Source organism: Chelonoidis abingdonii, chromosome 18 (genome assembly GCF_003597395.2).
Source record: "Chelonoidis abingdonii isolate Lonesome George chromosome 18, CheloAbing_2.0, whole genome shotgun sequence".
In the NCBI taxonomy this organism is placed as follows: Eukaryota; Metazoa; Chordata; order Testudines; family Testudinidae; genus Chelonoidis; species Chelonoidis abingdonii.
This window is the reverse complement of record NC_133786.1, coordinates 7,550,753-7,612,833: the sequence shown is the minus strand read 5'-3', so window position 1 is coordinate 7,612,833 and position 62,081 is coordinate 7,550,753. Positions and strand designations below refer to the sequence as shown.

General features: G+C 47.4%; 1 protein-coding gene across 1 annotated transcript; it reads left to right on the top strand.

Moving 5' to 3' along the window:
* The first annotated feature begins 13,412 nt into the window (after positions 1 to 13,412).
* Positions 13,413 to 39,350, top strand: ADAMTS8 (ADAM metallopeptidase with thrombospondin type 1 motif 8). The gene is made up of 9 exons (XM_032802415.2): positions 13,413 to 14,257; positions 27,548 to 27,787; positions 28,712 to 28,844; positions 29,873 to 30,040; positions 30,753 to 31,051; positions 34,161 to 34,344; positions 34,908 to 35,080; positions 35,174 to 35,349; positions 37,996 to 39,350. Exons 1-9 carry the CDS (start codon positions 13,634 to 13,636, stop codon positions 38,726 to 38,728), a joined length of 2,730 nt encoding a protein of 909 aa, XP_032658306.1. The 5' UTR covers positions 13,413 to 13,633; the 3' UTR covers positions 38,729 to 39,350.
* The last annotated feature ends 22,731 nt before the right edge of the window (positions 39,351 to 62,081 follow it).

The window sequence follows — 62,081 nt, the reverse complement described above, 5'->3', positions numbered from 1 at the left end:
TATTTTTTGTTGCCCTCTGCTGGACTCTTTGCAATTGTTGCACATCCTCCTTGTAGTGTGTGCCCAAAACTGGACACGGTACTCCAGATTACTGAGGCATCACCAGCTCTTATTTGCTACTTCATATGACGCTCTTTACAGATAACTATGACAGAAATGTGTTTGGTGTAATGAATGGTATTACAGAACACTGGGCCATTGGCCAGTTGGCACTGAGGGGCTCATAGGGTCACAAAAGGAATTTTTATTTCAGATTATCTTTGTTCGTTCTTGTTTCGCCTCCAGACAGAGAACATGCCATGATTCTCTTTGTACCATTTTGCATGTGACCTCTAACACAGAATGGTCTCTGGTATCTGACGTGCCGCTGGCAGAGAGGGTCTGTTACCTTAAAGGTACAGTAAAGAGAAATCTAAATGGTATCTCTTGCAGTTATGTAAACAGCAAACACCATGATGCCCTTTGTAGGTGCCTCTGTGACTCAACTAAGACAAGAAACAGGAGAAAGATGCACTGATTGGATTGCACAGTAAATCTCTTTCAAGGCACTTGAGGCTGGATTTTGCTGCTTTACACTCCAGTAATTCCATTGTCTTTGATGGGAATCAGCCCTGAATTGTAGGTTGCAAGTGGGAGTGGTACGATCTAAAATAGATGGTATCCACACATAGAAGGAGCTGTTTTGGTTTTTTGTTTTTTTCCAGATCTGGTTCAGATGATGCTGAACTCACCCAGATCTCACTAGCTATTCTTGGGAAGCACTGGATCCTTGGCTTCATTTTAAACTCAAAATCCCAACCTAATGTGGAATCTTAAATCTGCTCTGGATCCAAATGCTTCCTCCTTGGCCCTTCTCCCAACTCTCTCTCTGCTCCTGTTGGGGTGTTGCCAAAGGCAGAGAGATTTTTTTTGCTGTTTAACATTCCGAAGCCACTTTGCAAATTCAAATGATTGGACAAACAGTTCTCCCCGCTGCCAGAGCCAGGATCTCTGTGCTGACCACCTGGTCAGGAAGGAGTATCCTGTCTCCAGGGAGAGAGGATGAATCAAACCGAGCTGTTTGGAGGCCGTTATACACCTAGGGCCAAACCCATCCCTGCTGTAATTTGAAGCAGTCAGAGAATTTGTAGCCGGGATCAATCTGGCCCATGGTATTAGCCAAACACGGGTGTGGAGCTTTTAGGTGGCATGGGGAAACTTGGGAGCAATTCTTGCTCACTTAATCTCTCTGTGCAATGGCAGTAATAGCACTGCTCTGTTCCTGTGGGTGTCTAAATACACTAATGATTGTAAGGCGCTTGGATACCACAGTGACAGGGGGGCCATATAAATACACTGATGCCCATCTGTCTTATTTTCACGTGGCACGTGAAAGCTGCAGATATACACAGAGTTGGCCTGGGAGAGTTAAACATTTGTCTACATAAATCAATGCCAACTGATTAGGAACCAGAGTAGAGTGTAAATATACAGGGCCTTGTCCTCTACTGAACAAGCCAGCAAAGGACAAGCCTACGTGAATCACCTGATTCTTAGTTAAAAATTAATCCTAACACAGGAATCGCTTAAACTTAGTCCCCAAAGGGTGTGTGTCCTGTCTATGCTGGGATGTTTTGCACGTTTGTAGCTGCATTTGTGCCAAACCCTAGTGTATCATGCTGGTGTAAAAAGTGGGGTAAACATCACTAATGCAAGTCACTTTTGTACATAGTGCAGCACATCTACAATTAGGGGTTTGCACTAGTGAAACTACGGCAATGCCAGAATTCCCTGGTGTACCAAGTCCTAAGACAGCCAATTCCCCTTGAGTGGGCCACGCTGCTAAGCAACTATTTTGAGGAAGAAAATAGGAATTTCTTCTATTGCTCCATAGGTCTCTGCCCTTCCAGATCCCCTGTACATGGAGGCTAGGGATGAGCAAACCAGTTTATTTTTCAAGTGGCATTCCCTGCTCCCTGCCTATTGGGAACTAGAGCATGGAAGTCTCATTTCTGCATAGCTCTGAGAATGTCTAGGTATGGGCACCTTGAATAGAGCAGCAAAGTCCTGTGGCACCTTATAGACTAATAGACGTATTGGAGCATGAGCTTTCATGGGTGAATACCCACTTCGTCGGATACATGCATCCACCCACGAAAGCTCATGCTCCAATACGTCTGTCTATAAGGTGCCACAGGCCTCTTCGCTGCTTTTACAGATCCAGACTAACACAGTTACCCCTCTGATCCTTCACCTTGAATGGGTCCTTAAACTTGTGTTACCTACTGATGCTAAGCAATCTGCTCCAGCTTGTATTGAGCTGTGACACTCAGTGCATTTCCCAGATCTGAAGAGCTCTGTGTAGCCAGAGCTGTCCCTTGGGTTCAGTGAATCAGGGCAACTACTCTGGGCCCTGTAGTCAGTCTTGGAAGTTATGGGTGGGCCCCGGAAGTGACTGATTTGTCACTGTGGCCCCAAGCCCTGAACCCCACTAGGAACAGCCCTGTGTGTAGCTCTAAGACGTGTGTGTGTCTCTCTCACCAACAGAAGGTGGTCCAATAAAAGCGATTACCTCCCCCACCTTGTCAGTCCTGGGAATGACACAGCTCCAGCACTGTTTAGAGGTACCCTTCTGTCACGCATGCATTGGCTGATGCTCAATCTGGAAATATCTAAATATCATAAGCATGTTGGTTCTTATCACACCTCCAGCCCAGCTTGGCAGGCCTGAGGGCTGCATGTAGTTCAACTGAGCTACAGCAAAGCATTGAACTGCTCTTTTCTGGAACCCCAAACCTTTCTAAGGTTCAACCCTCCTTTGGGCCCAGGGGGCCAGTTCTGTTGGCCCTGGGACAAGCAATGGGTAGGAGAACTGTCCTTCCAAATCGACTGATCTTTGTAGATTGGTGCTTTTTATGTAGTGGCCCCTCTGATCAAACACTTGTATGAGAGGCAGGGTTTCCCAGGGGTCAGTGCGCTAGCCTGGGACTCCAGAGATCTCTATTCTATCACAAACATCCTGGGAGACCTTGGTAGAGCCACATAGTCTCTGGGCCTCAATTCTCTGTCTGTAAAATGCCTGCCAATGAAGCAGCAGCAGCAAAACATCATGCAGGTATTTAATGTTAAATGCATCCACAGGGTGGACTTGATACTGGAGCCCTAATATGCAATGCTGAGATTTACAACCCCTGATACTGCACACACCTGTTTTATACAGGATTCATTCCAGATTAATGAACCTCCCCCAGGATGTCTCTGCTGGAAAGCTGGATGCAGAGTGTAGCTCGGGTTCAAAACAAAACCAAAAATACTATGCTCATGAAATTGCAACACTCCTGAGCTGGGCAAGTCTGAAAAGTTGCCCAAAGTTTACACTTCTGGAATAAACCTGGTGTAATGGGGATTCACAATCCAAAGACCCACGTGGACTGAGCAAGCTGTTCTACAGTGATTTGGTTCCTTGTCAGCCTATAACCCAGCAGAGTGAGAACAGGGATTCTCATGCTTTTTCATAGGGTGGTAACCAGCATCTGCTTCCTGCCCTGGCCAAGCGGAACTGAGCAACTGTGACTTTAAGGGACTTGCTCAAGGTCACACAGTCTGTGGCAGACCCAGAAGTGAGTCCATGGCTCATGAGACTTAATCCAGCACCGTAACATACAACCACCCTTTCTCTCTCTCAGTAAAATGGTTGTGTCGGAGATTCCTCCCCTTCTAGCTGGCTTGGCACAGCCCACCTCTTTCCCCTTCATAAACATGTAAAATCCCTGCAGCAACTGCCTATGTGGAAAATAACACTGGGGAAGTATTGGACATTGGTAGCTGACTTCAGAACTATTTCCCCATGTTTATTCACGCCTCCACACACACACACACTTCCTTTCATTTCCTTGTCAATTGCTGGAAATGGGCCATTTTCATTACCACTACAAACAGTACTTTTTCTCTCCTACTGGTAATAGCTCACCTTAACTGATCACTCTCCTTATAGTGTGTATGGTAACTCCCATTCTTTCATGTTCTCTGTGTATATAAATCTTCCTACTGTATTTTCCACTGCATGCATCTGATGAAATGGGCTGTGGCCCACGGAAGCTGATGCTCAAATTTGTTAGTCTCTAAGGTGCCACAAGTACTCCTGTTCTTTTTGCGGATACAGACTAACACGGCTGCTACTCTGAAACTGATACTTATTTGGCAGCTGTCGGTGCAATAGTTGAGCACCTTCAAATCTTTCATGAATTTATCCTCAATGCCCCAGTGAGGTAAGGCACTGCTATTTACCATGAATTTACAGATTGACTTTTCCCACTGTAGGAGAGCAGAGACTTGAAAATCACATGCCCAACCACTAGGCCACCTGCTTCCTCCCACTACATCGGGGAGGTAGCTGCTGGCTTTAAAGAGGAGCTGGAGCCAGAACCAGGTGACCAGACAGTATTCTACAGCCCCTGGCAAGGTTTTGTAATCAGATGGCCTAGAACCAGCCAACTCTGATCTGAAAGATCTGTCCTGTGCAGATTTGTGCTGCCTGCGTACAGAGATCTCTGGCATAGCAAAACTTTCTTTCCAGTTCTAGACATTTGACATTTCAGCCAAGTGAATGGAGGGAAAAATCTGCAAAAAAATGCTTAAACTCTTCTGCTACCAGCTTCGCATCCTGCCTAGGAAACAGAGCATCAGCCTTTTGGCTCCACAGTAGCCTGACAAGTGAGGCCAAATAAGATCTGCCACCTGGCACAGCACTTTTACTTTCTCTGGGGCTGCAGCAGGGGTTGTTGGTGCACGCAAATGCTCCAAGCCAGGCAAAGCTCATCCTGAAACAAGATGGATCCCACAGCCAGGTGCAACCCTGTAATGGATCAATGCAGATGGATCAACCACTGAACCAGGCACCTGTGGCATTGAAGATGGGGTATTGCAGATAAACCCTTTATACATTGTCTGTGGGAGAATCATCCTTAGCTGTCGGGGTAACTGCACTGATTTTTTTTATCTCCAATAATACTCCGGGGACAGTGGAACCCATAGGCACCAGCCAGTACATTGCATTGTGTAAGGCTGACCTGGCCTTCGGTGGAGGCTGCTAGTCAGAATCTCGCTCTCCAGTCCCCTTCCCCTAAAGTTCAGAACCAAACCCAAACCCACAGCCTGGTAGGCCTGTGAGAAACAGGATTGGGGGGAGCCCTACACCTTTCCCTTTGGGGAGGCCTTGCGCCATGACAACCTCCACTCTGCAGTCCACTAGCATCCCCTGAGCTCTCAGACCTGCTATGGCCTAGTCTGGCCCCTTGTAAGGGGAAATAAGTACAATTCTCAAACATGGCTGTGCTGGCAAGAGCAGAGCTTGACTTAAACAGGGGTCCTTTAACGCTGGGACTGCCAGCAGGCAGCATCTCCCACATGCCTCTCCCTCCCTCTGCAGTAGGCAGGAGACTGTTCCACAATCCCAAACCATGCCCCTTGTAAGAGTCTTACCCAAGGCTGTAGGGTACTGGGGGTATTTGCCGATGGGCTGGATTCCTAGCCACAGGTCAATCTGTGACCCCTGCTCAGTGTTAAAACTGAAGGCAGTCACATTGCAGCTGCTCCCTGATTGATCTGTCTTAGCTGAATGATGTATTTTGCAGAGGGGGGGCTCCCCATCTCCTCTGGCTGGGGCTCACCTCTCTGCTCCTGGCCCCCAGGTTCAAGCTGTGTGGATGGGTCAGAGGGACTGAGGCAGAGGAGCTGGCCAGAGGCATGCTGTGCTCCCAAGACATGAGGAAGGGGACTGTGGAGCAGGATCACACAAGGGAAAGAAGCAGAACGCCCATCCTGTTTGCACCTACTTGAACTGCTGCAGAGTAGCCAGGAGGTGAAGGGAAGAACAGTGGGGGAGACAAGAGAGGAGAGATGGGGGAGGAATATGCTCAGAGGTGAGGAGAATCTGCCCCAGGGGAGTAAATGGAGGAGGGTTCCTGCCCCATGAAGAGGGGAAATAAAGGAGACTAGGGGAGGGGAAAGCATGTGAGTGCTCTAGCAGATGGATGATCCTTGGCTGTGTCCTTAGATTTGTTCTCTTTCCCCTGGAGCTGCAGAGTTGGGACAGGGGACATTGCTGCTGAGGTCTCGCTGCTGCTGGGGGGAGAGTAGCCTCTCGTGCCCTGAGTGGTTACATCAGTCCCTGGGTTTCACTAGCGAGCAGGACTGGCCCTTCCTCTTCCCTCATCCAGCTCTGCAGGGTTTCACCCGATGGTATACCATTCTAAACTTGCATGCCTGGGAGCAGCACCTCCCTGCCCCAGAGGCTGGGTGAAAGCCCCACACAGGAACCCATCCCAGCTGGGGAAGGTCATGCTGGAGTCTGGTTTCTGCTACTGCCCTACAGCCTGGCCTTCTTCTGCCTGCGGCTTTGGGATGGGTGGAGAGGATCGCAGGGCCCAGGGGAGGAGACCTTGGCAATACAACATCATGGTGCAGGTGCCACTATGCTGTGGGAGGCAGACGGCTCGCCCTGCGGCTGCAAAGCCAGGCTTGGGGCTAGCCCCGCTTGCCCATGGATCCATCACTGAAATAGTCCAGCCAGGAGTCACTCATGCCATGGGCCTTGCCCCTCCATCTCACATGCTTTGTTGGAGTCACCCAGCAGAGGGAGAAGGCTCACACACCTGTCAGGCCATTGCTTGCTTGGCAGCATCAGAGCTGCTGATGAGGCTAAACAAGACAGAGCTTGTGTCTCAGGAGCCATAGGAAACATCAGCCAGGGGGGACTGAGTGGGCTAAGAAATCTGTCATGGCTAAGGGACCTAGTCAAATCAAGAACCAGTCCGTAGTGGCCAAAAGGAACGGCTGCATGAGGGGTGTGTGAAGACATGTATGGAATGAGTTGCCACATCTCAGCCTGGTGCATAATGCACAGCCCCAAAATCACCAGCGTGTTTCATCCATCTCAGCAGAGACAGCAAAAGCACCAAGAAGCCCATGTAAAGTGCAATTCTCTCACCCATCTCCAGGCCTGTTACCGTGTAGAAGAGAGGAGTTCAGTGTCATTCCAGGGCTAAATTCACTGAAGAAAGAAATACTGAGCAGGGGAAAGGGTGAAACATGGGAGGAAGAGATGTGACTTTTTCCATTGTAGTGTAAAAGGGGACTAAAAGTAAGAGTATGAAATGCAATGTGAAAATAAACCAGTATGTGCACCTGGTGCATAGACCACTAGAGTGGTACTCAGGAGATCTAGGGTCTATGCATGATACTGGCCTGCTGGGTGACCTTGGGCAAATCTCTTCACCATCCTGGGCCTTGGTTTCCCCATCTGTAAAATGGGGCTAATAATACTGCCCTCCTTTGTATCGCACTTGGAGCTCTGCTGATGAAAATAGCTAAGAAGTATTCTTAGGGGAGTGGGATGGGTTTCCTGTGGTTGGGCTCTAGCCAAGGATTGAGGAAACTCTGGTACAAGTCCCAGCTCTGTTAAAGGCTTTCAGCAAAAAGCATTGGAAAAATGGAGGGTCTGAGCATGTTGCTCACTCCAGGAGTGCTGTGAGGGTAAATTCAGGTCGTACTTTAGCTGTGTCCAGAAATGTCAGAATGTATCATTGTGAGTTATAGGCGTTAAGATGGCACCAAGAGCGAGGTCCCATTGTACCAGAGACATCATAGTTCCTCCCTGAAGAGTTTACATTCTCTCTTATTCTATACAGAGCCAAGCACAATGTGGCCCTGATCTCAGCTGGGGTCCTTAGGCATTGCCATAATACTAATAACCTCATTTCATTATGTCTAAATAGGCAAACCAGACAAGAGGCAGAAAGGAAACATTATCCCCATTTCACAGAGAGGAGACTGAGGCACAGAGCAATTAAACTGACTTGCCAAAGGTCACAGAGGTGGGACTTGAGCCCATGTTTCCTGAGGCATCAGGCAGTGCCTAAACTGCAAGATTGTCCTCCAATGTTTTCTTAGCATGTTTCCTTGTAAGTGACTAATGGAGTTGGAATAATGGAGCTATTGTTTAAGGTTTTTTGGAAAGCTTTAAACCTGTTCTTCTTAAAGCACACTCATATACCTGTGTATAAGGGTACCACTGACTGGACCGTCAGTGTGGAAAATAATTTGAAACCACAGTCAATCAAGACTAGCCTCTGGAGGCCGATAATGTCATCTTTAGTTCTGTAATTCAGTATAAGGGTATGGCTACACTTGAAATTTCAAAGCGCTGCTGCGGGAGAGCTGCCGCGGCAGCGCTTTGAAGTGTGAGCGTGGTCGGAGCGCCACATCCTCTCAAAAAACTAACTGAAACAAATTTCAAGGCCCTAAACTGACACACATAAATGGAGTAACTCATAGTGAGGAGACGTCTGAATGATTCTTTGCATAATATTGCAGGGGAATATGAATTTAGCCTATAAATAAACAGCACTTATAAATCAAGGGTGACCTCTGGTGGCCAAATTTACATGATTGAGTATTTAGTGTGTGTGTATGATACTCACCCACTTATTAGGGCCTGACCTTGAGCAGTACAGGTGCTCATCAGGGGGATAATTCTTTTTCACAAGTTAACTAAAGAAAATGCTAAGCTGTCAACATGTCTAAACTGTAGTTTCACATCTTTATGACTCAGATGTGTTTCACTGAGCACACTAGAAAATAATCAGGCAAGAAACAAATCCTGTCCGTGGATCTTTTCCTAAAGAGATGTGTTCATACCAGCTGGGTTTTGTTTAAAAGGAAAACTAATCAAATGTATTATTTCAACCTCAGGCGATACAGTATTTACAGAGGCTGGGCCAAATTCTATTCTCGGTTACTCTGAATTTACTCTGACAGTTTCAGTTGAGTTCCTCTGGGTTCACACCATGCAAGTGAACTCAGAGTCAGGCCCTGTGTACACAAATAATTCACTATCCTTTTTTTTTCTTTTCTTTTTTTCTGTTTGCACACTTCACTGTCAGCTACAAACCTGAATGAAAACCTTAGAATCAACATCCTATGACTCCGGATGCCTTGCTGCTGCTTGAGCCAATATTTGCAGTGTAAGGCTTGTTCAAATTGTTCTCCTGTATGGGAAAAGTTGTCTCCCAGGGCTGATCATTGTTGATACAGTCAGACGGGTGGAATATTGAGGGCCAGCTGCAAATTCAGTAGAGAACACACTTCCAAAGTGTTAGTCAAATCACAGAGTGGTGCTCACTGAGTGAAGGTAATTTAATCTGGATTGTAAGCAGATAGATTCTGAATTCAGTTGACTAAATGCTACCCCCCCAACCCTTTTTATAACAGTCTGTGTGAGATGAGAACACACTCTATCAGACACTAACTATTCCCCTTGCCTTAGCTGCACTAGCGAGAGGATAAAACAGCACTGACATCTAGCGGTTGTTTTTGGAATGGTAGGACTGTATGTACTTAGATGTTGTCACTAGACAGCACAGGGAAGGCGGAGGAGTGAGTGCAAATTAACCAAGGTCAGTGCTGCAAAAAAGAACTCATCTTCCAGATCAGGCAGGTGACCCAAGACAATGTATCATAGGTGAAAGTGATCAGTAGATACTGGAAGCTTCTCATTGCTACAGAATCATGGGAGCATGTGCAATGGGCCCGATCCTGGAAACAAAACTCCTACAAGAGGCAGTACCTTATTCTGCATTTTAAATAGTGGTGGCTGCCCTGAGGTTTCTGTTCTTTAGTCTCCTGGCTCAGCGCAGTGACAGATTCAGGTGTTTGGAGGTGGGGAAAGGGTTTGCAAGCAATTTGTTCAAAGGAGCTTTAAACTCACACTGATTATTAATTAGATGCTTTTATATGTTCAACCCCTCTCATGGAAATTAAGGTCCTAATCCTGCTCTCATTGAAATCAAAGAGCTTTGCCACTGACTTCAGTGAGACTGGCATTGAACCATAAACTCCTATTCTAGTTTGGAAAAGAGATGACTGAGAGGGGACATGATAGCAGTTTTCAGGTATCTAAAAGGGTGTCATCAGGTGTAGGGAGAAAACTTGTTCACCTTAGCCTCTAATGATAGAACAAGAAGCAATGGGCTTAAACTGCAGCAAGGGAGATTTAGGTTGGACATTAGGAAAAAGTTCCTAACTGTCAGGGTAGTTAAACACTGGAATAAATTGCCTAGGGAGGTTGTGGAATCTGCATCTCTGGAGATATTTAAGAGTAGGTTAGATAAATGTCTATCAGGGATGGTCTAGACAGTACTTGGCCCTGCCATGAGGGCAGGGGACTGGACTCGATGACCTCTCAAGGTCCCTTCCAGTCCTTGAATCTGAGTCCTCCATTGGTGGTCTGTAAAGTGGATCTGAAAGGGTTACAACAAAAAACAAATACTCCAGAGAAGTCAGTGGGTTTGTGGGGTTTCTTGGTTTTTGTTTTGTTTTGTTTTTCATCTGCTCCTCATCTGTGAAAGGACAATGCATGAAGCTGGAGGTGAAAACCAGGTTTGGTTCTGTTATCCCAAAGCACTCCTTAGAACTCAGTCTAACAAGTCCTGAGAGACTTGTATCAGCTACAAGAAACTACCAGCTACTGTTTGCAGACCAAACCACTAATGAAAACCAGGCCAGGGCTGCTTAAAATCTAAGATATAAATGTGGTCAAAGGCATGGATAAAAAATGAGCTGCATCCTACTGGAAAGATATCCCACCCCCACCCCCCTGTGCCTTGTATAGATGTTACTGCCATAGTCAAGCTTGCTGGGGGTCATAACAGAATATAAATTATCCTCAAATTCCCTTCTACCAAACCCTAGTCACATTTGTTTCTACGCACGTTATATGGATGTATGCTAGGGCAGTGAGTTATGACAAGGATGGCCTATCCTTAAAGAAAAGGAGTCAGTCAGGATGCCTGGGTTCTATTCATTGACTCTCTGCGTGACCCAGTCAGACGTCAGCTATCTGTGCCTTGGTTTCTTCAAAACAGGGATAAGACTATCGACCTCACAAAACAGGATTGTGAGGCGCTAGTCATCAGTGTGCTGAGGTTCCTGGAGGAAGGACACTACAGAAGGGCCGTGTCGCAATTGTGAACTTTGCTATTTTGGGGATAACTTTAAGAAATGTGAAGTGATTCTGAAAGTGATATTCTTTCAGAAAAATCCCTATGTAAAAATGGCCTCTTCTAAAACCACCCAGCCATGTGCCAGCAGAGTTATACCTGCAGGCTTTAATTACAAAATATATATTTATGGCCTGTATCAGTAATTTTCACTCCATGCATCTGCAGAAGTGCTTAATGCCTAAATACATCTGTTGGCTTTAAGGTGCCACTGGACTCCTTGGGTTTGTTTTTAAATATACATCTTAGTACTCTGTCCCCTCCAAAGCACAGAGAGTGTGCTTGAGTCCATTCTAGCTCATCTGTCATAAGCAACAGGATTAGCAGCTCAGATCCAGCAGCAGCCTCCTTATTGTAGATGCTGATGGGTGGGTGAGAGAGGCCCCAGCTTGACTTTCAGATCCCATAGTGAGCTGGCAAGGTGGGGGAGAACCATTATTTGTAAACTGAGCACGTTTAATATTGAGCCACGGAGAGAGAGGTCACGGATGGATCATCACTATGTTGTTTTTACAGCTCCCTTTAAAAAGACAAGCAGTAACTAGAAACTTGGCCCCTGGGTAGCACTCTATTTAGAGACACTGCTGTGTGTTTACTATAGGTAGAGATGTGGTTTTTAAATAAAGAACATCAGAGAGAGGGGCAGATGTAAATACTCCTCACACTAAGACATTTGGGTAGGGAAAATAGCCTGCAAACCATGAACCTCTCCCCCCTCCTCCCAAGTCTTGGCCATAAACCTTGTTTTCCTGGTATCAAGAGCTTCAAAATGCCACGTTAGCCTTTCAGATATTTGAAGGGTTAGACTTTAAAACACAGGTTAGATTGGCTGATCTCTGGGGTCTCGTGCACTGGAGGGGAAAGGAAGTTTTGGTGCAATCCTGAGCACCTGCAACTCCACTGAGGCTCATGAGAGTTGAGGGTGCACGTTGCTAAAATGAGGCCCATTGCAAATAGGGTTGGCTGCAGAAGGAGCACCAGCGATGATGTTCCATAGAATTTTTAATAAGATGTGGAAGAGAAATGCAAAGCTTTGGTATCTCTGGGGCTAAGTGGGAAAGGGGGCTTAGAAGGAAAGAAATATATCGCAGGGGGCAATTTCCCTCTTGCCTTCACAACAGCTGCTGCCTAGTTCTAAGAACTTTCCCAGCCAAGAACATCTGCTTTCTGTTGGAGCTGTGTTCTGCATTCTCCCTGCTGGGCACATGCTAACAGGTAACTTACCTGCCCCTACAGCTTCCAGATCTAGGAATCCCACTTGAAGTAGGTATTCACCCACCAAAGCTCATGCTCCAATACATCTGTTAGTCTAGAAGTGCTACAGGACTCTGCTACTCCCTAGAAAGCCCCTCAGCCATCAAGCTAGCTGTGATTTCTGTTTCTCTACTTCATGAGATGGGATAGTTTCACGAATACCCCCCTCAGTGCATACCACATTAAAAAAGGTGGAAGAGGAGCAGTGTGGTTTGGGTCACTTTATTCTCATAAGCACACACTAGGAATCTGCTTTACCAACGAGTCCATAAAACCTGGTCTTTATTTTGGCTTTAGGAAAACAGGGTCGTGCATACAATCACGCTGCAGCTGCTTGTGTGATGTTCTGTTCAGAGACCGCAGTGCCTGTGTGACAGTTAGCATTTGCTTCTGGCCCCAGGGTGTATTGCCGCTGGCTGATATGGAGGAAGGGGGGGTATGGTGGACTACAGAGGAAAACTTTGCAGCAATTTTCCCTTCAGCCCTGACGACAATGCTGCCTGAAAAGTAAGGGGCTGATTCTCCTCTCGGCGGCTCTCCTGGCAATCGGTGGGCGCCGATTCAGGCCCCAAGGGTCTGACTCTGACATGGCAATCTGGAGCAACTTCTCTGGAATCAGTGGGGATGAAACTGGTGTAAGCTGGGGGGGCAGGGGAGGGTCTACGTCTGATCTCCGTGTAAATCAGGACTAACTCCCCTGGAATCCAGGGGCTTCTTGCTGTGAGAGCGGGCTCCTTGATCTCGCCAGCGGCTGGACTGAAGGAGTTAATACGGAGCGAGTAAAAGGCTGGGGAGGGGGGGAATGCTGGAGTTGACACTTAAACAGGAGAGGCGGGTCCTTCTGGCTCCTGATTGGCCTCCACTTCCATCCAAAACTTTTTTTTTCCCCTTTTTTCATTTCTCCTCCTCCTTCTCCGGGTCCCAGGGGAGGGGAAAGTGGAATAGTACGAGATCAAAAATAAACCTCTTATGTCAAACGAGGGGGAAGAAAGTATAAATACTGAGAAGTCCGCAGCCTGCTTTGGGGCTGCAAAGGCTTTGGAGGGGCTGCTCCGGGCGAGCTTGGCCAGAAGCGCCTGGGGAAGACAGGCGAGAAGCAAACTCTTAGCGAGAGTGCCAAGCCCCGTTAGGCTCAGCACCTTGCCCAAGCAGCCGCTGACTTGCAGCTGCTGGGTGTTTGGTTTGCAAAGGTGCAGGGAGCTGGTGCTGGTAATTAAACTAGCCGGCGTTAATCTCTCCCTCTCCTACTGCATCTGGCTTCACTCCCCAGCGCCAGTCCCACGTCCGGGGAGTGGCACTTGGGTCTCCCGTCGCACTTGGCCGGTTCAAAGCCCGTGGCATCCATGCCCCTTTCCCGTCGGGAGCCGCCCCTACCTGGCAGGCTGGCACCTGCCTTCCCCCCCATCCTGCTGCTGCTGCTGGGCGCAGCCCGGGCGGTGCCCCGCCAGCCCGGGGACTTCCAGGAGGTGGTGCCGGTGAGGATCCCAGACCCGCGGGGCGGAGAGCAGGTCTCCTTCTGCCTCTCCGCCTTCAGCCGGGACTTCGTGCTGCAGCTGGCGCCCGATGCCAGCTTCCTCGCCCCCGGGCTGAAGATCCAGCGCCTGGGCCGGCCGGGCCCGCGGGCAGAGGAAGACGATGCGGGGCTGAGGAAATGCTTCTACTCTGGGACCGTCAACTCGCAGCCCGGCTCGCTGGCGGCCGTCAGCCTGTGCCGGGGCATCCGCGGCTCCTTCCTGGTGGACGGGGACGAGTACCTGGTCCAGCCCGCAACCCTCGGGGGCGGCGATCCCCTGCTGCAGCCGCACCGACTCCAGAGGCGGCGGGCGCCCGAGCCTCCCGAGCCCGGGAGCGAGCCGCCCGTGGGGACCAGCCGCCGAGCCAGGCGCTTCGTGTCCGAGGCCCGCTTCGTGGAGACGCTGCTGGTGGCAGACGCGTCCATGGTCCAGTTCTACGGGGAAGAGCTGAAGGTAAGAAGATGCTTCTCCCCCACCCGCGCCCCTGGCAGGTCCCTCTCCACCCTCCGCGCGTGTCCGCCCCGGTGGGACACCCACCGCGTCAGCCCGGGCGCGAGTGGGACCTGACACCCGTGGGAATGAGAGGGGGCAGGAGCCAGCCCACCTGTGGTTCCTGGGGGTACCCTCCCAATTCGAGATCCGGGTGTGAGCCCCATTGGGGGAGCAGCCACGCTCAGGGGTCGCACTGACTTGAGGGCCAGGAGCTGCCTCCCCAGGAACCCGGCCTATTGCCTCCCCCTGGAGGGCGTGGAGCTTCGAGGAGACCTGCTGTCTCCGCTCAGAAACCAAGCCCTGTGTTAGCGCTGCGCTCTGGCTGCTCCTCACAAGGGCTAGAGGCTTCTCGGTCCTGTCTCCACCGAGTAGTAATACCTGGAGCTCAGGGGTGATCCTGAGGGGTTCCGGTTTGGGAGCTGCTGGTGACTGTCCACGAGCTTGCTTTGCAAAGGCTCTGCGGCTCGTCCCTCTCCGGATATCCTGACTGGGTGGCAGGTGGGGAGGGAGAGACCTGAATTCACCTTCTGGTGACCAGGGGCATTTCTAAATATGGCCAGTGCCCCTGCTCCCAGGGCGGATTGTGATGCTTACCTGTATGGAAACATGCTATGATCAGACAAGTAATGGGCTGCTATAGAAATTGGTCTAAAAACCTGAGCCCCTTTCTATAGAGTCTTGGCCCCACCTGGCTGAATTTTGTAGCAGCGATATATTTCTATGAGAGACTATAGCATGGTCCCCCACCGCCTCCAGACAAGTGAATTGTCTTTCGTTACATTGTCTGTGCTTTTGGCATAAGGCTGGTTAACTAATGTTCCTAAAGTGCTTTCAGATCCTAAGTGTCACTGAAGTGTGAGTTTGTGACATAGAGATAAAATGAAAGAGATGATTCTTGAAGGTGAACATAAGAATGGCCAGACTGGGTCAGACCAATGGTCCATCTAGCCCAGTATCCTGTCTTCTGACAGTGGCTTGTGCCAAATGCCCCATCAGGAATGAGCAGACCAGGGAATCATCAAGTGATCCATCCCCTGTCACCCATTTCCAACCCTGGTTATGCGCAGTTAATCTATAGCATCTGTAAGACAGGCTTTCAGACCTGTAATGAGCATGATCACTTGCACCTTCCTCACTGACGTCCAGCTACATCCCATGTGTAACGCGTTTTAAAACTCAGCTATCGTTAAGTGATGTTTGTGCATTCACGCACACACACAAATGGCCGTGCGGTGATTTGGGATGTTTTAATCAAACTAATAGTATTTTCCTTATCTGAGTCATTCAAAGATAGTGCAACAAAGCTTCATCAAAACCCATGCAGCTATTGAGCTGACAAAGGGTGCAGTTTCAGCCTGAAAGGAAAACTGTGGAGACTGTTCTGAGCAGCTGGGTTGATCAGCTAGCGATGGATTTGCCCTCATCCTTAACTGTAACAGCATCGTCACTAGCTATGGGCTAGTGCCTTTCATATCGAGACAGAGCTAGCCGGGGAAGTAGGAAATGCTGTTGTAGCAGGAGGTGAAGGAAGTGTCTTTGTCCAGTGGAGTGATCCATGTCTATGCCTACATCTCACCAAGGAGAAAGTGCTACTTTTTCACCTGGTTCTGAGGACAGAGTTTGGAGGGGAGAGGGGGAGAAGGAGGTAATATCTCTGTCTCTTGGATATATAGGGAAAGTGCTCTGCTGCAAAGCAAAGGGATTAACTGAATTCCCTCTTGAAGCTTTAGCACGGTGAGTAATGCAAGCCTCAGCGGAACAATGCCCCAGCCTGCTTGGGGTTGGGCACCTGCTATCAGTTAGTGCAGACCCTTCCTGCACACGAACACACTCATGCCACGAAGCAAACAGACTCTTCTCCGTGCTCCTGCCCCGGGAAACGTTCCCTCTTCTATGGGAGAAGAGGTGTCCTTGGCCCGGTACAAGTCGAGGTCTCGTGTCCGTAGCATCATACCAATGGCACTGATTGGCCACCTGTTCAGTCTGAATAGAGAGGCAAAGGACTGACTCAGCTGTGGAGGCTGATCTCTCCTCTCACCCCCCAGGTCGGGACTGGTGCTCTCTGGCAAGGTTCATGCCCTGCCAAGCCTGTTCTATGGACAGAGAGTGTCTGTCTCCAGGGCTCTCAGCCAGGGCCCCTGTCACCAGCACTGTCACTTTTCAAACCCTTGGCCTATAGTCTCTGCCCAAACCCAACTTCTACCCACCTTCCCAGCCATCAGCTGCACCATGAGCAATTGTACAAGTGTAAGCAAGAAATCCACCTGCTCTTGTCTGGGGGCATACGGCACATTTAGACAGCAGAATACAATCTACTGCTGGAAATCCCTGTGTAACTTCCATTAGTGTAACGATAACAGCAATCCGTAGGTCTTATAGTGCTTTTTATCTGCAGATCTCATAGTTTTTTTTGCAAGGAAGGTCAATATCGCTCTCCCTTTCTTTAGAGATGGGGAAACTGAGGCACAGAGAGGGACATGACTGGCCCAACTGTAGAGGGAAAGGAGACCATGCCTCAAGAGGCATGTACACCCCAGCCATCACTAGCACCGAGTGGAATCCACACCACTCAGTATATTACCCTGCCACCTGCTTGTGCAGGTATTTGCCATCATTTTGGTGGCGGGTATTCTGCAGCAGAGGGTGGATCTGGCACTGAAGGCCAGACTGATTCTAGGTTTGTCGTCGCGTTGTTTGAATGACCCACTCGTGGTTTTAGGTACAGAAGTGAGAGATGGTGCAAGAGACTGGCACCGGTGTGTTAAACAGTAAAGTCTGTAGGATAGCAGCAGTTGATACTAAATGGTGAATGGTCCATAACCAGCTTGGGTGTGGGGGTGGGGTGTATACACACACATGCTGGGGAGGATGTGCAAGAGACAAGACAAATAGTTCTAGGTACTGAGCTCAGATTGAAGCAGTGGGATACACATGTGGGTAAATTGTAGCCAGATGAAACCCATGTGCTGCATTTTGACTGAAGTAAGCAAGCAGCCAGCAGGATTAAGGTGGAGTCTGACCCCCTTCCCAAAGGCTTCCCTTCATGTCGTCCCCAGTGGGGCACATTCTCACTCCTGCTCTCTTCAGTTGAGACCTGATCACAGGTGCTGGGGTGGGAAGGCTGCACCCCCTGGCTGGAAGTGGTTTCCATCATCTCTAGGGTTTACGGTTTGATTCAATGGCTCCCAGCACCCCCACTGTACTAATTGTTCCAGCATGTATGGGCCTGATCCTGAGAAGTGCTGAGCATTCCAACTCCCACTGACTTCAGTGGGACTTGAGGGTGCTCAGCAAGACTCTGGTTTTGGCTCTGGTTTGTTGCTGTTTATATAATACCAATAGGGTGTGCAGTGCTGTGTAGATACACAAAGTCCCTGCCCTGAATAGATTACACTCAAAATAGCAGTAGATCAAGTCCTGTTAGATGCAACATTGTGACCCAAATCATAAGGTCCTAACTGGTTCGCTCAGTTCTTCATCAGACAAAGTCAGTGAGTGTTTGGAAAGCAAGAACCTGAGGTTTTGGGCCCATGGCAAAAAAACTTGGCCTTGCATAAGAATGTTACCCCACCATTGCATTTCCCATCCCAGCCCTGAGAAGGGCCATCAGTGCAGACCATAGTAGTAGTAATGAGGTTTTGCATCTTCCATGTCCTATTTTTGCTTTCAAATGGGCAACAAGTGGCTTGAAAACAGTGGTAGGGTGTCCAGGATTTGTCCCCAGCTAGTTACTGAAGCTGCTCCTAGCTGTCTACAAACACACTGGTGAAATCAACAGATCTCTGACCAAATAACTGATCTTGCTGGGTTTCTGTGATTGAGCTCTAACTAGGCAGCTTGCAATGGCACCACGGCCACTGAGCTGCACATAGAACCAATGGGATGCTGACATGCCAAGGATGTAGCTATGGGACAAATCCAGAAGCTAGTTACCGTGGTTTAAAGGAAAGTGATGTCACCAGAGGGCCATGTAAACAGGCTGCTTATCAGCCAGGAGATCCCAGGACAGTGCGTAAAAGGGTGGAAAGGGGCCCTCTCCCAATCCACTATTGGAAGTTACCAAGCTGTGTAGTCGGAAGGGAGCATAAACGTTAGGGCTTCTCAGGGGAAATACGGCATAACTCCATTTTCTGCAACTGAGGTTGGATTGTGGCTCATCATCTTTCACAAAAGCAAGACTGAAATTATTTCAGGGGAGTTCCTCACGATTTAGAGATGTAACTCAGAGGAGAATCTAGGGCAAAGCATACCCTAGTAATCCTCATTCGGTTCCCCATCCTGCCCCACTCTACCGATTTCTCTGCTTAATCCCAAAAGAGGGAGGCGAGGGAAATATCATTTTCAAGATGCTTATTTTGTTGGGCAGGATGAAGAGAGGTCTTTTTTTTTTTTCTGGCAGAAAGAAAATGGTAAAAAAAAATCAACATTTTAGGTGGGGGGGGGGAAATCCCACTCCATTCTAGTGCTGAGTTTACACACGCCAGGACGGTTATTCCAAATGGTCCCACTCACCGGCTCTATTTCGGCTTCTTGTGTGATCTATAACAAGAGTTCTGCAGCTGAAACTCCACTGGCAAGCCAGGAAGCGGCTCAGAATCCAGCTCAAGCTCCCATAGCTGAACTGGCTTTGCTGAGCTAGTGGGAATGCAAACTTATTTGCGTCAGTGAGAGCAGCACATCTGACTGGAAGATGCACAGGGAGCAAAAATGTTGAGACAGAAGAGACCATATTTACATAGTTATTTTTCTTCCCATAACAACACTTTAATTACCAAATATTTATTAAAGGTCAAAGCATTGTTTATAGTAAGAAGCTATTTTCTTACATAAGCTATAACAGATCAGGCATTGGATATACATAAGAGGAAATGGGAGAGTCAGAGCAGTGTAAGTTATAATCAATTTTATGCTGCTATTAAGGAAGTTCTATCAAAGTTTTATTCATTCCATTCCATTCGCTCTATCCTTCCTCAAGTAGCTCAGCTGTTAGCCTAGCTCAGACAGCAAGGGTCTGATCCTGCACCCTCTTTACACTGGTGTAAACCAGAAATAACTGTCCTGACTTCAGTGGGGGAGGTGACAGCAGAACCGGACCCTAAGGCTCTCTATTTCTCATCACTTCTCTGAATCAGATTATTCCAGTAGGCATTTGTTGTTGCACCTATGGGCTTGTTCCTGAGAGGTGCTGAGCACCTCCTGACCAGTGCTGAGCGCTTTCCGCTCAACATGCCTTGGGAGCGCTCAGCGACTCTTGGGAGGCACTCAGACCATCACAAGATGGTGCAGGCAGTGATGAACAGTGCCTAGATTCTACAGTGATAAATGCAAATACCCGCACCAGGCACACAATGCTTGGCACGGCTCCTCTAGAGACCCCACAGCACTTTACAAAGGTGGATGAACACCATTAGCACAATATGGCTTTTTTTTAACAGTTGAGGAAAGTGAGGCATGGAAAGGACTAGGGCCTAATTATTTCAAAGACACTGAGCACCTACAATTGTTGCTGACTTCGATGGGGCCTCTGAAAATCAGGCCCAAGGGGAGTGGAGTTAGGCACCCAAAGCAATGAGTGTGTTTGAAAATGATGGTCTTTGACTTGCTTAAGGCAGCACAGCCAATCAGTGCCAGAGTTGGGGCTCAGATGCAAGTCTCCTGGCTAGCGTGCCCAGTTCACTTGAGAGTGACCTCAGCTGGCCTGGTAGGAGTAAGGGCTTTGGCTGCGGGCACAGAGTTGCCAGCCCCAAGAGTTTGGTCTTAAAAATCGTGAGATTTTGAACAATAAATGTTAGATCCTTTTTCTTTGCCATCTGGTCTCTGAGCCTTCAGGGTGCACTGGGGTCATGTTACAGAGAAAAGCTTGAAGACTTCCTTTGTTTTTGTCAAAGAAAACTGGGACTCTCTTGGTATCCCCTGACTCCAGCAGCTGGGGCTTGAAGAAAAAGCATCAAATATCACCAGACTGATAAAATAAGCAGTTCTGAGTAAGTCATAAGATCTACCCTTGACTGTAGCATTTCCTCCATACAGTTGAGGTCTGCACTAGAGCTCCATTGGGCCTGGTACAATCTGGTTCCTTTGAGAACAACCAGTAGCTAAACCGCTGGACCCAGTTTGTGGAGCAAGGCTGTATTGCATCGGGTTACAGTCAAATTTCCATCTATTGCAGACAAGCAGGGCACAGCCTCTACATAGGCCAACTGATCCTCAAAGTGACCTTGCAGGTGAGCTAAACCCAACCAGATCTTGCTGGTAGAGTTGCTTCTAGCAGTTCCCACCTACCAAGTGGCTATTCCAGCTCAGATGAATTTTCTGTGTCCCATAAAGTTTCAGGGTGAAATTTCCAAAGTCTTCTAGAGGAATGAGATGCACAGTTCCTGCTGATTCCAATGGGAACTAGATGTCTGAACCCCTAGGTGGCTTTGAAATGGTCACCCTGGCCTTCCATCTAGTGCAGGTCGACAGTTGTAGCTCTCCAAGGAGGAAACGGATATTTGCTTTGCTGCCTTTCTGCCACTCTGTGCTCTCTGGCCGCTATGCTCTCTGGCCGTGTCAGCAGATGGCTCCAGATGTGACTGAGATGGAGCTAAGATTGCCTTGTGCCGGCTCTCTCTTCCAGGCTTATGCCAGGATTTTTCACAGTTTGCACAATAGAGTTCAATTAATCCCTTGACAAAAGGAGCCAGCCCTCCTTATCTGATTGCTGGATAAAGGGGGCATTCCGCAATGTGCGGGGGCCATCTCTGAAGGTTCAATTAACGTAGGCTGTTTCCAGCTGCTTTTCACTGCAGCCCTGGAGGAAAAGGAAGAGCAAGAGAAGTGGGTGGCTGAGTACATCCATGCATTGGCCTCTCCACTCCAGGGCTCCTGGTTGGAGTTTATCTTGCACATGGAAGTGAGATAACTTTGGCAGGCTGAACTCTGGGTTCAAGAAGTCCAGGATGAGGTTGAGCAAGGATCTTAAGAGGCATAATCCAGAGGGGGCCAATATAATCTCCCCCCACCTCAATTTCTGCCCACTGGATGTGGGAATCTTCTCTGCTTCCTTTCCTGAACTGCAGCATAATGTTAAACAGCTGCCACAGCTGACCCCAGAGGTGGCTGCTGGCAAAGTGACTGTTGATTATAAAGCACTTTGGTATGAAAGGCACAGTGTAAGAGATCATTGTGATTACTCTGCATCTCATGCCTAAGGGTCTGTGCACAACTCCCACATGCTGAGAAAACAACCTAGCCTGGAATAATTACAGTGGTGGCAAAAGACTAAACAAACGTGACTGTGCTCCTATCCAAAGCTCCCTCAGAAAACAGACATTGCTTCATCTCTCCGATCTGGTGTGTCTAGCAGGTTACAAGATGGGATGAGGCGTCAGGATTCCTGGGTTCTACTTCTGGGATGGAGTGTGTTCTTGTAGTAAAAGCAAGGAACTTTGGAGTCAGCACACCTGGGTTCTATTCCTAGCTCTGTCGCTATCAAGCTGCGTCACCTTGGCCAAGTTACTTTAACCTTTCTGTGCCTCAGTTTGCCCACCTGTAAAATGTGGATAATGATATTTGCTGACCTGGCAGTAATGGGCGATAGGTCAGCTGATCAGGAAAGGACTGTGGTGACTGAAAGGCTGTCATCTCAACGGAGAAGGAAAGCAGGTTGGATTCCAGGCCCAGCTGTACTGACCCTGAGCCACCTCCCCTAGGCCTCTTGGTCAGGTTATGGGGCGGGGGGTGTTTGAAGAGCACACTCTGAGCAGAGAATAAGAACATCGGAGCATCCCCAGCTCCTTAAGCATGGAGGGAAGGAAAGGAGAGAGGAGAGACAGAGCTGAGGATCAGGGGGGGAAGAAAGGACTAGAAAGAGATGAAGGAAAGGAAGAGATGGGGAAGGGGAAAGCATGTGAAGGAACAAAGAAAAGAGGGAGAAGAGGAGCTGGAGAAGAAAGAGGACCGTGAGGAATATGACCAGGGCAGCAAACAGGAGGACTGGCCAGGGTTCATTTTGCCTCCTGGCCCCATGCTGCCCACAACTTACTTTGGCTGCAGCCTGGCTTTGTGCTAGGATATTCCTGGCTCGGCCATCTAACTGCGGAAGGAGGTGTTGCGTGAGAGGCAAGAGCCAAGGCCCTGGCAGAAACCCCAAGAGCTCCCAGAGACTTTGGTAAACATTAAGGAGGCTGCCCCACTTCCCACCCTCCAAGGATTCCAGCTAGGGCTGGAGCATCCTTCTGGTTCCTGCTAGCCCGTATCATTAGGGAACAGGAGCTGATACTGAGCCATCTCCCGAGGAGCTCCAGTGCAATCCCACGGCTCCACACTGTACGCACCAACCGATTAATCCCCTGACAACCAGCAGCGAGTGAGTTTTGCTTTGCAGCCATAGGGACAAACGCTCGAGGAACAAGTTCCACACAAAATCTGGCTGCATAGTATCAAATCAGTGCTTGCTGCTGGGGGGGCTTTTAAAGGTCCTTTTCAGAGCTCGTCAGTCCTAAAAACCGACCACCTGTCTTCTTCCCGTGGCCTGTTTGCATACAGAATGCCCTGGACTTATTTCCCCTCCAGTAAATGCTGTCTTCTAAGGAGAAAAATCACAGCCAGTTAGGATGTTTGGCTTAAAAAGCGACCCTCCAATAGCAAATCAGAATGCGGGTCCTACAATAACACATCAAACTGGGAGGTATCCTACAGAAGTAACCCAACCGTAAAAAAAACAGGTTGAGTGGGTTCCTATCCTTCTGAAACAACCCTACAGCAACAGGGGGGTGGGGGTGGGGGAGGGGGAGGTATACAGTTTCATTCAGTTTTTTACCCTTCCCCCTGACAATATTCAGCAGACTGTGCAGCTTCAGATAAATAAGTGTGCAGAGAGGCATTTCGCAAGACTCTTTGCAGTCACATGAAATCCTTAGATGTGATCAAATTAAACCTAACCACTTACATTCTTATCTCTCACCTTATCTCCTTCCCCCTGTGTTGTGCTGTACGCTAGCAGCAGTCTCATGATCTGTAATGGTTTGTGCTTTTCACCTCAGTCAGCTGCAGAGCTGCTGGCCTGACCGATGGGGCACGTGGGTTCCTTGCTGGAAAGGCAACTCATTTGCTTTGTAACTCAGCTGAGCAGGAGCTGTTAATACTACCGGAGCATCATAATACCTAATAATAATTAATATCTAGGCTTCCACAGTACATCAGCCATAGATCTTCAAACACCTCATTAGGGATATTAAGAAACATCATTCCCAGAGGGAAACTGAGTCACCACTTAACTTCCTAAATCTGATGTGTCTGCTACTGAGGGTCACCGAGTGGCATTTTCTGATGCGTTCCCCAGTCTGTTTTTCCTTTTGGGGGAATTGGATGGAATTTGGTTTCTCCACAACCACTACAGGGTAGGTGGAAAGTTACCCTGAACTTCATTAAACAGTGGAAATGTACCACTTTATTCCAGTATGGGCCAAATCCTGTTGCATCTGCCCAGGCAGCTGTACCAATGCACTGGGTGAAAAGGAAGGATTCATCTCTCTTTCCTCTGAGAATTTGATAGTAATCCAGATTTATCTCCCCAGATTGGAACCTGGCCCTCCAGTTTTAATTCTAGATCAGATCCAGGACTGGAAAAGGACCAATTGTATTGCTTTAGTTAAAGATGTGAGTGAACTCTCAAGAGCAGGTTTTTTTGACAAGATGGCAGAAATCTCACAAGAACACTCCTGATCCCATAATGCCATTCAAGGTGGCAAAAATCGTCTCACAAGATTTTAACCTCATCAGATCTGATCCCCTCAGCCTTGATTCCACCCTTTTTCTAAATCTAACACTGCTTCTTCGGCAGCAGGGACACCACAAAGGGGAATTCATGGAGATCCAATGACAGAGAGGCTAAATCTCACTCTGGATGTTCTTCATTAATACAGAGGCCGGTAGGATTGGGGTGACAGAAAGGAAAGTGGACAAACAGGATCAAGCAACTTGAAATGTTGTCTTCGGCTGTGAAAACACAGTGACTGGCCTCCGAAGAAGCCCTCAGATTACATGTTTCTGAACTGGCTCTGCTGGTCAAATGGACTTTCTGCAGGTGTCTTGCTTCTTGCCCAAGAGCAGCCAGGTTCCTATCACAGGCCAGCGGAACCCCTTGCTCGCATACTGAAACAGAATGCACTGCACAGGCAAAGCGCTGGTATAAATAGACACCAGATGATGGAACAAGTGAATTTGACCTTTTAATCTTCACTAAATAGCTATTTGTTCGGTTCACTTTCCATCTTTGCCTTCCAGTTCTTTTCCATGTTTGCAGATACAGGCAGGAAATAAGATTTTAACCCTAGCCCCACTGTGAGGTCTGCCAAACCAGCCTACGCCACCAGAGCATGGTCCAGTATCCTGCATCTTTGGGCTCAGAAAAGATCTCATAACTCTCTTTGCAAGAACTGAAATGTAAACCCAGGTGTCTGGGCCATTTCAATATAGATAATTATTTTCAGACCCTTCAAAATTCTTGTTCTGGTTCCAGTCTCCTTTGTTACCTCATCCCCCTCCCGCCAAACCATCCTATATTCTACTAAGCAGCTACCATATTCCACCCCAGAGACAGCTGCATTTCAGTGGTGGGTGATGTGAACCCCTGGATGGTTTGCATATGCATTCAAGTGCTTCGGGGAGCCTTCTGCTTTAAACTGGAGGTCATTATGCCAACTTCAACCCCAGTCTTGTGAAATATGGAGTCCTCTTCAGACGCATTATTCCACAGCTCTGTGGCCTTTTTATTAGGGTGCCCATTTTGACTTTACCTTGAGGCAGAGAGAAAGAATTCTCACGTTTCCACTGGTACAGTAACAGTAGGACTTCGTAAGTTGCACAGCCTTGTGTATGCTTCTTGCCCCAATAGTGAATTCTTTGCTGTACCTGCTCTATGCTTTGCAACTGTATGTTGCATTATGGAATTCTGGCCAGTCTGAATAAACAGGTCTAGTGAGTGCGCCTCTCACTCGTTCTGGTGCCTGCTATAATGTAATGGACTGAATCTGACTAACGTGCATATTGCTAAAATTAGACAGCTGTTCGTGTGTCTAGTCTGTGATAGGATAATATGTTGCAGAATGATTTAAGATAACTAGGAATGTCCTGCTTATATGGCATTGGTTCAAGATGCCCCCAGTGGACCAATTAGTCTTTCAGAAGAGGCATAAATCCAAGCTCCTGACCGCATTTTGCTAATTAGGAGTGGCACTTTTCATAAGAATAGGGATACACTGACTGCAGTGTGTCAGCCACATTTCTGTTTAGTTAATTATTTTCTACCTCCTGAATCTTGCTGCTTCCTGCAGTTGCCGTTGATTGTGGTATTCTTCACTTCACACCCTTCGATATTGTGCAGTGTTGCTGTTAAACAGCTCTCTCATTCCACCCCAGAGGTGGCTGCATTAGCAGCAATGACTGATCTCCACGCACAGTCTGTGAAGTGCCTGGGGATCCTTGTGGGATGAAAGTCATTTTGTATGTTATTAATATATGAATGTCGCAAAGTGCATCAGAGGCTCCGTGTTGTGACAAGACCTCCGATCCACTGAATGTTAGAATGCAAGCGAGACACCCATCATGGCCACTGATTTACATGTTTGCATTGGTGAGTCTTATTAATCTTCTAAGCAAATGGCGCTTCTGCTCCTCCCATGCAAATCACTGGCCCAGAAAGGCTGTGAGCGTTGCGAGCTGTTTATTCCCCACTGAGGCAAAGAACTTGGTGCATTCCATACTACAGGATACTGTTCACTCCAGCTAGAGCTGAGATAGTTAAACTCACAGGGCCAAATTCTGGTCTCAGCTGCTGGTGTAAATCTGTAGCAGCTCTGCTGACTTCAGAGCTGCTCTGGATTGGCACAGGTGTAAGAAAGGGCAAAATTTAGTCCTTATGTCTGAATCTAATCTAATTAAATAATTATGCTAAAGTCACTGAGGTGAGACCGCAAAGTGTGTAATTTTGGGATGAGAGAAGCCGCATTCTCTTTCTCAGTACTCATGCTGTTGTGTAATGATTGCATTTTTTTCTCATGAATGTCATTCCGTGAGATGGTGCCAAACAGAGGAGGAATTTCAATGCGCCGATAAGATGTTTACATCAACCTAAACATTGCTGGAGCATTTGACGTATTCGGTAACCTCTGGTTCGCCTGTTCGCCCAAGCAGAAGGAACTCCTGAGTGAATGCTTGGCAGCTTGCATAAGTGCTATAGGAACAAATCCCATTCACAGATAATAACACCAGAGTATATAACACCCACACACAGTTTAGACTACAGTACTGCAGCACTTGGGGCTTGCTGGAAAAACTCGGCTATTTCCTGCTGTGCTCGTACCTCCTAGGAATCTCTGAGCCAGGAGTGCTGACCACCCTTCAGGAGCGGAGAATCTGTTTAAAGAGCACATATTTGAAGCTGAGTGTAAAGACCAGCAAATACTCCACCATACAGTAGAGTGAAGACTTGGAGCCAGATCCTCAGCTAGTGAAAATTTGTGTTGCTCTATTAAAGTCGACAGAATTATGTTGATTTTTACCTCTGCTTCCCCCCCCCACGTTCGTACTGCAATCATACATCCAATAATGTAGATTTTGTATCTTTAAAATGTTTGTAAAGTATGTGTCGTGCCTCCTCTAGTAGCTGTTCCACATATAGGTTAACAACCTACTACTGCTGCTAGCTAAGAGAGTTCTTGCTATACCTCAACTAGCAGAGGCCTGTAGTTAGGAGCTGAAGGCCCTCGGGTCAAACCCTGCTGACCCCATAGATATGTGGGTGTTACATACACAGCACTGAGATGGAAAATGTATAGTTAAAGTGGTTACATTCTGACTGGTTCCTGGCTTTAGAGGGCTGGGGTTGGAAAATGAGGGTATGGTTCATGCTACAACTGAGGATGCACAAACACATCCCTCAGATCATTGACATCCTTCTCCTGAGCAGCTGCAGACAGCAGTGCGTTATTTGCAATACAGAGGATCAGCAGTGCTCCAAGTTATAACAAAAGGCATAGCAGACATAGACTGAGATACACACCTCAATCTAGGGGATCTAATTTTCCCCTGCCTTGCACCTTGGGTTGTAATTTAAACCAGTACAGTGCCCAGGACTTAATAAAATCCTAAGGAGTGGCCCCTGCGAGAGAACAGAAAGTGGCAGACTACACACTGCATACTTTAGAACCAGAAGTTTCCCCTCCACAAGGTATAACCCTGGTTGTCCATCTGCCTTTCTTGTTTCAGAACCACATTCTGACCTTGATGTCAGTGGCTGCTCGGATCTACCAGCACCCTAGCCTAAAGAATTCCGTCAGCTTGGTGGTGGTGAAGGTGCTGGTTGTGGAGGATGAGAAGGCCGGGCCGGAAGTGTCCGACAACGGAGGGCTCACACTGCGCAACTTTTGCAACTGGCAACAGAGCTTCAACCCTGCTAGTGACCGTCACCCAGAGCACTACGACACTGCTGTCTTGCTGACTAGACAGGTCTGTAGTCTCAGTCGCTGAGAGACCAGATTCCATATGGGATTTACCTTGGGCATGACCTGGAGCATAGAGGGAGATAAGGAGGGGGCAGAATTATACCCCTCCAGTGCAATATTCTAACAGTGGTAGGTGCTGTACATACCTATTAAAAGAGGATCCCTTCTCCAAAGCTCTTACAGTCTAAATAGAATGTAGACTCTTATTCCCATATCAGTGATGGGGAACTGAGACCCAGAGAGATGACATGACTTTGCCCGAGGTAACCCCGGGGCACTGAGGCGGAGCTGGGATCTCCTGATTTAAGCTAGATCTCCTGATTCCCACTCTAGTGCTTCCCCATACATCCGTCCTTCCTCTCAATGAAATATTTTCATTCTGGCCCATCGTCAGGTGCCCAGCAATGGCATGGGAACTTTAGAGAAAAGGAAGAGATGCAGACTGCTTGGAAACCCACTGACCTACAGATCCCATAACCGTGAATTTCAGAAAACCAGCTGCTTGAGGAACCTCACTTAGTAGTCAGTTAATAGGCCACATCTTGTCTTATTTTCATATCACAGAACCATGGGATTTATAGATAGCAATGATCTAGGAGTTCATTTTGTCTGTGCCTCAAGCATGAGAGAACTTGGTAGATTTTGAGTCTAACGTGCAGTACCATCTCCTGACACAAACATACAGACGTAGACAGTTCTTTCAGCAATCTATGTAGCAAGACATAGGTTAATATACAAGGAAAAGTTAGACGTGGGAGTAGACCCCAGGGCTCCTGCAGTCACAGGGAGTGGCATGCTAACGGAACAATTGATAGATCCCTGGTTAGCCATATACCTACAAATCCTTATAGGCCATGCGTCTGTGGAATCACATGGGGACCCATGCTTTGTCTAACTATATTTCCTCTGGCTCCATTTTCAAATACAGGACTTCTGTGGGCACCAGAGCTGTGACACCCTGGGAGTGGCTGACATTGGCACCATGTGCGACCCCAACAAAAGCTGCTCTGTGATTGAAGATGAGGGTCTCCAGGCTGCCTACACCCTGGCTCATGAACTAGGTAACTCCTTTTGTACTGCATGTACTGGAGGAATAGCCAGCCGGACCACTGCCGCAGAATCCATGGCAGGGTTTTTATTAGCTCCAGCATCTCAGATCTGAAATCTCTCTCAAGTCAGGGGCTCTGGCAGGGAGCAGTTTAAACTGGAGGGTCAGATCCTCAACTAGTGTAAACTTGCGCAGCACCATTGTAAACTGACGTAGCTCCATTGACTTCAATTATTATTATAAATGATGTTTATTATATTAGTGTCTAAGGGCCAATCAAGATCAGGGCCCAACTGTGACAGGTACTGCTCAGAGTGTAGATAGTCCCTGTCCCAAAGAGTTTATCAGCTCAATAGACCAGGCAGACCCAGGGTGGGGGCAGAGATAATACGCCCAAACAGAGTGAACAAGATGATAGCACCAAATGTCTCTCCCCCCTCCCCCCCCCCGCAGTCAAGCTATGCCAGTTTATGCTAGCAGAGGATCTGGCCCAAGCACTCCAAACCCTTTTCTTTTTATTCACTGTGGTCCTTTGCGCCTACTCAGACTGGTCTGTGTCCAACACATGATATCACCTCCCACTGTGTAATTCAGATATAGTGGGGGGAAAAGATATTGTTGAGCTTTGTTACTGAGTCTGGTTGGTCGCATTTTGCCACTTGAGATATGATGATTGGCTCGATTGCCCCTGGGGCAGCAGGCACAAAAAATACAGGTGTCACCTCTAAGATAATGGATGGAGTTGCAGACAGTGGAATCTCCACCTCGCAAGCAAGCATCTTATTGAACATCCATTTCTTGTGGCGGCACCTGCTTTTGCCTGCACCTGGCTTACGCTTGTCCTAGGTGAGGTGCTCCGTTTGGGACTCTCCTGGAAGACGACGGGGTGTTACCGTTCAAACCTGTGACAAGGCTGTCAACCTGAGAAGGGCGGGAAGTGTCAGAGGCCGGGCGAGGAGTACTCAGAGAGGATGTAGGCTGGTGAAGGTGGGAGGAGGGAGGAAGACAGCTTGCTAACATTCAGGCTCTCTCCTCTTCCAGGACACGTGCTCAGCATGCCCCATGATGACTCCAAGACCTGTGAGAGGCTCTTTGGGCCCCTGGGAAAACACCACATGATGGCTCCTTTCTTTGTCCACTTGAACAAGACCCTGCCCTGGTCCCCCTGCAGTGCCATGTACCTCACAGAGTTTCTGGATGGGGGACATGGTAGGAATCAATTCAGTACCCATTGGATGGCTGGGGTTGTTCCAAACCAGGGGGATGCAGACCAGCACAGGTCCTCCAGGGCCAGATTTTCAAATGTATTTAGGCACCTAACCTGCTGTGGCACTTTGGAAAATCCCATTCGACCCCACCTGCATCCTTAGGTGCCTATATGCCATTAACAATATGGCCCTATTGATATCTCTACCTCCTGTTCAGCTGGGTGCACAGACTTCTCTCTAATGGCTCTTAGGCCAGCCCAAGCACCGTGGCAAGTTGGAACGGACAAGCTGTGAAAGGGAGGCAGTAGGCCCTGGCTGATGTCTTAGCCAGGCAAAGCCTGAATAGGTCAGAGCCCCCCAAGTGCCATATCAGTCTTTTACCCACCTGCTTGGCCAATAAACTCTCCGTCACAGACACCGTGCACTGGAGCCTCACCGGTGCACTTTCCTTGCTGCTCGTCTCTCTTTAACAGCCTGCACCATAGGGGTTATGATAGCTTCATGCAGCCAATAGCAGCTGAGGAAATGCTTCACTGAGGGATCCTGACAGCTTAGACATGACGCCCACTGATCAGGGACAGCGTAGGGGTAATAAAGTCAACTCTGCTGGACAGAACGAGATAATGGAGCTGGCCACTAGGAGCCCAGGGCTATGCCTTAGGTGAATGGTAAACGACTTTATTTCACTCTGCTTTGCCTTGTTCGCTGACCAGGTGACTGCCTGCTTGACGCTCCAGCTGAACCCATCGTCCTCCCCACAGACCTTCCAGGCCAACTCGCCATGTACGACCTGGACCGCCAGTGCCAGCAGATCTTCGGCAAGGAGTTCCGGCACTGCCCAAACACCACGGACGAGGACATCTGTGCGCAGTTGTGGTGCAGAATAGACACCAGGGAGCCCCTGTGTCACACCAAAAATGGCAGCTTGCCGTGGGCAGACGGTACGCCCTGTGGAGCGGGCAGGCTGTGCTGGGATAGCAGCTGCGTGGCACAAGATGCGAGGAAGCCCCAGGTAACCCAATGGCTGATGGGAAAGAGATGATCTGTCTGTACCCGGGTGAAAGAACTATTCACCAAGAATGCGGCTGAAGAGCCAAGCCCTCTGGCATCTGTCCATGATCTTCCTCTCCACCATCATCTTTAAAAGCAATTGAGCTTTAGGCATTGCCCAGCCTTGAAGGCCAAATTATCATTATTATGTGTATTGTGGTAGCACTAGGAGCCCAAGTCATGGCCCACAACCCCATTGCGCTAGGTGCTGTACAAACACAGAATAAAAAGACAGCATCTGCCGCAAACAGTTTGCCATCTAAGTAGAGTTAATACTTAGCACTTGCATACATGATTCCTCCTAAGAGCCAGGGAAGTCTCGTTAACCCCAGATGTGGAAACTGAGGCAGAGAGCTGACATGACATGCCCAAGGCCACATGGCAATTCACTAGCAGAGATGGGATTAAAACCTTGAAGTCCTGACTCTCAGCCTTGTGCTCAGACTGCTAGACCCTATTTCCTCATTGCCTACATCCAAGGAGGGTGAACTGAAACACCAAGCAATTTCTGCCTGGCTCTCAAGGAAGAGACAAGATGAGCAAATACTCTGGGCGTGTGTTAACTGCTGATAGTGTCAATGGCCCCTATCCTGCTATCAAGTCTGCTAATGTAGATCCCTGTGGACAGGGCCGGCTCCAGGTTTTCGGCTGCCCCAAGCAGCCAAAAAAAAAAAACTTCAGCAGCGTGATCGCACCGCTCCACTCTTCGGCAGCAATTCGGCAGCACGTCCTTCGCTCCCAGAGGGACTGTGGGACCTGCTGCCAAATTGCTGCCCAAGACCCAGACGTACCACCCCTATAGCGGCCAGAGTCCCGCCCCTTGGTATTGGCCGCCCCAAGCACCTGCTTCTTTAGCTGCCTGTGTATCAGGTTTATGCCAATTAGAATTGGGCTCCTAAATGGCTGGCAATTTATAAATGAAGCACCTCATGTTACAAAATTGGCAGGGGTGTGGGGGCAGTTCCCTTATCCTCGTCCATCCTAACCTGTATCCAGGAACGGCCCATATCTTTTGATTTGCCTGGGGCGGGGGGTTGTGAATATCTCCTTTGATAGCATGTTACATTGAGAGTTTTTTTTATTTTATTTCAGCCTGTGCTGGACAAGGCCAGCTCATAGATTAACTCTGCAGTGAATTTCATTATGGTTTGTGCTGGTCTGAACTAGACTGAGCAGATTGTCCTTTGTGCCTTTGAGTCATTTTCTCAATGTACATGGAGATCAACTACTTCTGAATCAGGGCCCAGTGCACCAAAGTATTTAAATACGAGCTTAACTGTAAGCACGTGAATAGGTTCATTAAAGTTGATCGTGCTTAAAGATAAGCAGGTGCATAAGTGCTTTGATAGATCAGGGCCCCCAGTCAGCACTGCTAGGAAGCAACGTATGGGGTCATTGTCCTGGTGCTTTAGTCCTTTATTTGCCCTGCATATTTACATGACAGGATCAATGTCAGGATAAAAATCATGAGGCTGAGTCATAACTCACAACAGTTTTCCTCTGGTGTGGTTCCTCTGGCCTTCGTGACCTTGCTACTGAGCACAGGGGCTAAGAACTGAGGAGAGAACGCCTCTCCTGCTGTGCCAAAGCATCGCAGCTTTACTCCTTTAACTGTAAGTTTCCTGTCCTTTGTGGGCTCCTGCTGCAATCCTAGCGATCTTTTAATGTGCAAACAATCATATTTGTGTTTCTCCCCCAACTCCCCCGCTGCTTGCTGTTTGCTTTCTGCACTTCACTCAGCTGGCATGAGGGACGTGGACTGCTCATTTTCACTTGGGCACCACAGGTTTGTTTCCTGGCTGGTTCTCCGGTGATGCTGCAAGGTTTGGGTTGCAAATGCCACAGAGGATGTTTAAACCTCAACCAGAGCATGTGGCTTGGCTGCATTTAAAAAAAAAAAAATTTCTACCTCCTTTGGGTTTTGTGAGGTTTTTTTGTCATATTTATCTAGTTAGAAATTAACACTATCACCTACCCCGTGCTCTCTGCAGCAACACACTGACTGACAAACACCACCTCTAGGCTCATCAGCAGCCCAGTCCTATCACAAAATGAAGCCAAAGCCCAGCCATGACTTATTCTCCCTCTCTCTGTCAATTCCCATTGTGTGACACCTGCCCTTATTGACTTTAATGGCAGAACTCCCACTGATACCGGGGGCCAGAATTTCACCCATGGACTTCAATAGATGCTCATTCCCTCTGAGAGTCAAGCCCTAAGCCCTGTACAAAGTTGAAAGGTACAATGATAGCTGCCTGAAGGACGGGAGCTTGTCCTACTCTTGGGGTGGTCCAGGCCCCTGGCCCCGGCCCTGCTCCATGTTCAGCCAGGGGCTGTTGTTACAGCCCTTCACTGGCTTCTCTTCTGGTGTGGAACGTGATGGCTCAGAAGCTCTGGGCTCTGGTGAGCTGCCAGAGAGCAGGAGCTCTGGAGGCAAGGGCCTTCCCCTGCATTGGGCCTGTCACCGGCTGTGCAAAGTTTAAACCCTGGAGCCAACGTCACGAGTGACCCCGCCTGGTTGGACTCTGCTGGTGGTGTGGTGAGGGAGGTGGCCTGGGTCTCAGGCTTATGGTTGAGTTTTGCAAAGCCAGCCTGTAGATTTGCGTTCCCAGCTCCCAGTCACGTCAGTGGGGAAAATGGGGCATAAATGGCAGTTAGGGGCCTAACTCCTATTGAGGGCTCGGCACCTACCTGCCATTTGTGCCTTGAATAAATTTCCTGTAGGCAGCTTGGAAAATCTCAACCTAAATGAACAAGCCTGTCTTTGGCACCCAGAACCCTTTTGAACATCCCACAAATGGCCTCTCTAGTGGGTAGTGCATTGGACTGGCACTCAGGAGAGCTGGCTTCTGTTCCTGGCTTGGACGATGGCCTAATGCTTGGGCAAGTCACTTTCCTCCCTGTGCCTCGGTTTCCCCATGTGTATAATGGAGATGATACTGATCTGCTTTGTAAAGCACTTTGATATCTACTGCTGAAAAGCACTAGATAAGAGCTAAGGGTAATTACTGATTTATTTCATTGCCATAACGAGGGCCTTCCGTAACGGGATCCTTTGCAATGTCTTGCAGCCTGTGGTGGATGGGAACTGGGGCCCCTGGAGCCCATGGGGAGCCTGTTCCAGGACGTGCGGAGGAGGAGTGCACTTCTCGTACCGGGACTGCAATGACCCCGCGCCTCAGAATGGTGGAAAATACTGCAAGGGTCAGAGAGCCAAATATCAGTCATGCTGCACAGAGGAATGCCCGCCAGATGGTAATCCGCTGTTTGCAAGTCACACTATCCTCCACACAATATCCCTGTCTCTGTCTACAGACGCTCCAGAGAGAACGGCCGGGTTTCCCAGCAAGGGGGCTTAGGCGGACGTGAAAGGAGCCATTGTACAGCTATCGATATAATTTACGAGGCATTATTTATGGCAGCAGTCTGTCTGCTGAGATCTGACTGCCAGGCACTGCATGGCCTAATGTTAGGGAGACAGGGGGGGCTCTGTCTGCCACTGAGACAATCCGAGTATCCCTCACCCAGCTTCTGGAGGCAGCACACGGCCTCCCTTCCCAAACCTACCAGCAGGCTTATTCATCAAAACCACCCCTTTCAGTCACCGTTTCCCCAAGAGCCATTGGCAGGTTAATTGACCACAGTTTTCTGGTAGGGGTATCCACTCAGCTCCCTGAGGGTCTAGTGGTGAGACTTGCAGTGTGCATGCACGGCTGAGCAGCAAGCCTAGCTCACAAGTGGATGCCGTTTGTAAGATTTCAGGCAAGTGATTGATTGCCTTTGGGTTGCTGTCGGGTCACATTTCCCCTTCCTTTCAGGGAAGAGCTTTAGAGAGCAGCAGTGCGCAAAGTACAACAGCTACAACTTCACAGATCTGGACGGGAATCTGCTGGAGTGGCTCCCCAAGTATTCCGGGGTGTCCCCCCGGGACCGTTGCAAGCTTTTTTGCCGAGCCAGAGGGAGGAGCGAATTCAAAGTATTTGAGGCCAAAGTAAGATACTTGCCTTTAATTATTATTGTCCTTGCCTGGAGTATAACTGGGGTCATGGAACTGTCTCATTATTGTCTGGTTTTTCTGGCCCAGGTGATCGATGGGACGTTGTGTGGGCCAGAGACCCTCTCCATCTGCGTCCACGGGCAGTGCATCAAAGCTGGCTGTGACCACGTGGTTGGCTCCTCCAAAAAGCTGGACAAGTGTGGGGTGTGCGGTGGCAATGGGTCGACATGCAGGAAAATATCTGGCTCGCTCAACAGATCCAAGTAAGTCCTGGGGAGGTTGAAGCCTGATATTCCGGGGGGTGATGGAAGGAGATGATCGTAGCATAAAGGTGGCACCAAGTGAGAGAGGTTTGTCTCTCCTGGGGATGTTTATGGAGCAGCGGCTTTCACCCCATAACGGTCCTGCCCCTTGCAGGATCAGACCGCCAAACAACCTGCAAACTCCACACGGATGCTTTTAGAGGGCCTGATTCTACATCATTCCAGCTAATTGGAGCTTTGCAGGATCAAGCCTACAGAGAAAAGAGGTTTAATCATCAAACATAGTCACTGTTTCCAAGGCTCTTTCCCAGGGCGCCAAATACTGGACTTCAGTGGAGTTCCACTGACCTACAGTAGCTCAGGATCCGATTCTTCTCTCTAGCTACACCTCTGCAATCTCATTGACTTTAATGCATTCAAACAGGGTGTAGCAGAAAGAAGAATACACTCACACATTACTAAACGCATATTTCCTTACACAGACGACCAGCGGCATGTCAGATGTTTACAATTATTTCAGATTTAATAATCTAGGTTACTTTTCCCCGTTTGTTTTAATTTTTACTCTTGAATCAGCTTGGATAGTGAAACCAGACCCGGTCAGGCTCATATTTTGTCTCTTGTCTGTTACACTTTCTGATTCTCATGTGCTATCTGAGTGTTGCAATGGTGTGGATGCCAAAACTGCAGGAAAAACTTTAAATATATATATTTAAAAAAAAAAAACCTCAATATTAACTTTTAAATGTATCATGAAATTATTAAGGTTTCCAAAAACAATTCACACGCACACACACATTTAGAACCTAAACTACCTGTCAGTCAGACAGATTCTGATCTAATTTGCACTAATATAAATCAGGCGTAACACTATCGGTTTCCATAATGTTAACCTGGATTTGCACTAGGATAAATGAGCTCAGAATCCAGCCAAGTGACCCTGTAATGTTTGTTATCTCTGCCCCAAACTCCATGAAACTTCTGCAAAGTTTATTCCTTATGTAACCCAAGCAGTGCCTGTTGCTTCAAACGTTATCTGGTGCCGCTACTGTGTGCTTGGTGCTCTACCAGGCACAAATAAAAAAATCAGTCCGTGCCCTGAGGTGTTTACAGTCTAAGCTCAGAGGCTGAATTTAATCCGTGTGCAGTGGGCCAGCATAAGATCTATGCAATGCTTAAATGGCTCAGTGATCTTGTGCTGGCCTGACACATGGGCGAGTTTTGTTGTCTGGGCCAGAGCCTAAAGGTGGTATAAATCAGTGTACTGACGCTAACATCAATAGAACTGTGGCAACTGACAGCAGCTGAAGAGCTGGCCCTTTGTGTTTATGGGTTAAACTTCAAGCAGAATAACGCTAGCCATCGGAGTCCAATAGAAAAGACTTCCTGGAAAGAGAGTAACAAAGGGCTAAGATATCAAATTCTATGTGGCGAGATTACTCTCGGGGTCAAATTAGATTTCCTAAATGGTTTCCTTCCAAGGAACACAATGAATGGAAGTTCCATTTGCCAATGAACTGCTTGTGGTTGACTGAAGAGCAATTAACATGGTAATGACAGCCAAAAGGATTTAATCTACAGGAGAACCTATTAAAGTCAGGGTTAAGGATGCCAGCATAGCTGAGAGCAAAATTCGACCCTAAGGCTTTGTTCCAAAATACTCTACGCGTAACTGCCAGCCACAACACAAGCCCTTGAAACGCTGTGTGTAAATTGTCCTGTCAGTTACAGGTGCTGACTTGTGCCAGGTGCTGGATTCTAGTGAGTTGCCTCATACCTGTCACAAATTATCATTATTGTTTGCTCAGCACAGATAATGTAAAAGGCACAAAGACAGACAGTCCCTGACTTAAAGGCCTTTTAGTCCATAGCCATGACTCAGTGCTCACACTGCAGTCTCTAGGCTCCTGTGTACTCCAGGATTCTACAGCGACACAATTTGCCCAGCCCAGCGGCAAAACTGCGCTCCAGAATCTGATTTCATTTTTTTAAAACTCAGGTGCTATCTCTAATGGTTGCAAAGAAAACCTTACAAACGTAAACCAAGTGCAACCAATGTGGAGATATCTGCTTGAATCTGCAGACGGCCTGGAAAAAATAGCTCAAAGAGGTGTGAAATGCCCCACTCATCTCACAAGAGATGTTAACTCTGAAACCTAAAGAGGACAATATAAACATCAATATCAGTAACTGCTTAACTGCTGATTGTTTTAGCAGAAACATCCAGCCATTGTTCTTATCTTAAAGTTCCAAACTGTCATTGATCCCTTCCTAGGTACCAAAGCCTCAGCTGCCTCATACCCAGCTGTCAAAACTCTCCTCTGTGTCCGTGACGAGGTCCCAATGCAGATCTGAGCTTCCAGTACAAAACCCTGCAGGCCCACTGCAATGTAAAAATGTAGGGGCGGTGTAAAATAAAGGGAATTTCATATCAAAATAAATAACTGATTGCACTGCTCATTTTCACATTCTGTTCAGAAAAACCCTCCCGTTTAACATTTATCAGAGGCTGTTGCAGAATTTTCCCCGTCCATGGCACTGGAGTGCTGATTAGGTCAAGCTTGTCACAGGCAATATGCTATCCCATTCCTGTACTAATTTGTTTGTAAGTTCAGGATGACAACTATCTCCTCTTGATCCACACAGGTATGGATATAATGACATCGTCACTATCCCTGCTGGAGCTACCAACATTGACATCAAACAACGCAGCCACCGAGGGGTCCGGCACGATGGAAACTACCTGGCTTTGAGAACCCTGGATGGCAAGTACCTCTTGAATGGAGATTTTGCCATTTCAGCCATGGAACAAGACCTGCTGGTGAAGGGGACAATCCTGAAGTACAGTGGCTCTCTGACAACCCTGGAGCGGCTCCAGAGCTTCCAGCAGCTTCCAGAATCTCTCACTGTCCAACTCCTGACCGTCTCCAGTGAGCTCTTCCCACCCAAGGTGAAGTACACTTTCTTCCTCCCCAAGGACATCCCTTTTAGCAAGCAGAAGGTCAAGGAAAAGAAATCAGCCAACATCATCCAGCCCATGCTGACCTCGCAGTGGGTTATGGGAGACTGGTCCGAGTGCTCCAAAACCTGCGGCTCTGGCTGGCAGAGGCGAACGGTGGAATGCCGGGATGTGGAGGACCAGGCCTCCACCACCTGCGACAAGGCTCTGAAGCCTGAGGACATCAAGCCTTGCAACGACCTCCCGTGCCCCATTTGGCGTCTCGGCCCCTGGTCGCCGTGCTCCCGAACTTGTGGCGAGGGAGTGCGGACGCGGAGCGCCGCCTGCATTGACTATGCAGGAAAGATCATAGCCCCTGAGAAATGCAGCTTGCCCCTGCCCCAGGCAGCGACCACCACCTGTGTGCTGCAAGAATGCTGAGCCACGGCAAGCCTAGTGCATCGGAAACACATAACGTAGCCAACTACTAACCAGACCAGACCTGGCTTGGCAAGTCAAGCAGGGATGTAGGTTTAAAAGTGAATGTGCACTAATTGACCTGAGCAGGCCCTCGGGGGACAGACCTGCTTGGAAGACTCTTTTCTGGTTCCATCCCCCACCAATAGACAGCTACCTCAGAAGGGGGGGGGGAATAGTCTGGGGGAAGGGAGGAGTCCAGTGATTTATTTTTACTGATCAATAGCAAATGAATTTTAATTTAAAGAGCAATTAATCATATTCTAGGCTATTTCCCAAAAGGATGACCTGAGTTTCAGCCATGCTCACCCACTCTCCATTATTTACCATATGTGGCCTGAGAGACTCATCTGCAGGGAGACTGAGGGGTAGGATAGCCACACCCTCTGGCTTGAAGGGGTTTCCATTACATTCAGGGTTTACAATTTGGTTCAATGACTCTCAGCACCCCCACTATACAAATTGTTCTAGCACCCCGGAGTTTAACACAGATTTGTTTGTTTTTTAAACCGGTATGGGACGAAGGGCCTGATCCTGCCACCATTCCTCAGGTAGAATTCCCATGCTCTTCAGTAAAGACTGTGGGAGCAGAAGCTTTAAACGTGACCTTATACTAATTTGGGAAAATCCATTAGGGTTTGTTACTACAGAGGGGTTTAAGTTGCACAATTTGGAACCTCTGCCTTGTCCCAACTTCAGTGGTGTTCGGAGCTGGGGCTTTGGTTGAGCCCATTTGAAGCTGGACCCCTTTGCAAAACTTCTGTGGATCATGTTTCCAATTTCAGTCCCCTTTATCCCAAAGTTTGGGGGTGTTTGGATCCAGGGGGCTTGTTTAGGGCCATCTCTATTCCTAGATGGTTATATACAGCCATCCACCATCTGAATAGATGAAAGGAGAGGGGACAAAGTCGGTCCATCAGAGGTGCACAAATGCAGTGCAAGCCCCATGAAAAGCCAGCCTGCAAAGTCAAATCCAGCATTGCATGTGCCCATCTGAACCTTTCTGACTTGTGTCTCTCAGTTAGCCTGCACAGACAACCAAAGAACTGTCGCAAGAGGCAGAGTGTTGTGAGTAGGGGACCGAGCTCTAGCTACTCCTGAGTCTAAAGGACACTAATTCCTTTATGCAGCCTTAGATGAGTCACTGTAAAATGGGGTGATTGGCACTACCCTGATTCACAGGATGTCATGAGGGTTAGCTGACGTTTGTACAGTGCTTTGAAGGTGAAGAGTGAAATGTTTATTGCATGATGTATAGCTAGATGCTGCATCTAAACTATGCCCTGTCTCTACCAGGAGGGTGCGAACTAGTGTTTCCTTGTGCATAGGAACCCTCCTTGGTTTTCAGTCAATTCTCCCACCACTTTGCCCTCATATTGTCCTCCATCTGACCAGTCCGGACTAGGACATCTTCTCCCAAGGCTGGAGTCTTCTTTTTTTTTTCCCCCAGCAGGAATTGCGGCCAGAGCTAAGAAACACAGCCAGCTCTTCTCTCTCCGACCCAGATGTTGTCTGTCCCCAGTGCAGACATCTGGCCAGTCTCTGAACTTTCACCTTTTTGAAGGAAGTTCCCTGTGCTACACATCCGGTGAGACTGATCAGACCTGGCAGCAGCCTCTGTCTTTAGGGAAAATGTGCAAATTTACTTTTCGTCAAAGTTTCTCAATAGGGAAGCCTCATATTACCCAGAAGTACCCTGGGGACTCCTGAGCATCTTTCTCCCTTTTGATGCTCTCACTCTGTCTCTCTTGTGTGTACTGCTTCCATTTAATTGGTGGAAACAAACCCCAGAGAACTAAAAGAGTCTCCATTTGTCTGTCTGTCTCATGTGTGTCCTTTTCTAATTAGGGCTGGGTGGCCCTCCTGGAGGATAAGATTCTGTGATCATTGAAAACTATTTGGGGGAGGGGAGGGGTTCTCAAACCTATTGACCCTATTTTCCCTGTATTTTAATTCTAGGTTTTTCTAGAAAAAGCAAAGCCCGTACTATAGGAAGGGGCATGCCAGCATTTCCCCATCAGAACAGTGGCAAGAGCAGGTTACTAGGACTAGGAGGCAGGATTCCTTGGTTCTGTTCCTGGCTTTGCAGCTGCTTTCTGACCTTGAGGAAATCACTTCTGTTCTCTGTACCTCTGAGCCTAGGTGGATTGACTCGGCCTCATAGGGATTGGCTGTGGGGCTGCAAATGGCAACAAAGAGGTTTGGGCCCAGGCTGGAGCCCAAGCTCTAAGATCCACCACCACCCCTTTTAGGGTCCCTGAGCCTGAATGTCTATGCTGCAATTTTTAGCCCCACAGACTGAGCCCTGCAAGCCCAAATCAACTGATGCAGGCCAGCTGCAGCCATGCCGCAGATCTTTCTCTGCATAGGAGAGACCTGGCTGAGGTCAGCTCCTTAAAGGTCAGCAACATACTCTCATTCTGTAACAATATTTGATGAGGCCAGGAGGAAGCTATTTTAGCCACAGATGTCAGCACTGAGTGGGTGGGCGGCTGCAGAGCCCTTGTAAGAGCCATTCTTTTATTTATTTATTTTTTTCGTTGTTGTTGCTGTTGTTATTAATCTTCCAGAAATTGACTCATGCAGAATGTGCACTGGCAACCTCATTAGGGGTGTGCCCCAAGACAACTTCCACAGTGGGGTCACCATTTTTTCCTGCAGTCAGTGACCTTTCAAAATAAAGCTGCTACGTGTGCTGCTGCTATGGGGGCGCCCCAGCCTTTACCCACTCTCTGCATAGATGAGAATTAACTTACTACTAGCTTGGCCCACATGAAAGGGAGACCCTTGCCTGAGGCCCCGTTAAACAGCCATGCCAAGGAAAAGGGGAAGGGACTTGACCCTTCCACCTTGGAATGGAGTTGAAACAATGAAAGAGAAGTCAGCTTTGTTCATCTTGAATAAAGAAGTCTGCTTGCTGGCTGCCTCGTATTTAACAGAAGGGACAGCAGGAATAGGAGAACTGCTAAAACCAACAGTTTGGTTCTTCAGTTAAACTCTAAAACTTTCTTTTAGGAAATCTAGCTAGCTCGCTCGACGGTATGTGGTTAAATCCTCGGGTTGTATTTGAATATCTCAACCAGTATCTCAATACTGGGCTGAACCAAAATACCAGATCCGAAAGCTCCTGATTTAAGGGTTCAAAATCCAGATCCAAAAGTATGGCCTATTCACCATTGGGGTTTGGATCTAGACCCTTAAAGAGAGGTTTGAGCTTTGAACTGTTATCAGAAATTAGAGTAAGGAGGGTTGGTTTCTACCCATCTCTTAATAAGAACTGACTCAAATCTGAACTGAACCCAGATAGAACCTTAGCATTGCTGCCTCTTCATTTCTAGAATCTGGGTGCAGATGTGCCAGAATACCATGAGAAAGGTTGTTTGTACCAGAAATCTTTCCAGAAAGCCTGTCCTCACCAGACATTAGCTTAATTTTGAAGACCTAGAACATTCAGGCCCTGATCTTCCTCCAGCAGGATATGGATAACTCCCACTGAAGCCCAATGAAGTTATTCTTAACCTGGGGGTTTAGCTGGAGGGAAGAGAAGACCCTTGCTGATCTAGTTGTTTCCTTTAATCAAACCACTGAATCTTAAGTTTGCTCTCCTCCAGATATGTTGGGAAATCTTTACAAATCCTCATTGGCTTCCCTTCGATGATCTGAGAATGTCTGTGAGCAGGTCATGAACTCGATAGTGCCCTCCTCCAATATCATTTTACCGGCATGTTACACAATATATAAACGGTCAGACCCGAGCCAGAGGATGCACGTCAGGATTCAGACTCTCAAAAAGTTCACAGCGTGAGGGATCCAGAATTTCTATTAGGCCCCTTTATGGAGGTAATGGACAGCTGAAGTTTGGATCCAGTGCTGAATTTCCCCAGAGTTTGAGGTTCAGTTCAGGCCTCTCTAATGAAATATACACAGAACGCTGCTCTATCTCCAGGAATTTAAACCATCTCACATGCTCCAACAAATAGTTGGATGCTGCAGTCATGCTTTCTTGCTTCGGTATTTTTTTTTCGTTCACGTGTGTAAGTGTTTAACTCAAAAGCAACTACGTGTCTTTTCTCCAAGGTTGTAGTGCCCATTTGAGATAGGTCAGAAATTGCAGTCTGAGATTTCCCTGAGAGTGTGCCAAGGAAAACATATGCACTAATAATGAAGCTCATACTGGTGTCAAACAAGCAGAGGGACCTCCTCTGTTTATGCCCATGGCGCAGTTCATCAGCTAGAACTTCTTGCATGTGCAAGTTCCCGGTTACAGACAAATCCGAATCAGCATGATCTTTTTGATTAACTCCCCAATTGCTTTCTAGCTCTAGTCCTAATAGTGTGTAAGAGGACTCCTCATCCCCAGTTCAGTAAGGTACTGAAGAGCACATCTGGCATTAAGCCTGTGAGTAGTCCCAGGGACTTCAAATGAGTTTAAAGTTAAGCATGGGTTTCAGCAATTCGCTGGATCATGAGGGAGAAAATGCATATGTGGTATATAAAGCTCTGTTGAAAAAATACCATGGTGTTTTGCTGTGTTGGTCCCTGATATGGAAGTAACATTATAGCAAGCATTTGCACTGTACTGATGTTTTATATTCAGCACAGGCCTGTGTCTCTAAGCTTGAAGTGGGAATTCCTGCTCCTGAAAGCTAATGTGAGGTCTAGCCCTGACCACTGAAAAGTAAAGCTAACCTCGAGGTGACAAGGGCAGGAAACCTGCCAGTTCCTCATTCACGCCAATGTCAATCCTGTCTATTTTAAGCAGACCTTTTTGGTCTCTTGTTCTCACTCTTCTAGTTACCGTAGATTAAGATTCACTCTCAGCACAAAATTTGGATCAAGATCAGAACTTCTTCATGGGGTGTTTTGATCCTGGGCATTGGGGCCCAGGTGAGGTACACACATTTCACTGGGTGATGATCGTTTTGGAATTCCTGACCTATCCTTCTCTTAGAAACATGTAGCATTTATGGTGATGTAAGTCAAATAAGTTATATATAGGAGATATATATAGAGAGAGAGATGTATATATGTTTCCGTTCAGCGAAGGATTGTAGCAGCGTACTGATCCTCTTCTGTAAGATATTTATTATGAATTTTTGTTTTGTACAGTAACTGTCTGAAAAGAAGGTGTGACCATTTGTGTTTTAAGATGCTGCTGCTGTCCTGCCCCAAACCACACCCGCAGTGGAGTTTTGGGGGAGGAAATCTCGCTAATCTTTCTAACTGCTTATTTACACAACTCGTATCTCACTACTGTTTGGTGTGCAAATCAGGCCACAATTTCCAGTCAAGCTTTGTAATCGTAACAAACCAATAGAAATAAACGTTCTAATTGTATTTTAACAAAGAAACATTTTCTTGTTTTACCCTGGGTTTTGTTCCGTTTTGTTAATCTTTGAAAATGGATAGTCCAATTGTAATGCTAGCCTTTATCTCTTAATAAAGGACTTCCTGGAAATTACCACATTGTCAGTTTTTGTTTTCCACTGATTAACTTTGGTTTCATGAATACTTTCCTCTGTGTCTTTTATATGTCCAGCCCACAAGCCTTATTTCTGATCCTCGCTTTACCGTTTTTTATATAACTTTTCAGAAATGTCTCTCTGGATTTTAAACTAATGAAACAAAACATTACGATAGGAGGCAGTCAAAATAAATCTGTGAGAAATTCTGGAGTTGTTTACATTTTGCAGGTTGCTTATGCTGTGGTAATAGATACTGCAAAACTCTGGGACTTATTAGACCTGAGAAGAAATATGCTCTAGTGGTTAAAATAGGGAGACCACTGCATTTTTCATTTAACTCTGCTGCCAAATGAATTACTCTGCATTTATATTGGTGTCAGAAAGAGCAGAATTTGGCCCTTATTGTTATAAATGTAGCATCATCCTCTAAAAATTCAGCTGCTAAAGTTTGGCACTTCTGACGCCATATTGGGTGGCAAACTTATCTGGATGCATGGACTGAGTTTAGAGGGTGTCTCACTTCATATAATATAGATGGTTTGCCTTTCTTGATGCACATCTTAGCTGGATTCCCTCTACCTTCTCTGAAATGACTTAGGTTGTGATTCAACAAACCACTTAAGCACATGCTTAAAGTTAAGCATGTACTTAGGTGTTGTGCTCAACTGGGGTCTTATATTGCCAAGTCAGTAGGAGTCTAACATATCCCTTTGTGTCTTATATATCCCTTCTGAATTTATCCTAGCAGCATTACACACTAATGCCACTGACTTCAGTGAATTTACTATGGATTTACACCAGTGTCTCTGAGCAGAAATTGACCCATTACTCTGCTTATGTTTTACTTGAGTATGTCTGACTCCATGGTTGGTTCACACAAGCTTTGCTTCTGTAGTCCGTACTGTCAGCAGAAGCTTTCTTCAAAAACACAGCCGTACCTCATATAGAGGCTAACGTTTCTCTTCTTTGGATTACATGGTTGCTTATCTGTTATTCTGTTTAGACCTAGACCCCCAGCCATAGGGACGGTTGACATGCCATCCATGGAAGGAAAATAGAACCAGCACATGCCATACATTTCAGCATGTTCCTTTCTGAAAACTATTGTCACGGCAAGATTGTAACTTGGCCAGTGAAACACAAAGCTTTGGACTTGAAATACCAAGGAGAATTTGAATAGAAAATTCTGGTCCCAAAGCAAAGTGAGCACCTCTGAAATGGCTTCTTTGCATCTCTCCAGTTTCCAGTTTCTTTGCCAACAAAGAGACATGCGGGATTGGGGCTGGGTAGTTGGGTCTCCCTGTGGTAGGACCAGTGCCACTCAGGAGAATGGGTTTCAAAGGTCGCTGTGTTTGTGCTTCCCCATGGTGCTAATTTGCACCTTGGTTACACACTGGTGATCCACAGCCACCGAGGGCTCTTGTGCTAGTGAAGGATTGCCATGCTATAGGGACAGGGCCGGCTCTACTGTTTTCGCTGCCCCAAGCAGCACACCGAATTGCTGCCATGGACAGCAGGGGCAGTCCGTGCACCATTAGAGCAGCACGCGTGTTTCTGCAGCGGCAATTCGGTAGCAGCATCTGTCTTCAGCCGGAAGACAGAAGCTGCGCCGCCGCGAGCAGCTGAACATAGAAGCTGCCTCTGAATTGCCGCCTCCACGGAAACGTGCGTGCTGCCTTAACAGCATATGGACTGCCGCTGCCATCCATGCAGCAATTTGGCACACTGTTTGGGGGCAAAAACACATGGACTGCCACCTCTTGCACATGGCCACCCCAAGCACCTGCTTGGAATGCTGGTGCCTGGAGCCAGCCCTGTAGAGGGACACACTGGCTGGGCCTCCTTTCCCCCATAACTGGTGGAGTGGCACAGGTATTATTACGGTGCATCTATATCCTAAGAAAACTCCGAGGCAAGAGGACAGACTCCTGAAGAGTCTGCTTCAGTTCCTTGGGCTGCCAGTACTGCATGGAACAGCCAGAATGCAGCAGAGGATCACTCCTTGCCTGGCTTCAGGGCCGGTTCCAGGCACCAGACAAGAAAGCATGTGCCTGGGGCAGTACATTGTAAGGGGCAGCATTCTGGTCAATCTTGGGGCAGCACATTCCGGCCGCCTTGCCGTGGTTCTTTCGTTTGTTTGTTTGTTTTGACAGCCCAGTCCGCAGCTCCGGAGCCCCCGGCTGGCTCCCCATGTTCTGCCAGTCCTAACTCAGCCGGGGCACGGACCCGAGTCTAGGGGGCAGGAACTAGCGGACCCCACTGCTCACCGTGCCACCGGCTGCCCCGGGACGCACCACTCCCCGCAGCCTGCACCGGCCTCTGCCTCCTGTGCTGCTCTGAGCCCGGTCTGGCTGAGCCGCCTTTAAAGGAGTGGCTGAGCCAGCACCTCCTGCAGCCCCTGGGGGCTCCGCCTGCCCAGCCGGGAGAAGCACCCCAAGGCTGGAGGGGGGAGCCCCTCTCGCCCGGCTGCTAGTGGGCTGCAGTGCCGCCCTTCACCCCCTTGCAAGCTGCTTTGACCACCCTCCACGCCTCACCACCTAGCCAGCCCTCTTGGCATACACATGGTCTATGCTCCATACTCAAGTTTCCTCTACCCTGCCCTCAGCTTGAGCAATGGGGCTGCACCAGGCATTGCTTGAGGGCACTGATTCCAATGCATTCAGGCACATACTTGCAGCTGATCCATTTGCTTATTGTGGGAATGGTACCCAGGCAAGCCTCTGTGCTTTGGGAACAGTTGCTTTTACTTCCTTCCCTAAGATTTATTGGGCAAATGATGCTGATGGCAGAGCATGTGGGCTGCTATTTTTGGTCTCAGCCCAGAAACAACAGAAAGGTTTAGTCCTCCACCATAGGCAGGGCATGGTAGCCTACTCTACAACATGTCACTATGTTAATGGGCACAGAAATGCACAACATCCTATTTAGAACCTTGCGTACCATTAATTTTAGACAACTTCCCTTGGCCCCTGTACAGCTGGGTCCTATCTTTCAGCTCATTAAAAAGCCAGGATTGCCTATTTTTTTCCTCTTCATTTTCAAACCAAACTTTGTTTTGCTCTTACCAATGGAATTTCGTGAGTATTGGTTAACTCGGTGCTGCTGCATATGGTGAAGTCATGGGTGATAGACTATTAATGGGTTGGTAAAAGCTACCAACTAATCAGGCCTCAGTCACTACAACTAGATTTAAGAGATTAAAAACCAGGGCAGAAGGAGGCTATAAGGAAATGCATATCACTGGAGTTTCTCTGCAGTTGTCCCTTTCCAGCAAACACACAGACTAGGTGACAGCAGGCAGTGAGATGCGCTACCTTATTTTTGCCAGGGAGAAAAGATGTGTCCCAGCCCTGGATTCATTCCATTCTCACATGCAGAACTAGGGCTGTTATGCAGTGTCTAGCTTGCATTCCAGTTTGAGGTAATATTTGTCAGCCTACTTCCCTCACTGCAGATTTCCTTGGTTATGGCATTTTCTTCATTTCTCCTTCTAAACTGCTGGGTCGTGCCAAACAGTTGCTACATTCCACCCCAGAAGTAGCTGCACTTCAGTAGTGGATGAAGTGATTCGCATGTGTCTGTGCTGGTGCAGTGCACTATGTGGTCCTGTAGGATGAAATGTGCTACCTACTCATTTAATCCTATCAGGTCCTGAGCACTCTCCTTGAGTGCAGCATCCCACACGATCACGCCATAAATGCACAATACAGAGTAGCCATTCTCATATAATGTGTGTGAGCTATCCTGGAGATGGGTCCAAGCCTCTAAAATCGTAGCCAAAGCCAGATTCCCAACACTCACAATGGACTAGGGCAGTGAAGCTCAGACTGCAGCTAGCTCTTGAATGTGTCCCCTGCAGCTCTTTGCAGCCCATGATATTAAAACAGTAAGATTTAATTAGTAACTAAGCTGAATTATTAACCAATCAGGATGCTTTTACTACATTATTAACCAATTAAATTATCTACTTGCACTAAGTTATTAACTTATTTGCCATGAGACTAATATATATATATAGAAACTAAATATTTCCCCATCTGATTGTTTAAATATGAATAGTACTATAGTAAACAACACAATGAATTTGCACCACTGTGGCTCTTTAGGGTAATGCTGATCACCAGCCTGGTTCCTGACCCACTGAGGTCTGAGTATCACTGCTCTATAGTTAAGGATGCAGCCACGGATTTCCTTCTCCCTTACTATCCCCTAAATAAGTGGACTGGTTTCCAAAGGCACTGGACACTTGCACTTCCTGTGACTTCAGTGGGATTTGTTGGCATTCAGAGCCTCTGAAAATCACTCCACTTTCATGTAGGTGTCTAAATAAGGATTTAGAGTCCTAACTTTGGGCACCGAGGTTTGCAAAATTTGGCTATATGGACCTAAATCTGATCGCCCTTCCACCAGTGCAAATGGGGGAATAATGCTATTGAAGCCAAAGGAAAACTGCGGCTCAGAATACGCTTTATAGAGCCAGCCTGGGTCAGAAGGAGGAGGGTGTGATGGGTTGAACCCCCTGCTTCTAGGATACCACCTGATATATTGGGATTTCAGTGAGCCTGCCTGCTTCACTGGCCTGGGCTCCCTCTCCCATATTTTGCTGAATTAGACTCTCCAGCCTCTGGCAGCGCGCGCGCGCACACACACACACACACACACACACACACGGTAGGGACGCACCAACTGTAGAATCACACACACACACACACACACACACACACACACGGTAGGGACGCACCAACTGTAGAATCACACACACACACACACACACACACACACACACGGTAGGGACGCACCAACTGTAGAATCACATGGCGTCTGCAAACAGCTCTCTACGAGAAGAGGGAAGACTCATCTAGGAAATCGCCCACCACTCAAGTGCAGCTCCCTTCCGGAAAGTACAACCAAAACAACATTGTCTTGCGCTGTAGAGAAATCTATACAACGTACGCCCATAAATTTGCCCCCTCCCTCAGTGCGCAGGAAGATATGCACAACTTCTTACCCCCGCAGGTAGCAATTGCACAAACTGGGTTTAATAATAAACAAAACCAAGATTATTAACTATAAAAGGCAGATTTTACGTGCTTATAAGGGATAGCAAACAAAGAACAAAGCAGAGTATCAAGCAAATAAAACAAAACACGCATACTACACTTAAGATCTTAAAGGGACTGGTTTCAAGAAATAATTTCTCATCCTAAATGTTTTAGGCAAGTTGCAGAGTTTCTGTAGCTTAGCCTTCCAGTTATTTCTCTTTACAGCCTAGACTGTCTGGAATCCGTCTTTGCCTTTTCCACTGTTCAGCTCCTTTGTCTCTTCAGGTACTTTCAGCAGGCTTTCTTCATGGGCAGGAAAGCAATAGAGGGAGGGCCAACTCAGTGGTTTGAGCATTAGCCTGCTTAAACCCAGCGTTATGAGTTCAATCCTTCAGGGAACCATTTAGGGATTGGGGGCAAAAATCTGTCTGGGACTTGGTCCTGATTTGAGGAAGGGCTTGGACTGGATGACCTCCTGCGGTCCCTTCCAATCCTGGTATTCTAAGAGTCCTATTTGCTTTACTTCCCAGCCTTAAATAAGATTTACATAAAGCAGGAATCTTTTGTTTCCCAGTCTTGACTTCTCCCTCCTTTTAGTGGAAAATTACTAGAAGTCCAAGATGGGGTTTAGTACCAAGTGGCAGGACCACCTGACCTAGCAGTGTCACAGTTATGTCCCAGGACACCTCTCAGGAAGGAGAGAGATTAGTATCTTCAAAGTTTTATTGTTTCTTCCTCATGGCCCATCAAGACTGATGGTTGGTTGTCTGGTGGGTGTCTCCCAAATAACACACAGTTGTCATTGCTACATAGTCAATATTCCTAACTTTAGCTACAGAAATGATACAGGCATACAAATTGGATAATCACATTCAGTAAATTATAACCTTTCTGATGATACAAAAGACCCATCTTCCATAAAATATATCTCAGTTATGCTATATTCATTATCATAAGCATAGTTCCATAAAGAATATGGGGTGTAACATCACATAAGGACAATTATTTGTTTCTTCGGCCTCATGTAATGTCCTCAGAGAATCCTGAAAGGGGCTGAGAAGCAATGAAGTCTGTGGCAGCTGAGATATTGGCCCCTTGCAGGAGCCATTCTTTTCATATGCCCATTGAGAGCTGTTTGCCTGAGCCAAACGCTCTGTGTTCTCACCCTTGCTTCCTCAAAAGCCAATCTGAACTATGCGGCAATCCGACAGGCCTGGGGCAAGAGGCTCTCTTTCATCCCCAAGAGTCCACTCTCAAGAAAATCTTGTCTCCCAATAACTGCCTGAGAGTTCAACACAGAGCGCTCATGTCTGGAGAGCCATTCCTAACAGGAATCAAAGGCTAATCATCTTATTCTGACAGGCTTTTTACACAGGCCCTTCTACCCACCCCCTTCTGTCCAGGCTCAGAACCATTTATCAGTCCGTGATGTTTTTGCCTGCCTGTTATCTCGTGTTGTTTCTTTATCAAATGCCAGCTAAGGCCCCAATCCTCTGACTCAAAGGCAGCTGAGCCCTCAGCACTCACAGGATCAGACCCTCAGTCACTAGCGGGTGCATCCATATCTGCAGAGTGGCTTTTGCAGCAGGGCCGGTGGCTGAATTGTATTCCCCTTGGGCAATTAGTCAGTCACACGTACACAGTGTCCTGCACGGGAATGGCCTGCCATGCTACGCACAAGATAAAACCAAATAAAAAATAACTGGAGAAAAAAAATTGGCAGTTGCCAAGCAACTAAGTCTGTGGACTTGATCTAAAGTTAGTTAATGGCCCTTTAGAGACTAATATGGGCAGGAACAAGGAGGTGAGTTGAAGAACCACAAGGCAGCCTTAAAAGCTTGAGGGCTAAAGCAAAGAATAGGCAGCAGTCTCTTGAGGATAGCAGCAAAAGGGTTTCCCTGTGGAACTACCCAGATCAAAGAGATTGGGTAAATGTGGCAGGGAGTCAGCCTGTGCTGAGTGTTGTATGTAAGGAATTTGATTTGGTTCCTGGGTAGGAAATGATGTTCAGGACCCAAATATGATAGAGAACCTGAATCAAAACGGGAATAGCATCTGACCCAAGACTCACTGAAGTTAATTGACAGTGTCCTGTTGACTACAAGGGACTGCTCATGAGGCTAATTTATTAGGAAAACGGTAGTGTGCCTGCCACCTTGTATCTGATCAGGAGTACAAGGGCCACCCCAAGCATGGCAGGCAGGCTGCCTTCGGCGGCTTGCCTGCGGGAGGTCCCCGGTCCCGCGGATTCAGCGGCATGCCTGCGGGAGGTCCGCCAAAGCCGTGGGACCAGCAGACTCTCCGCAGGCATGCCACTGAAGGCATCCTTCCTGCCACCCTCGCATCAACCAGCAGAGCGCACCCCCGTGGCTTGCTGCCCCAAGCACGCGCTTGGCGTGCTGGTGCCTGGAGCCGCCCCTGCAGGAGTAACACATGCCAATATCCTCGGACTAGTGAGCAATCCAGGGAAAGGCGGTACCCTCTAGGGTTAGAGCACGAGATTTTGAGCAGGAAGTGCTCCTAGGTCTGCCACAGACTATGGTGCAACTATGGGCAATGCATAATCTCTCTGTGCTTCAGTTTCCCCATCTGTAAAAAGGACAATATAATACTGTGTGTGCAGAGAGCTCTGAGGCTCAGTGAATATTTTGTAATGTGTTTTGAGATCTTACAGGGGAAAATATATGGAAGTGGGGAGAAAATTCTGCATGGGTTGCAAATTCTCTGAGGGAGACACAGCCAGGAGACTAGTGAGTGCAAAAGCGACATCCTGGTGGAATAATTCCTGTAATTGTAGTAAGGCTGCCTACCTAAAAATGCAGCTCCAAACACCCAAGGTCAAAAATATTTCCAGTATGAGAAACTTTGGCAGCAGGAAGAACAGCACTGCCATGAAAGGAAACAGCCCTGGAGGGGAGAAGAGGTCTCACTGTGCAAAGCCCAGTCAATCACAGCTCTGGCTTGTCAGTGTTCAGCTTGAGAAAATTAGTCATCTCCTCCAAACCTTGCTATCAGAAAGGCAATCACGCCGTGCCTGCTGTCAAAAGGGCCAAGAGATATTCCTAGGTGTCTTCTGCATAGATGGGAAACTGGAATCTCATAGCCAGATGGAGAGGGCTTTAAGTGTCATCGCTAGTGAACTGCTCTGATGCAGGTCCTTCAAAGATCTACCCAACAAATCAGCTCCCTGGATTTGTGGCACAAAATGTTCACTCTGAGCCAAAGCCCCAAGCATTCCACAGGAAGGAGCACTACAAGCTGCTGAAAGTGATACAAGACAGCGCTGATAACTGCCCCGCGCTTCACGCCACACTTTCAGGGAAATCTAACGAAAAAGTTCTCACATCTTTCTGCTGTAACAGCAGCAATCTCTTGATAACGGCTCTGAGAGAAGATAAGCTATTAGCAGTTCTTCCAGCTAAACAGAGCCCATAGGTAAAGTAGAGCACAAGCCCTACTCATTAGAAAGCAGCGTCCTAGAAAACTGGGCATCTAGCTGCTGTGTTGTTGGGAAAAAACCAAGAGACTCTTTGGCAGTGCAAAGTAGGGACTACGGGATCTGCAAAGTAATTGTTTACATTACACATAATCTCTTGTTTGTGTGTGTGTGTGCAAAGGGAATGCAATATGGTGTAAAATGTTACCGGATCAGAATTCTGCATTCCCTTACACTACCAGTAGAGTTTTGCACGAGGTGCAAGGTAGTAAAGAATCAACCCCCCCCCTTCACCATAACTGATATATGGTGTGGTGTGAAAGGGCTGAACTCTGGGCCAGAGCTGCAAAGATATTTAGGCCCCTAAGCCCCATTTGTAGGTGGCACTCTGCAACCCACACTTAGCTGCTGACTAACACGGTAGGTGCCTAAACTTATTCTGTACCTAAATGTTCGGGGTAAAAAATTCTCTAGAGGCCTCAATTTCTGCCTAGGACCATTAGTACTGCTGCCTGGTTCTAGACTTCCAGACGTCTATCTCCTGCCTAAACACCAGTGCAATCCGGGAACAAGGGGGAAGATAGGCTGAGGAGTGCTTATCTTGCCTGCCAAGGGGGGCAGTTGCCTTGGTGAGCTCCTCTTTCTGCTTGAGGCTGTTGTTGGGATGCAGAGGGCTGTGGGTGAGGATAGAGTATGTGTGGAGCCCCCAGGAGGAAGGGGGCAAGCTTACTTTGTGATCTCCTCTTTCTGCCTGCACTTATCTTGCCCGTCTGTATCAAACCTCATTCGGACTTTGGCCGCCACCAGCATCATAGTGAGCGAAGCAATGCCACACCCCCTTTGTGGACCCATGACTCTGAACGTAAAGGTAAAACTTTCGAAAGTACCTGGGTCTTATTTTCAAACAGAACCAAGGCAGGGGTTTGCAGCCTTTTTCTTTCTGAGCCCTACCCCAATTCTGTCAAGACACAGGGGTGGCTTCGACAGGCACATGCGCATGTCACGGTCAGTGTTCATCCTGGTTCAGGAGTTCAGGCTTCAGCTTCAGCCCAGGTGGCAGGGCTCAGGTTTCAGCTTTCTGCCCTGAGAGTCTAATGCTGGCCTTATTCTCTGGTTTATTTTGGCGGCCCCCTGAAACCTGCTTGCAACCCCCAAGGGGGCCATGGGTACCCAGTTGAGAACCACAGGACTAAGGCACTTAGGAGCCTTCCAGTGAAAATCAATGAGATTTAGGCTCCTATGTTACTTCAGGGCTTTTGAAAAATGTATCATAATTCTCCTCTCAGTCCAGTTTATACCTTTGAAACTCTATTGACTTCGGGGATGTTACTCCAGATGTACAAAGTAAGTGAGCTCAAAGTTAGTTCCAGCGGATTTATAGGGCGTGATTCACCACTGTACTACTCCAGTTTCATGCCAGCGTAACTTCGATAATGTCAATGGCTCATGCCTGTAATGTTGGAAAATGAGTATGAGACCAAAATCAGGCTCACCCTTTATGGAAAAGTCCTATAGAAAATGATGGCTTTCTCATGGGCTTTCTTTAACCGTCCTGTAGAATTTAATCAAACATGATAGCCTAGTTATAGAGGTGGATAGGATGGTTCAAAGAAAGGCGCTCATTCTCTATTAATTAGGTAGGTTTTTAGAGTAATGTTTCTAGAACTCAGAGTAGCAGCCGTGTTAGTCTGTATCCGCAAAAAGAACAGGAGTACTTGTGGCACCTTAGAGACTAACAAATTTATTTCAGCATGAGCTTTCGTGAGCTGTCTTAGGATGCATAGAATGGAACACACAGACAGGAGATATTTATACATACAGAGAACATGAAAAGTATGCATACCAACAGGAAGAGTCTAATCAATTGAGATGAGCTATCAACAGCAGGAGAAAAAAAACTTTTGAAGTGATAATTACGATGACCCATAGGTGTGAGGAGAACTTAACATAGGGAAATAGATTCAATTAGTGTAATGACCCAACCATTCCCAGTCTCTGTTTAGGCCTGAGTTAATTGTATCAAATTTGCATATTAACTCGAGTTCAGCAGTCTCTCTTTGGAGTCTGTTTTTGAAGTTTTTTGTTGCAAAATTGCCACCTTCAAGTCTGTCACTGAGTGGTTAGAGAGGTTGAAGTGTTCTCCCACTGGTTTTTGAATGTTATGATTCCTGATGTCAGATTTATTCTTTTGCTTAGAACTGTCGCGTTTGGCAATGTAATGGCAGAGGGGCATTGCTGGCACATGATGCATATATCAATTGGTAGAGATGTGCGCGGTGAACGAGTCGGCGTGGCTGATGTGATTAGGTCCTATGATGGTGTCACTTGAATAGATATGTGGACAGAGCTGGCATCGGGCTTTATTGCAAGGATAGGTTCCTGGGTTAGTGTTTATATTGTATGGTGTGTGGTTGCTGGTGAGCATTTGCTTCAGGTTGGGAGGCTGTCTATAAGCGAGGAATGGCCTGTCTCCCAAGATCTGTGAGAGTGAGGGATCATCTTTAAGGATAGGTTGTAGATCTTTGATGGTGCGCTGGAGAGGTTGAAATTCAAAGCTGGAGAATGCAAATAAGACAGGCTCAGCTGGGCTGTACGCCGTGCACACATAATCCTTACTTGCAATTAATGGGCAAGGGTTACACAATTGTCTGAAGTGCTGTACAATGTGCAGAGAACACTGTATATCAAAATGTAATTCGTGAGCAATTTCCAGTACCTTGCTTCTTAAGTCCAAAATAATCTGCTGTCAATTAAAAGCCTAATGAAGCATGCAAAGATCTCAGCTGGGTGCTGTGGGTCAGGTCTACCTGTGATGCTTTCTTGGGGTGGCTGGGACTGAAACACACCCCTGCTGCAGGGAGAAAGAAATTTGCTGGTACTAAACTGGCTGCCAGCTCCCTGACACCGCATTTGTGAGCCACTCAATCTCCCCAGAGCTCTGCCAGCTCTTACTTTTTCCTGCAGGGTAACACTGGGTGTACCCTAGTCCCTGAGCGCTTCTGAAGTGCCCCCCCTGTAGTGTCCAGCACCTGTCACTGACACGCTCAGTTATTACTGGCTTTTCTATTCCCAAGGGAACAGTGTATGCACACAGCTTGATTGGTACAACTCAGGATCAGGGCCTTGGTACCACCACAGCACAGAGATGTAACAACTGTAACTTTATTATTGAAAAGGTTGAGAATCGAAGACAAAGATTTCAGAGATGCTGAAAAAGGATCATGGAAACAGAAGTGGTTATATGTAGGACATAAGGTATAACACTCCTTACAGTTTACACTTCATTTCATTGGGTAAAATCTTTTTCTAAAGTAGTTTCTCACTGAAATCATCTTTGCAGTGTTTCCAGACAGGACAGGCTGGGATCCCATTTTTCATGAATATATCGCACTGCACAATTCCTTCCTTAAGTGCAGGATGAAACGAGGGTCTTTTCCTCTTCCTCCTATATTGCAAAGTTAATTGTATTTGCACCCAAGACAAGACAACCACTTGTGGTTAAGTCCCTCGGGTGCTGATCCAGTGCTGACTTGACATCCTTATGTTGACTTGGAATGCAAATATGGATGCCACTGTGCTTGATTTACAATGCTTAATTTACATCACAGACAAGGGTAGGTGAATTGATATGCTTTTACTGACAGAAAATCTGTTTGTCAACTCTGCCTTGTTACCTAGTTTTAGTAGGTACCCATAAGTCATTAACCGTACATTTCACAATGATATTAATGACTGGCATGACACCAGCTTTAATTTGTACCTAGCAAGACACTATGAAAGTAGTGTGTTAGGTGTACCGAGTTTGTCAGGCCTCTTTCTTTCTGAGGCTCTTCCAACATGCTATAAAAACTCCACAGCCTACCTGTGCCACAGTAACTGTTTTTCCACATATAAAAGCCAGGGCTGGTGTTAGGGAGTAGCAAGCAGGGCAATTGCCTGGGGCCTAGGGTGACCAGACAGGAAATGTGAAAAATTGGGACAGGGTGTGGGGGATACTAGGAGCCTATGTAAGAAAAAGACCCAAAAATCAGGACTGTCCCTATAAAATTGGGACACTTGGCCATTCTCCTGGGGCCCCCATGCCACAGGGGCCCCTGTGAAGCTACATTGATCAGGCTTCAGCTTGAGCCTCTGGTGACGGGGCTCAGGGGCCCCTGGCTTCAGTCCTATGCGGTGGGGCATTGGCTTTCTGCCCTGGGCCCCAGCGAGACAAATGCGGACCATGCTTGGAGGACCCCTTGAAACCTGTTCGTGGACCCCTGGTTGAGAACCACTGGAGCAGTGAACCCTTTGCCAGCTGACACCAAGGAGGCCTTGTATCACAATTCCATTTCAGGCTTCTCCAAGAACAAGAGAAAACTGGGAAGAAAACAAATGAAGGGGTTATTCTCACTGGGGGTCTTATCCAAAGCCTATTGAAGTCAATTAAAATCCTTCTCCTTGAGCAAGTTTCTGTGGAAAGAACTATGGGAGGGAGGGAGGGGAAGCGCATCAAACATGCTGACCTGCCTGACCCAACCAGGCTTGTTCCCTGTAAGGGGCATTTGGCAGACCTGGGAGAAGCTGAAAGAGGGAGATGTGAATGACTGCATACATCGGTCATGTCCCCGCATGACTGCGTGGTAAATACCAAGCAACTGTGTCACATTGCTAAAAACTCTGCAGCTTGGCATCTGCATGCACGTTAAGTTAATGATTTCACTTTGCTTCAGTCCTAAACAGCTGCCAAAGTCTGAGCAAATGAATCAGTGAGGGCCGAGAAAGCAGAACTAAAAATGTGATTTGAAAAATCCAGCGCAAGGGGGTCATCATGCAATTGGCAGATCCTGCTGAACTGTACGGGGTCAGTGGGCCATTCTAATTGACCTGCAAGAGTTCAGGCAACTGTCACAGTTAATTCAACTGGGGATGCTAACAACCCTCATGGAGTTTTCCATGGGAAGCCAAGTGCATCTGCATAGAAAACTGCGTTTCTAATCCTGCAGCCACTTACTCCCATGAGTAGTCCTTCCTCACTTGAATTCAAAGGTCTATGTGTGAGCGTAAGAGTTTGCAGGATCAAGCCCTAGATAATTCACACGCCTCCCTACCATGCACAGAATAGAACACCTAGAGGTATGGGGCCAGATCCTCACTGGTATAAACCAGCACTGCTCCAACGTTATGGAAGTATACTCAGTTACACCCACTGAGGTTCTCGCCTACAGTCTTTGTCCATTCTCATTTCCTCATGCCTCATCTTTACATGATGATAACTCATTACCTATGATCACATACATTGTGTCATTCGGGCCTGGGACAGTCCCTTACTATATATTTGTACGGTGCCTGCCTGCGGTCTCCAGGTGCTTTTACTATATAAAAGGTAAATCAAATAATAAATAATTTTTTCAATGGCTTATTTCATGCAATGACATGACACTTTTGTTCCCATTTCTGTACTGACTTTAATAGCTCATCGCCAACCTGCACATGTACAAACGTAAATGCTTTTTTACTGGCGTGTCAATCCTTTTTCTCTGAAATATCTGATCAGCAGTGGGGTATTGCTTGAGATGCTCCTCTGGTCTGTTCCGGTATGACAAGTTTTATTTGTTTATTTACAGGTCATTCTGACCCCACTGTAGCGTGATGGCATTTCAGTCACTGCCATAATTCTTAGCTGGAACCCCATTATCCGAATGGAGTTGAGCAAGTCCATGCCACCATTCGCACAGGTTATATCCCTATTTATCTGACCACCAAAGTTGAACCTACCTATCATTACAGGTGGAATAGATCAGAAGTTCATTGTCCTTTTCCCTCAAGCCACATTTGGGGTGAGAAACTTCTCTACAGATTCTCCTACCTGGAATATTCTTCATATGTTCCCATATTCTTCATATGCTCCATTGATACTCCAGCTAATTTAAAATCTCACCTGAAGATGTACCTTTTCTCTCTCCTCTATGAGTATTAATGTCCCTTACCCATTGTTATCGCTTTCTAACTAGAATGCTTTCTTTGTTCACCATACATTCAAGCTTTCCAGTACTGCTTTGTTCAATAACTTATGCCACACACTATCCAGTGTCTTTGTTTGACTCTGTACAGCATTTTTAGATAAGCTTTGTGTGGAAGATACCATACCAAGCTAGGATATGTTGCATTCCACTGTCAAACTGGTTGACTAACTACATAGCAGTGAGTCTGATTTATTCTACACTGATTTTACAACAGTGTAACTCCATGGACATCAATAAAGTTACCTCTTATTTGGGCTATCTGCCCCTCTGATCCCTTGTGGGACTGTACTCCCTCTTGGACCTGAAGCCATCACCTTTGTTAGGGTGGAACCACATGATGTTCTCACTCTCAGACTGGACCTGGCGCCCCAGATGTCAGTCAAGATATTCTTGGCAAATCTGAATTAGGTTCAGTACCTGCAGTTCTATTTCCTCTGGGAGCAGCGGTAGCCAGGCAGTCTCCTTAAAGCACATGATTATTTATTCAGAACCAAAGCATTTCATAGAAAACAGGTCTTAAACCTTTGTAGTTTGAAAGCTGGTACCTTCTACCAACAGAAGTTGGTCCCATAAAAGATATCTTGTCTCTCTCATATCCTGGGACCAATACAGCTACAACACTTACACCAATGGAAAGTTTACATGTGTGCCTGTCTTTCCCTGGAAGCCACAGAAGCCTCAATTGCTTTTATGACAAGTTTCAGAGTAGCAGCCATGTTAGTCTGTATCCGCAAAAAGAACAGCAGTACTTGGGGCACCTTAGAGACTAACAAATTTATTTGATCATAAGCTTTCGCGGGCTACAGTCCACTTCAGCGGATGCATTTCAATTGCTTTTGGACACCCTTGCTGGACCTGTGTTTCTCTCTTTCATCTCAGTCTGGTCTCACCAGGAACAGCATCCTCAGGTCCCTGCTCTTCTCTCGCCAGAGTGTACTTTTGAGCATTTGTTGTTCTTGTGATCTCTACCTACCAGCAGGGGCAACACAAGGCATGTACCTTTGCTGGAGACAGGATATAGGATCCTCAAAACTTTCCCCATTGTCTTTCAAGTGTGTGCTTGTTTTGCAAACAGCCCCGTTAAGTTAGATCAATACATTCATATAGGAAAGGCTAATAATCCAATGCAACGATACAGTATCTTTGCCTCACTGACCAAGTTACCTGTAGAATTATAAATTATTATAGTATTCTTAGATTAGTACACAGCAGCTCCACATCTGCCACACCCCGATTTGCAATAGGTGAGAGGAGAATCAGGCTCAAAATGTGCAGGCATGATCCTTAATTGTAGTTCCACTGAAATCAGGCGAACTATGCCAGTTTACATCAGCTGATGCACTGGCCTGGCAATTTTTGCATCAGCATGTAGAGGCTTGTATAAAGTAGGTCTGATTATCAACTCATATCAGTGTAAATCAGGGATAATTCATGGCAGCCAGGGCCTGATTCTCTACTGGCTCACAATTTATGTCTCCATTTACACCTATGCAGAGTGGGTCCTCATTTAACACTGCCAAATTGGCATGGGAAAGTTTTACTCCTGCTTTGCAGAGGTGTAAATGACAACACAAGGTGCAAGGCAGTTTTGAATCAAACTTCTGTTGTAGCTGCTGTACGTTGGTGTAAAGCCAGAATAAGTGAAAGACGAAGCAGGAAGATCATTCCTGGAATCTGCTCACTCACACTGGTTTGCAGCAAGGCTCACTAGATTTGCTAGGAACCTATTACAATTGCCCCAGTATTTTTAATACAGCACTGAGAGCTTGCTCCTGTTTTTTTATCTTTAAAACAGTGAGCAGTGTGTCACTTTCCAGCAGATGATTTAGATTTTTCACTGCTGATTAATACTTTTGGATTGTGGCCTTTCACTCTGTTTCCTGCTGCAATTTATTTTGAATTTATTACAAAAATGTGTAGCAAATGGCTGCACTAATCAAATTAAATCAAGCCATGCTTACACTGGGTTAGCACTGACGTGGACCAAATTCTAGGGTGGAATGATCTAAAGATTTGACTTGGATGGATCAAATATGCAGCCACCCAGAGTGACTTTTGGGAGGCGGGGAATGGAAGCATGCTGCCAGAAAATAATTCCAGACGCAAGGAGCAAGGAAGGGTACTTCCTTAAATCCACAGTTGAAGAGGCCCCAGGGTGCTTCAGAACATGACATGTGGCTAATCTGGTCAACCATTTATCTAATCTGCCACTGACAAATTCTAAAAGACACTTCTCCTTCTAAGCAGGCTTCAGTCATTTTCTGTACTATCAGGAGTGGCTGAACACAGAGTACATTTCCAAGGGAGAGATTGTGATCTGGCCGGTGGGTGAATATTCATTGGTGTGAGAATTAGCAAGATTTCCCTCACTTGCCTTGTATGCCCTGAGCGGAGACAAGATGCCACTCCTGAGAACCCTGAGCACCAAGTGAGGTGACAGTCTCCCAAAAGGACAGGGAAGAAACAAGGGTATCCTAAGAAGCAGGTAGTGGCTGCACTTCCCAAGAGCTGCCCTTGCTTGGCTTATTGTGGTGAACCACAATTGCCTTCAGAGCTGACCCTGGGGTGATGCAAATCCACACACTACTTCCTACATAAAAGGCATGTCATGTGAAAGTATAGTGTCTTTTTCTCTCCTGCTCTTTGCACAGCAAGGTTGAGCTGACATTCCTTTAGCACCAAAGGGACTGGAAATGTCAGATGGTTTTGCTGCATTTAGGCATTAAAGGAGGAGGCACCTGGGAATGGCCATTTGAAGTGATGGGAGTGGCAACTGGAAATGACAGCTGAGCTTCAGGTTGGGAACTGTATCCTATGGATTAGGCTGGGGACTGTGCATGCACTGGGCTGCAGTACCTTCCCCCAAACTGGAGACCGTGTATGCATCGGGCTGCAGTACCTGAACTAACTGTGGACCATACACATCTGGTTGCACTATGTCCACCCACATGAGCCTGGGGACGGGATCATGCATGCATCAGGCTGCAGTACCTCCATTAACTGGGGACCATGCACATCGGGCTGCACTGAGCTTGACGCGTGCATGCTTCGGGCTGCAGTTGTGCACTAACTTGGAACCATGCATGCATCAGGCTGCAGTTCTGCACTTGACTGGAGACAGTGCATGCATCGGGCTGCAATACCTGCACTGGGCTGGGGACCGTGCGTGCACCAGCTGCACGGCGCGCGCCCGCAGCAGGCTGAGGCCCGTGCAAGCACGTTCTGATCAAGCCTCGCACTGCGCCTGCGCGTGGCAGGCGGCCCCGCCTCCGCCCGCCCGGCCGCGGCCGCGGTGCATTGTGGGACACAAACAAAGTGCCTGGCCGGACTGGAGCGCGGAGCTCGAGCGCCCGGGCCCCGCGTGCCCCC

Coding starts and splice junctions, on each gene's coding strand:
- ADAMTS8 (XM_032802415.2), top strand. CDS start 13,634: ATGCCCCTTTCCCGTCGGGAGCCGCCCCTACCTGGCAGGCTGGCACCT. Junction 27,788..28,711: donor CTGTCTTGCTGACTAGACAG/GTCTGTAGTCTC, acceptor TTTCAAATACAG/GACTTCTGTGGGCACCAGAG. Junction 28,845..29,872: donor CACCCTGGCTCATGAACTAG/GTAACTCCTTTT, acceptor CTCCTCTTCCAG/GACACGTGCTCAGCATGCCC.